Here is a 64826-nt window from a genome sequence, read left to right as displayed (position 1 = left end):
CTTTTGTCAAGACCAGCTATGCGTGCGTTCTCAAAGGAAGAGACAGCCTGGTGGATGGTGTGCCTCCATGCTTTGCGACGATATGGTGCCTCTGTCACAGGATCCAGATCATTATCTCAATTTATTACTTTTAGATAAGCTAGAAATAAATTTGAATTTATAGTATTTTTGATTTGTAGAATGAATGAAAAGTATCACAAACCTTGTATATAAAAAGAAAACAAGCAGGCCATCTATGCTGAAAAAATGTAATTTTTCTTTTAAGCCAATAAATAACTGTGAACCTCAAAATTGTATTTTAAAAGTTACAAATGTGCAAAGACTTTAAGAATAAGACGCTCTCCATTTACTTTCAAAAACTTCTCGCGTTTACAGCTTCAGATTTTCCAAGATAAAAATACAGTAATGTGTTACATGACATACTGGAAACATAAGAAACAAGGCACAAATGAAAAATACAAAAGTTTCAGAGAATACTTGGAACCCAAGTCATTCTGGGTAGTGTAAGAGGTCAACACAATAAGGCAAATTCTAAAGAAAACCCATTACAGTATTAAATAATTTAACCACATGAACATAATCCTTGGAAATACTGGTAGGTTGTGTTTTGTTTTTGGAAAGTGCGAAGCATCCCAAAAGGATGTACCACTTGTAGTAATGCCCACCCTCCATAAAATAATACTTACTATAAAATAGCACAGGAGTGTTCACTTTATAAAAAGGTACTTAAATTTGCACAAAGTCCTTTTTCAAATGCAATTAAAATTAGCTACATGGAATTTCATTCAGATAATGGAATGCTTCAGAAACCATCAATGGAAGTCACTTTCAATAACATTTTAGATTTCCTCCTGCCTCTATCCCTCAGTCTGCTTTTAGGAGGAAACTCACGAAGTTAAGATACAATCAGGTACAGGAAAAAAAATGAAATTCATAGTGTACTGAAAGTTATATAAAACATTGCAAAATCCAGCAAATGTACTGGCTGGTGCAAAGCTGTTGAAAAAAATATCCCACAGCAGATTTCCTTAACATACTAAAACAATAATTAAAGTAAGGCTTTGGTTAACCAAAAAAAAGGCAGTGGTGTGAAGAGTTACATATAGGTATCCATGGTATCGGATTTCCAAGAAAAGACAGACAAGTACTTGCCTCAACTTTGTATGCATTTGTTTCTCTTTGTACAAGCCACAATGAAAATATTTTCAACAAAGGAAGGTCAATACCAGCATCATGAAGCTACCAAAACCTTACGCCTTGTGGAAATGCACCATAAGGCGCTCCGGACGATAGGACGCACCTTCCTGGGAGGGGGCGATCTGCTGCCTCCGTCTCCGATCCCGGCGCTTCCCCCGCCTGCCTGCCTGGCTCCAGCTTTTTGCAGCAAGCGCTGGGATCGCTCCCTCCGCCCTCCGATCCAAGCGCTTGCTTTAAGAATCACAGCTGAAGCCAGGCTGTCAGGCAAGGAGAAAGCACACCCCCCCTCCGCAAACCCAGTGCTTCATGAGCGCCGGCTGTGGAGAGGGGAGCGTGCTTCCTCCTTGCCTCGGAGTGCAGAGGCCAGCTGGCGAGCAGGAGTGACGGACCTGCTGGCGGCGCTGAGCGGGGCGCCGAGGCCGTAGAGCATGGCTCTGGCGGGCGGTGGAGTGGGAGGGCGGGCGCTGCGGCAGGGCTGAGCTGCACCATGCGGACGTCGTGGCTGCTGCTGCCGCCAGCAGGAGGCGTGCTGGGGCCCGTGGCGAGGGCGCTCTGCTGCTGCCGCTGTCTCCCGGCTGGCTCTGCATAGCTCCAGCCGGCGTCTCCCTGCCTTTTATAGGGCAGCCGCTGCGCACTAGCTCGATCACGGGCACCGGCGCGGCAGGGGGTGGCGGGCCGGGGGGTGGCCGGCCGGTCTCCTTGGCAACCCCATTGAGCAAGGCCGGCTCCCCCGGGAGCGCCATCCCCCCGCGCCGCCCAGCCTGGTCACTGTGGCTGCTGCTGCTGGAGCCCAAGCCCAAATCCGGCTCGCCGACACCCTCTGCTCCAGCTCCAGCGCCGCGCGCTGCATCCCGGCTCAAAGAGGCGGCGGCGGCGGCAGAGGGGGAGCGCACCCAGCCGGCCAGACACTTGCCGCTGAGGGGAGGGGAGCCCAAGAGGAAGGGAAGGAGGCACGCCAGAGAGGAGGGGGGCGGCAGGGAGAACGCCAGCGGAGAAATGCCCAGTCGAGACACGCAGCCAGCAAGGGCTGGGCGAGGAAGGCGACCCTCCTCCCGGCCGGCTGGGCTGCCCTTCGGCCCGGGGGAAGCGGGGGGAGGATCTGGCGCAAGGATTTCCTGGCCCCTTGACCTGCGGCACCCTCGCAGCCCGGGAGCTTCACCTGGGCCTCCTCCTCCTCCTCGGTCTTCCTTCTTCAGCCGGCTCCTGGCCGATGCCCCCCAGGCGCCCCGGAGACTAACTGGAGGGAGGGAGAAGGCCCTCGGGTGGGACCAGGCGGGGAAGGAGGGCAGAGCTCCAGGATCAAGGTGGCTACCCTTCGGGGCCTGGCAGTCTCCGACTGAGGACTCAAGGCAGGGGAGCCGACGGGTGAGGGGGCGGGGGGGGGGGGGCAGGGAGGCTGAAGACCGCTTCAGGGCTCCAGCAGATTGTCAGCTTCCAAGAGGATTCCACTGTAAACTACCGTACTCGGCTGCCCTCCTAGCGAAGGTAACAACCTGCTGGATGTTTCCTCTCCTTTCCTAGGGCAATGTGAACAGGCTCCAGCCAACTTCGACCAGGCACTCAAGGCAGGGGAGCCGGCGGGTGAGGGGGCGGGGGGAGTCCCGTGGCAGTGCGCCAAGAGCTAGACGAGCCCAACGGCCGGGCACAGCCTGGAGGGCAGCTCGGAAGGAGAGGTCGACGAGGGCAGAGGAGCGCGCACTGAGCGAGAGCTGGCAGAGGCTGCTGGCGGGAGAGAAGAGCCCAGCGAGTGGAGCGGGGCTACGATGAGGTGGGAACAGGAGGCCGCCGCCGAGGTTGCCCCAGCAGAAGAGCCGCCGAGGAGGGCAGAAAGCCCGTCGAGTCCACCCAGACCGGGGGAAGGCTCTACAGAGGAGACAAGCGCCGCCCTCCTCGCCCAGCCCTTGCTGGCTGCGTGTCTCGATTGGGCATTTCTCCGCTGGCGTTCTCCCTGCCGCCCCCCTCCTCCCTGGCGTGCCTCCTTCCCTTCCTCTTGGGCTCCCCTCCCCTCGGCGGTGAGTGTCTGGCCGGCTGGGTGTGTTCCCCCTCTGCCGCCGCCTCTTTGAGCCGGGATGCAGCGCGCGGCGCTGGAGCCAGACAGAGGGCGTCGGCGAGCCGGATTTGGGCTTGGGCTCCAGCAGCAGCAGCCACAGTGGCCAGGCTGGGCGGCGCGGGGGGATGGCGCTCCCGGGGGAGCCGGCCTTGCTCAATGGGGTTGCCAAGGAGACCGGCCGGCCACCCCCCTCCCCCGGCCCGCCACCCCCTGCCGCGCCGGTGCCTGTGATCGAGCTAGTGCGCGGCGGCTGCCCTATAAAAGGCAGGGAGACGCCGGCTGCAGCTATGCAGAGCCAGCCGGGAGACAGCGGCAGCAGAGCGCCCGCAGCCCTCGCCCTGGGCCCCGGCACGCCTCCTGCTGGCGGCAGCAGCAGCCACGACGCCCGCATGGTGCAGCTCAGCCCCGCCGCAGCACCCGCCCTCCCGCTCCACCGCCCGCCAGAGCCATGCTCTACGGCCTCGGCGCCCCGCTCAGCGCCGCCAGCAGGTCCATCGCTCCCGCTCGCCAGCCGGCCTCTGCACTCCGAGGCAAGGAGGAAGCACGCTCCCCTCTCCACAGCCGGCGCTCGCGAAGCGCTGGGTTTGCGGAGGGGGTGTGTGCTTTCTCCTTGCCTGACAGCCTGGCTTCAGCTGTGATTCTTAAAGCAAGTGCTTGGATCGGAGGGCGGAGGGAGCGATCCCAGCGCTTGCTGCAAAAAGCTGGAGCCAGGCAGGCAGGCGTGGGGAAGCGCCGGGATCGGAGGCAGCGGATCGCCCCCCCCCCCCGGAAGGTACGTACCTTCGCTCCATAAGACGCACCCACTTTCCCCCCCCACTTTTTTGGGGTGGAAAAGTGCGTCTTATGGTGCGAAAAATACGGTAAACGTGACTATGCCCAGACTTTGAACAAAAAACCAGAACCTCTTTTCGGAGCCTTCAGAACCAGAAGCCATCAGTTCTAATAAACGCTTTTTCAGTTTCTGTGTTTCAATTAGAAGATGTTTGACAACAATCCAGCTGGCTGCAGTATGTTCTGTTACAAGTAAATGTACACACATTGCATTACTCATTTTTAAAGTGCGTGACGTTGGTCCATTTCTTTTTCTTTAAAAAAAGGCTTTAGTTAACATATTAAGACCAAACTCTTTGCCCCGTGAAGATACGCAGTACCTTATTTGATTATAATTTAATAATTTGGGACAAAAACCCACAGCGAGTCAACAGAAGAGAAGGATATCTTGGTAATCAGAGTTTCACAGTCACAACACAGGCCCCTGCTCTTCCTAGGCATAATGGTGCAACCTGTATGGATTAAACAAAAACAGGCCAGTCACATATACATTATACAGACTGATTGCAGATTTAAAAGCATTTTGTGAAACTGCAGAAATCCCACCCCCAGTGCACAATACTGCTTAACTTGGGCACAGCCCGAAGACCTTTTTTATAGTGCCAGAGCTGTTCCGGAACTGGTGAAGTAGAATATTCTGCATGTGTACTAAATATTCTGCATGTCACCTGCTATAAGACAAAGCATCGCAACACCTGCTAGCACATTTTCACAAGCTAGTCCTGTTCTGCTAGAATACATGAGAATGTTGATAGATGGTACTTGTCCTAGCAGATGGTCTCCAGTCAAGTGAGCAAAAAATACCCTCCAGCTAGATTGATGTGAGCCAGTAGTTGCTTTCAAGTCTAATTTCAGTAATGCTTCCAAGAGCACAGTGTTGGAAATTTGGTCACCAGCATTGTGAGACAGCTGGAAATATTGCTTGTACTCCTTATTCTTTTTTAAAGTGCATAATGTTGGTCCATTTCTTTTTCTTAAAAAAAGCTTTAGTTAACATATTAAGACCAAACTCTTTGCCTCGTGAAGATACATAGTACCTTATTTGATTATAATTTAATCATTTGGGACAAAACCCCACAGTGAGTCAACAGAATAGAGCATATTTGTAGACACAGTTATCCTTCACAAACAGAAGTGACAGGACAGCTGCATCCTAGGTTGCCATTTGACCAGATTAATGGCTGTTACACTAGAGGACTGCCATTCCTGTTGGCAGAAAAAGGGATGGCAATTTCCACTCACTTTCTCCTTCAAATGCAGGTTCCCACTTTGCCACCATACTGCTTCAAAGGGTCCATTCACTCCCAAAGAGCAGAACTGGGGAGGGAGCTCTTACGGGCTGCAGACTAAGGAAGTCCTGCTCTGCAGGCTTCATTACATAGAATCCAACTCAGAGTTTCCAGGTCACAAAGTGTGGCTTCGTGGAAGGCACTGATCCTAGCACTTTTCACTACATAAATTAAATTCTTGTTCTTCTATTTCTTTTAGGAAATCCTGAGCAAAAAGATACAGATGCTTGTGCCAAGAGGAACAGACATCTGAGAGACGGCCTAACCCCTCTGTAAATGAAGACAGGGCAGAGACCCCACCCCCAAGCAGGCCAAAGAAAACACTAGGGAAACCTGCTTTGGCAACCTCAGTTAAAGGCAGCTGAGAAGAATGTGTTATAGCATATGCCTGGATTTTAAAAAAAGGCTGATGTGACTTCTGTAGAACAAGCATTTAAATGATGATGCTACCCTGCTGGTCCCATCAAGGTTAGTACAACTGCCCTGACTGTAACTGACTACCCATGGTTTCAGACAAAGATCTTTGCCATAAGAACATAAGCGAAGCCATGCTGGATCAGGCCAGTGGCCCATCCAGTCCAACACTCTGTGTCACACAGTGGCCAAAAAACCAGGCACCATCAGGAGGTCCATCAGTGGCACCAGGACACTAGAAGCCCTCCCACTGTTGCCCCCCAACAAGCACCAAGAATACAGAGCATCACTGCCCCAGACAGAGAGTTCCATCAATACCCTATGCTAATAGCCGCTGATGGACCTCTGTTCCATATGTTTATCCAATCCCTTCCTGAAGCTGTCTATGCTTGCAGCAGCCGCCACTTCCTGTGGCAGTGAATTCCATGTGTCAATCACCCAAAGGGTGATTTCCTTTTATCCTTTTATCATCTAACCTGACTGCTCAGCAGTTTCATTGAACGTCCACGAGTTCTCATATTGTGAGAAAGGGAAAAAAGTATTTCTTTCTCTGCCTTCTCTATCCCCTTTCTTGTCACCCCTCAGTCGACGTTTCTCCAGTCCTCCTATCTCAGATCACTTTAACTTGAGTTGCCAGGAACTGAGATTTTTACATGCAAAGTAATAGCTGGGTTATATATCTTCAACAACAACAAAAAGCACCAGATCTTCATACCTGTGTCCACTCATTTGTCTGTGGGTCATAGGATTCCACTGTGTTAAGGTATGTTTGCCCATCATATCCTCCAACTGCGTATAATTTGTCTCCAAGGAGACAGACTCCTACAGCATCTCTGCTAATGCTCATGGAAGCCACAGCAGTCCACATATCTGTTTTGGGGTCATATCTGGAAGAAAAAAACCCTGAATTGCTCCAAAATCATATATATAACTCTAGCCTTCCATTTGTTAAACAGGGCTGAAGTTACCTGTAATTGTTGTTCATTGAGATGCCACTTCCATATGAGTACTGTGAAGGCCTACCAGGGAGAGTTGTTTGAAGCTCAAAAAATGCCTGAGGACATTCCATCCCCTCCCTTCAAGCTACCGTTTTTTTCAGACGATTAGATGCACCGGAGGATAAGACGCACCTTCCTCCTGGGGGGGGCGATCCGCTGCCTCTTCCTCCGATCCGGCGCTTCCCCGGCGCCTGCTTGCCTGGCTCCATCTTCTTCAGGCGAGCGTGGGATCGCTCCACATGGTCCCAGCGCTTCGCAAGCGCCGGCCACGGAGGGGGCAGCATGCTTCCCTCCCCCCCCTCCCCCCTCTGATCCCAGCGCTTGCTTTAAACATCACAGCTGAAGGCAGGCACACAGGGAAGTAGGAAGCATGCTGCCCCCTCCGCGGCCAGCGCTTGCGAAGCGCTGGGGCCACGTGGAGCGATCCCACGCTTGCCTGAAGAAGATGGAGCCAGGCAAGCAGGTGCCGGGGAAGTGCCGGATCGGAGGAAGAGGCAGCGGATCGCCCCCTCGCCCCCCGAAGGTACGTACCTTCGGACCATAAGACGCACACACTTCCCCCCCACCACTTTTTTTTGGGGGGGGGGGGAAGTGCGTCTTATGGTCCGAAAAATACGGTATTTCCTGCTTATTTAAACCCTTTTAGGAGGCTGGCACCTAGAGTTTACCAGCAGAGGGAGCGTACTACCTGTCTTAGGAAGTTTAACCTCTTTGATTGATAGTGACAAAGGAAGATGAAACTCCTGACAAACCATAACCGCAAAGACAGAATAATTCTGATCAGTTCCTCTTCCTCACTTTGCTTCTGGCTGTCTGCTTACACAAGAGGACATAACTGGGGAGGGAGATGGTAGGCCGAAGTGGAAGGGAGAGATGGGAAAGTCATCCTTCATCTAGTGCGAATATATCTAACTTTAGTCCTAAAAGAAAAAATATATTCTCAGGGCCGGCACTAGGGGGTTCTGCTCTTGAGGCAGACCCCTGCGCTTTGCCCTCCTGCAAGCTCCCTTGATACTCATTGTGTGTGTGCAAATCGTGTGCGTGGCACGATGACATCACCGGAAGTGACATCATCATGCAGGGTGGGAGTGGGGGACAAGAGAGTAACGGGCAGCACACAAGAGTGCTGCCACACCTCACCTTTCCCCCCGCAGTACGCTAAAACAGTATGCTCTTTGGAGGCTTCCTTGGAAGTCTCTGAAGGGCGTAGTGCACTGTGTGGCGCTCCTCCGATCCTGCCTTCAAGACAGGTTTGGAGGAGCGGTTTGTGTGGGTAAGGGGGCGCCTGGTGGTGCCTCCAGGTGGGGTAGTGCTCCAGGCAACCGCCTACCCTGCTGACTCCACGTGCCGGCCCTGATTATGCTGTACATTTTTGTGTGGGTTTTTTGGGACAACTGAAGCCAGCATCTTCACCTCAAAGCTCTATTGGATTGTTACCTCTCCACACAGTCAGACAGTCGGGAGGTCAGTGAAGCTGGAGCATCATGGCCTCCAATAGCATAGAGGAACCCATTCCAGGTGGTTACTCCAACACCTCCTCTTCGTTTCGACATTTGCGCACAGAGCATCCACTTGTTAGTATGGGGATCAAAGCATTCCACTGATTTAAGGCAAGAGCTGCCATCTCGACCACCAACTGCATATAATCTATAGGCACACATTAGGAATTTAATTAAGCAGTAATTTTAACCACATACAGTTATACAAAGAAAGGGGAGACTCATGCTGATTCTGAATTAGATGGGTTATTCTTGCAGAGTAAAAATAATGAGAAGGCTAACACACTGAATCTTTCTTGGGGGCAAGAGAATCTGATGTTCTTTTTTCTTCAAAGGAAGCTCTCTTGGGATTCTCTCTCTGAAAGGATTCCTCTTAAGTCTGATGTTGTTGGTGTTAGATACCTAGAATTTCCTGATAAGAATGTCAGTCACTGTTCCCTCTCATTAGGTGATGCAATTTGTCCTTTTCTGCTCCCTTAGTTTGAGGCTAGAAGCATTTACGGGTGGATTTATGTTAATGTTTTGAAAGAGCTATTTACAAATTATTATTCCAATGACTGGGAAAGAAATCTTTTCTGTTGAAAGTATCTGCACATTCCAGACGGTGTTGCATTTCCTCTGATGAAACAGGTTCACAACTTGGGGGATGCTATTGGACCCGTGCCTACAAATGGAGGTTCCGGTCTCCTCTCTGGTGTTTAATACCCTTAACTCAGCTAACTGGAGCTCTTCCTGTATCCACAGGATCTGGACATGGTTATTCTTGCCAGTCACATCTGGATTGGACGACTTTAATGAGTGTTATGTGAAGCTGCTTCTGAAAACTGTTCGGAAACTTCAGTTGGCACAGAATACAGCAGCTGAACAGCTTACTATCAAGAACTTATTTCTCCAGTACTAAGGAAGTTACTCTGTTCACCCATTTACAAGGACAACTAAAAGTGCTGGTATCACCTTTAAAAACTTAAATATTTTGAGACCACAGTACTTTATGATTCCATATGTTCCCTATCTGTCTGTATCCCCTCCTTTGGGAGCAAGGTGGTGGCTACTTAAGATACAGCCTTTGTGGTGGAGGCTTCTTGATGCAGCTGTTCACCACCCTTATGGCTTGGTTTTAGACCCTGCTTTTAAATCATCTTATTTACATAGGCATTTGATTGTGTTTGGCTGTTTGATTGGTTTCTCCCTCCTCCCCTCCCCAATAGCTTATAATAAACTGCCAACTATTTTTACAGGTTTTCAGTTTAAGCAAGCTGCTATTCCTATTTGATTATGGTGTAAAAGTTGTGCTTTATTGCTATTTGATATCCCAGACCCTGATGGAAAGTATCTAAATCTTTAAAACAGACAATTACTGAACAATCAAAAGGTCTCAAGATCAGAGAAATAAAAACATTTGAATATACTACAAAACAAGAAATACATACGAAGGGTGGGGTTTCCTACTAAAATAGTTGTTCTGACACTTCAAGGAAAAGACATTTCTCAAAAAATACTGTTTGCCCCCCTTTGCTTATGTAAATTAAATCGTCTTTTCTTTTTTACAGTTTCTTAAGCTGATATGTTATCAAAAAGTGGTCATGTTCCCATAACTTTTAAAAATTATCACCTATTAAATTTGCTACTCAAAATACACCTGTAGATTTGAGTACTTCACATTTGCAAGACATTTTGCATCACAAAGAACCACACGGAATCTATTGAAGAACCAAGGGTGATAAGAATAACATTAATATGACAAATTTTCTGATGCCTACTGAAAAATTAACAGAAAACATGCATAGATAGCATTATTTTAGATAATGAATTAATTTTATTTCTATTCCTCCCTCCCTGCAAGCAGGCTCAGGGCGGCTAATCCACAGCACTCCTTCATTCCACTAGTTCTGGTAGGTGTATACACTTTTTTTTTTTTAAGCAACATCACATTACCAGATTCTTTGCAAAACTTTACAGGAAAATTAATTTAATTATTTCTCTAATAAGTTCTACGTACTTTCCACTGAGTACTGCCACACCTACTGTACTCCTTGGGGTTGACATACTAGCCACAAAGTTCCACTGGCGTGCCTGGGGATCCCATCTTTCCACTGTATTCAGGTAACTCCAGCCATCATGCCCTCCTACAGCATACACAGGACCTTCCAGCACAGCAACCCCTTAAAGCAAAACACACAGATGGCTTCTCAACATGAAACTAATATTCATAATCACAGACAGCAGTGACTTTAACAATTTTCACTTTCAAATAACTTTTTATATTAATTAATATGGGGAGAAAACTCTTCATGTTGTACAGAACTGTGACCATGTTCTACATAGCCACTAGGGGGGTATGGCCTAATATACAAATGAGTTCCTGCTGGGCTTTTTTGACAAAAAAGCTCTGCCAAAAAGATTCCTGAATATTGCTCCTAAGTAAGGAACAACAAGAACTTGCATTTTTGTTGTCAGCTATCACTTTTCTTACCAGAACTCTTGTAAAAATGAACTATGTCTCGTCATTGTACATCTTCCCGCACACCCAGGTGTTTAGGAAGAGTACCGACCACCACTTGTGGGTGTTAGGGCTAGTTCAAATACTTTGGCCACCAAATAAGAAGGGAGCACTTACTAGAGAAGATCCTGATGCTGGGAAAGACAGAAGGCAAAAGAAGGGGACACAAAAGATTAGAAGTCACAGGGAAGGAGGAAATCCCTCCTCCATCTTACTTTTCCTCTTTGACTTCTTTTGGTAGTGCCTGCAGCTGTTTCCTTCCTTTCTCTTCCTCCTACGTACCTCCTTTTACTGTTTCTCCTTCTGGCAGCCTCTGACCCTACCTCTGCCCCACCCACATTTCTGTTTCCTTCCACCAGTTTCAGTTTGTCTGTTTCTTTCTCTCATTCCTCACACTGACACTAACTAAGGATTGGAATCTTTAGCAGTTGACTATGGGTTGCATAGCAACCCCCCAAATGGTCATCAAGATCTCACAATGTAGCCTCAGGAGATCTTAGTAGTATACTTTTCTTATGAAAGCAAACACTTCAGTTATGATTTTCAAGTTTTTCTTGACCCCGCACCCCTTTTAGATAAATTTAGGGCTCCTGCCAGGCTTGTAAAACAATACCTCCATGCCCCCACTGTTTTTTTTTTTAATCTACTCACTATAGATTGGATCATAATTATATCTAATGCTGATTACTGGTTTCTTTTTGTCTGGTACAAGTTTCTGTTATCAGAATGCATTCTTATGGCAAAACAATACAAAAAAATACAAATTACTTTTAAAAAGGAGGGATTTGCTTGACTGATCATACCACAGTTCTCACTTTAAAAAGCAAGCTAAGAAGAACTAGTGTACATACCAAGTCCATGCCGGTGAGTAGACATAGGTGGCATTACACTCCAAGTTTTTGTTTTGGGGTTGTAACACTCTACGGTATTCAGTGTTTTCAGTCCATCTCTACCACCGACAACATACAGTTTATCATCCAGTACTGCTACTCCAAACTGTAATCTCCTCCCATTCATATTTGCTACAGGGGTCCACATATTTGTACGGAGATCATATTTTTCAATGCTTGTTGCGCCTTAACAGTAACAGGAAATTATATTAGTGGAAAACTCACCTTTACTATCACTGTTCATTGTAAAAAAAAAAATGAGCTGAGCTCTGTATTGTAAGGTGATGAGCAATCCAATCATATCTTTATTTTATATTCACTAACATGCAAAGGAATATTACTAGGAATATGTTATTTCAAAACACATTCTTGAAATTTGTCAGGATCGACTTAAATAGCAATCAACTAACCAGACAAGTAAGTTTTAAGTAAGCATTTCCTAAACATTTTACTTGAGCAAGCTTGTACAAAATGAATTGTATGATTTAGGAACAGAAAAAAAATCAACTACTGGCTTGTACACCTTAGTTAAGACCTCGGTTTCTGTGATTTTACATTTGCAATCCATTTATCAACAGTTCTGCACTTAAGGAACATGGAATACTAACTAGCCAGAATAAAATGTGCTCCAAATCCAGATACATTTAAAATCCATATTAAAAGAAAGAATAAAAGGCTGCTTAAACAACCACTATAAAAACTCTTCCATTAATGCTTCAATAATTAGTCCCAAGATTTAAATATTTGGTGTAGGTTCTACATATAGCGCTCGTTTTTAGAATAACTATCAACAAAAATGTAACACTGCGTATGCTGCCTTAAATTTTTAAAGTATTTTCAGCTTTTGAAAAAATATCATACCAGCTTAACTGCCTATCAAGCTTTCATGTATTGTGTTCATGCGATATAATTAAAGCAGTAGTTTATGATGAGTATTGTACTTCATACCAGTGCCATTAGTCTTAATCCTTCTCCCTTGCCATCCCCCTAATATGCATATATTCTATAAAATACCTTTCTTTGTTGTATTTTCAATAAAACTTTATTAAAGCAATACTAATGTTTCAGAATGGTGATGAATTTTTCACTTTAATCTCCATAAAATGTTTGAACACTTAGGAATGGAGTTATATAGAATATGTCAGCTGTCCATTTTCTGTAACATTTTAACTGTTATTTTACAAAAGGCCAAATTCGAATAAATTACGTATAACATACTGTTACTGACAAATCAGCTTGTACCCATCCATATTAGGGTAGAGCTATACATTAAGCATGGAACCAAAACGTAAAACAGTTTTTGCTCCAGGGGTTGCCAACCTCCAGGTGGTGGCTGGAGATCTGATAATACAACTGACCTCCAGGCAGCAGACATCAGTTCCCCTGGAGAAAATGGCCACTATGAAAGATGAACTCTATGGCATTATACCCTGCAGAGGTCTCTCCCACCCCCAAACCCTGCCCTCCTCAAGCTCCATCCCCAAATCTCCAAGTATTTCCCAGCCCAGAGCTGGTAACTATAAATACAGCTCATGAGGCTACAATTTAAAGGGAAAGCCCAGTGGTGAAAGAGACAAACAGTACAATGCTTTACCATCATATTGCTTTCTCACTGGCAACCACTACCCCAAACAAATTTTTGCTCCTACTGGGCGGGGGAACCACACATAACCCGCAGATTCCCACAATGGAGGTAAAAACAGTGGAGAATAAAAGGAAATAAAAACTTTCAAGATGCTATTCTCCCCTCCAGCACCAACCCTTCCCTTTAAATGATAGCTCCATGGCTGCATTTTGTTAAAAAAAAAAGCAGCCCCCCCCCCGCCCCCATGAACTACAAACAAGATGCCTTTCTACCTTTACTTTAAAGGATTCTCCATCCAGCAAAAACAGAGTTAAAACAGCAGTCACAGCAAGCTCTGCTCCCACACTGTAATCTAGCACTGCAATCTGGCACAGACACATCACAGAAAACTTCATTCTTGCCCCATGCTACAAGTAGGGATTTTTTTAAGCCACACGTTACTGCTTCCACTTACATTAATATAAGCCAGTAAACATTTTATTGCTCTAGGGATTGTTGGGAGAGAAATGTGTTAGTGACAAATGCTTGCCCAGCTGCTGGCTTTTCACTCATGAAAGTGCTTCTAAATAAGTCCTGCTTCTCTAAAAATGTCCCATCCATTGTTGCTGTGAAACAGAATAAATACCTTTAGTTGCATCCATGCCTCCAACCGCAAACAACACACCAACGGTAGACTTTCTAGGCTTTGTACGGGGACTTTGTAACATGGGTCGTCTCTCTGGCAACAAGTGGTATTTCATTGCTTCCATAATGAGTTTCTGGCATTCAATGTCATCTCTAAAGAGTGTATTATTTTCCATATCTGCCAAAAACTAGAGGGGAGATGGGAAGATGCACTGAAGTGATAAACAAGAATTTATTAGCAAGAATATTCTAGTCATAAAAAGCCAAGGGCTCTGTCGGGAATACTGTTAACAGTGCAATATTAATTCACCTGTAATCAATGTAGAATTTCATGTTTATATAGCAGGAATCCTCTCCCCAAGGAACATTTGTGTTGAAATTTAGTATAATTTATATAAGATATGCTGGGAGTTGCTTGGGGAGCAAATTTTTGTGTGAAAAATACTTATAAATAATAAAATACAAACTAGGGAACAATCCAAAAGAATAAGCATATAAGCAGCAAAGCTAAAGCATTTAGAGAAAGCCAACTACACAAAATGTGCCTGCCTAATGCTATGGATTACACCAGTTTAGCACTTTGCAGAAGAAATTGACTTAGTATCACTTGCTAATACAACACCTAGAATTAAATTTCACATTTTCTTCATTATGCTGCCCAATATTATCAGGGCTCGCCAGGCAATTAACATAGAGCCAATTAAGACAACATTTTACTGACTACAGTCAGTATACTAAGATGGGAACTTGGTCTCAGGTGCACCCATGCCTACCTTCAGGGCTTTTTCTGAGCAGGAACGCACAGCAATGCAGTTCCGGCTGGCTTGGCATCAGGGGGTGTGGCCTAATATGCAAATGAGTTTCTGCTGGGCTTTTCCCACAAAAAGCCCTGTGTGAAACAATGGTGACATCAGGGGGTGTGGCCTAATATGCAAATAAGTTCCTACTGGGCTTTTTTCTACAAATAAAGCCCTGCCTGCCTTCATCATCCTTACAGATTGGAAAATGAAACCACATATACAGCAATCATGTACATACTGGAAATGGAATCCATCACCCCTTTTAAATGCAGGGATGGAATGTAGGGTCAAGAAGAATCTACATTTAGGCGAGGGATGTGCATTTGGATGGGAACTAATCAAACTCAGACTGTATTCTTTAATGTAGTTATTTTAAATAGTTCAAATAAGAAAACTACATTTGGAAATGAGAGTGATTAATTCTCTGTGTTTTCTAGCACATAAGTGATCCAGATGTTGTTTCCATTTCACAAGGAGTGTTCCATCTAAGCTGAGTTAGTGTGAGCTACCTCACAGTTTTTTAGCCTCCAGCTCACACATTTTGGTCTTAGCTGAGAAACGATGGTCCCAGAACAAACTACAACCGTTTTCGCACACTGCTCACCTCAGAGTCACGTCCCTCTTCACTGCGCAGCGTCTGCTCAGATTTCCCACCATCTGCGCCGGAGGAGCAGGAAGAGCCGCGGCTTCTGCATCGCAAACAGAAACTGGGTTTTAGCGATTTCCGTTTGCGACGCAGAAGCCGTGACTCTTCCTGCTCCTCCGGTGCAGATGGTGGGAAATCTGAGCAGACGCTGCGCAGTGAAGAGGGATGTGAATCCGAGGTGAGCAGTGTGCAAAAAAGGTTTACATTTATGCAGTATCTCACAACTTTAATGTCAATAGCTCATAAAGGAGATTTTGCTCACAAGACTCCACAGCTTAGAGGGAATATTGTTCACAAGATAGCAGAAGATGGGATAGTGACTCGCAGATATGTCCATGATAGAACTTCATCCAACCAAAAGACTTTCCCAGTGTTCCCACCTAATAGGAACTCACAGCATTTCTATTTCCCACACATCACTGCACTATTCCAGAGATTTAGGGTGGGCTTTCTGATTCTTTGTAAGTATGGCTATTTTTTGCATGAGTTAAGAGTTGAGCAAGGTGACAGGGGTGTAGGCAAAAATTTTCTACTATTTGCTGGCAGAGGATAAAGCTAGGCAGAATGTGGAGGGAAGGAAGGTAGAAACGAAAGTCCAGACCCACCCACTGGGGATAGCAGAGATGAGGATCAAAGGGTTTCACTGCTCATCCCACCCGCTGAAACAGATACCTCTTTTTTAAAAAGACCAGGGTGTGTACAGAGGCTGACACCAACCCTGTCTAAGTTGGTTAGAAAGATGAAGTGGTAGGTAGCTCACCTGAAGAAGCATGGGAGGAAGTACAAGAAAGAATACTAAATCAGCATTCAAATCGCTGGTCAAGATGCTGTCGCATGCACTGAGTGGGGGCAGGGGCCGAGCCAGGCTTAGTTCAAGGAAGGAAAAATTATGGTGAGTCCTAGTTTATAGGTACATTTGCATGCATCCTGACAGAAACATAATTAAAACCTTTGGCTTGGACGCAAAGAACTATACAACTATTTCTACATACCCAGGGGAGCTTTGGGTATCTCTCTCTAACTCCCCTTGCTACCTGGTAAACTTTTGAAATGGAGGGAAGCTTCAGAAGTAATCTGCAGCATGGCCTGGTGGTCTTGTCAAGCACACTCATTTCTGTATTGCATTTTTCTAGACAGAAAGCAGGTCACCAGCTTTCCATTTCTCTCCCCTTATTTACGGCCAGTGGGCAAGTAATAAATCCATCTGGCCCTGGGATGTTCATGCTACTGCCTGGCTGTTACCTTCAGGTCGCCTCTCCCACAGTTTCACAGAGACAGCCCTTATCTCTTCCCAGAGTAGTGTGAGAATGTTTGATGTTTCCAATAGTCTAAAATTCCTTAGTAATAAAATAGATAGTTGTTTAGTAACCTTTGATCCCGTGACTCAAGTATGCATCTGTATGGTAACCTTTGATGATATCCTATATAGCAACTGTGTAACTGTTTGTATGTCATTACTCCTAAGGCTTGTGTCCTTGGTACAGCTCCTGAGTTTCTAAGAATAAACCTACTTTTGATTTAAAACAAAGGACTGGTTATTGAGAAATATCGGTGCTTGACATATGATAAACATTCTGAGTGTGGGTGAAGTCCTCAGGACTATTGAGATATAATTTACTTTATTAAGTAACCACACATCATACAAGAAGCAGCGCCTGGTTTTTTTACCATTTCATTCCTGTATGTGGGTCTCTGTATATCTTTTTTGACTACTGAGGAAGGCCCTTAGGGGCTGAAATGCATGTGGTCAGGGTAGTAATTAGAAATCCATCAAATTTGTGAAATTGTATATGGTTGGCAATTTTATTATTTATTTAGTATATTTCTATTCCGCCCATTCCCCATAGGGCTCAGGGTGGAGTACAACATATGATAAAACAATAAAATACAATAAAAACATTTTATAGACAGACAGTTCAACAGCACTCAGAAAACTTTACCACATCATCACATATTGTCCTGGGATTTATGCAGTCTGGCATTCAGATATTATGTCTTAAATTCATATTTGTGTATGTTTTATAATAAATGATGTACATTGTATGACTTGAGGTATAGGCAGCTTGACCCTCCATTACATAGTGTAAATTTGGGTTGAATTTCTCCCCCCACCCCTTTTCTTGTTCTTTGTTCTTAATGCGAAGTCACAAGCACTTCTTTACAAGAGAACAAATGCAACCCCTGCTATGCATGGTTATAGATTGTTAGGTCAAGGACATGCTTTTCGGCTTATAAAGAGTATTGTGAACACTGGCGGCACTCTATTCACCACCACCACTACATAGACAAAGGTGTTTCCAAAGAGCAAATTCACTAGTGAGACACAAGTAAAGAGTACCACCCTAATGTATTCACATTTCCAGGTCATTAAATGGCTGAGCAGATGGAAGCAGCGTACCTGTGGTGCAAGCAGTGGCAGCCTGATGTAGGCCAGGAGTTTACTGAGATCCTTCTTCCTCTGTTCCAAGTCGTGCCGCACCCATGTGAGTAATGCATTCAGAATGGTCTCTTCATTTGGAATATTCATGTCGTCACTTGCTAAAAGCTTTGCAATTTCAGTGGCAGGCAGCAATAAAAATTCTTGGTTTCTAATCACCTCCATGAAATGCTCCTTGAAATTAAAAAGAACATCAGAATTGATGGGCAACAAATAATCAAAATTATGAAGCTGAAATGAAGACTGAAACATGAACTGAAGAATAAAATGGATTTGGTGTACAAAAATCTAAACACACCTCTCCTCCCGGGCTCATTCAGTACTCAGACATTATTGATCTAAAAACAGTTTATGAAAAATTGCCTGCCTATACAGAGGAGTACATTCTTCATTCTCCTCGGCGAATAAGATCGTTCACGTTTTCAACAGTAACTCACATGCAACTGCATACTCTGTTCTGAAGTCCATGTTTCTGGTTTGTGCAAGATTTGTGATCTTAACCAAGTGAGGGGCAGGGTGTTTGGCTCATTGAGCCCAGGGGCCTATTATTATTTGTATTATGTATTAAATTTCTGAATCACCCAATCCCTGCTAATGAAGGGTTCTGGGCAATGTACAACATTTGATAAAAACATAAAAAATAAAGGTAAAGACAGTCAAGACTAAGTCTTTACTGACCCATGAGGTGATGTCACATCACATTGTCTTGGCAGACTTTTTATGGGGTGGTTTGCCATTTCCTTTCCCAGTCATCTACACTTTACCCCCAGCAAACTAGATAAAAACATAGAAAACCATAAAATAAAACACATAAATACCACTACTACAGAAAATATAAAAGAATCCAGATGGCAAACTACAAAATTATCTCCCATTCCAGACTACCTGGTCACCTCATGGACGGGGGTGGGGGGGCGGGGGGGAGAAAAGGTCTGGAGAGCAAAGAAAGGGGGCCAACCAGAACAGAATCCCAAATTGGATTGAGGCTTCTATTATACCAAGTCATGACCTATCTCAATAACAACGAGTTATCCCTGAATTATGGGAAAACAAAAATTTTAGTTTTCTCTAAATCTTGGAAGCAACAATCATGGTCAGTCCAGGGAAACCCATGGTCAGTCCAGGTCAAAACTACCAAATATCTGGGGATTAATTTCTCTTACAATGGGAGCTGGGCAACCCATCGCAAGTGCGCTCTATCAGTGGCAAGAACCAGTGCCTTGGCTATTGCCCATTTTTTTTATCTGAAAGGGAACTGATATGTCCCTATGGCCCTAAGAGCTTTTAATGCGAAATCTAGCCCCCAACTCCTACATGGTGCTCCCATATGGATCAGCGCCTTTGATTACACCACTGAAGGCCTACAATCCTTTTTTTGAGGAAAATACTGGGATTACCCAATTGTGTTCCTTATGCTGCAATTTGCATGGAAACTGGACTGTTGCTGCTGGAAACTCGCGCCTGGGTTTTGACCTTTAAGTTTTGGCTGCGCCTTTTATTTAATTCTGATCAGAATTCTTTCACCTTTTTGATGCTGATGGACCATCATGCATCCAAATGGTTGACCCTGATCCAAAAGAAAATGACATCCATAGGAATTTCCTTGGATGCATTTTATCTATCCTCTGCTCCTGCAGTATTTCAATCCATTAAACGCAGACTACTAGATATCCAATTGCAACGTCTAACTGAGGCAGCTCGGAAAACTTGCTCCCTAAGCTATCTGGGTTTATCCCAGACTCCTGGGTTTTTCGCTCCCTATTTCCTCTTTTTAACTGATCCTCACCAAAGAAGAGCATTCATGCTAACCAGATTTAATGCACTACCATCGGCCAGCCTCTCCGGAAGATACCACAGAATCCCCCGCAATCTTAGACGATGCCCTTGTAGCCAAGGAGTCATTGAAACGGTCTCTCATGTTCTTCTGGACTGACCTTTCTATAGCAGTCCACGAGCAAGATACCTAGATGCTCTGGTCTTTGACCATCAAGGCCTCTCTGTCAATGCCAAGGTTCGCTTTTTACTCCACGGGAAACACAATTTTGTTATTACTCACGTTGCTTGCTTTTTACAGGTTGTGATCCAAATCAGAGAGGCTTTTTCTCATGCATAGCCCACAGCTATTTTATGTCATTTAACTTCTGCTGGGTTTTTTTAAGGTTTTATTATATCCCACAGTGTTATTGTTGGTTTTTAAAGTATACTGTACCCTTATATCAATGCCAATAAAGGTCTATGGTATTAAAAAAAAAAACAGAACCTATTGCTGTCCTCAAAAGATGCTTTAAGTAATCAGGGACAACCCTGACTGTTGAAGTTTGCTAACTGTGTAACTGTAAACAATATGTAGAAGCATATTTCCACAATGATAAGGGCTAGAAACTTTTGTATAAATTTATTTCAGTATTTAAATATTTTGAATGGTAGTGTTACACAAAGGATAAAAGAGACAAGTCTCTGCCAAAAAAGATAGTAAAGTAAACACAGTCTCCTAAGTTTGAATCCCATGCAGCTGGAGCTGAGCTACACTACATAAATGCTTATTTTCCTTCCTTCCCATTCTTGCTGAACTCTGCTGCTTCTCCCAAACTTGCACCCCCTGGGTGAGCAGATCCCAAAGAACATCAAGGGGATAAAAGTGGGGGGAAGATGCATGGGAGCGGGGGGGGGGAGGCATGGGAAAATCACCCATTCTGCAAGAGGAAATGCCTACTGTGAAAATCTAGGGGTTCTGAACTGTTCACTTGCAGAATTTATCCCTTTTTAAAATGATCCATGCTAGATTTAATTATGCTTTCTTTTAACTAATATTTGATGTTAGTGTTTCTTTACTGCTTTTTGTTTTATGGAATGTTAAGCTGATGTTGAATGTGCCCGAGTGTGACTGTGTCCACTTGAAGACCATGCAAGAACAAGCTACCAGAAGTAGATGAGCCTGCCCCACTGATCCCAGAGAACAAAAGCTACAAAAGCAAGAAGATACTTTTTACAGTTTGCAGGGAACTCCAAGGGACACTCTGCATCTGTGACTGCCTTCAGCCCTTCTATCTTCGTTATAGTGCCAGGAACCTTTGGCCAATATACTGAAGATGCCTTGGATCAGGGCTCACTGTCTTCAGAACCAGCCTACTTCAACCTTCTGGCAAAAGGGAAAGGAGAAGATTTCACCAGCCTGTACCAAACAGGCCATTTTTCCAAGAAAGTTGTGGCGCCACCCATCTGCATCTGGCTGATCCCCGCCCTGCTCTTAGAAAGGAAGAAGGTAGTAAATCATGCTGGACCTAAGACAGAAATGGGTATGAAAACAAAGAGGGGAGTAGAGTCTCCTTCACCACCTGTCAGGTTTTTCCATTTCAGACAGTGTCAGCTGCATCTAAAACTGGCTTAGGTATGTATGGAGATGATCTTGCATATGAGTGTGTATGAGAGGAATACAATGAGGTGCTTTTCAAATTCTTCAGTGTGAACTTGATAAACATTACTTCTGTATTCAAGAACTTACCACCTGGCTTTTCTCTCTGTCTCTCTCCCTCACCTCTGGGGGAAAGTCCTGTGGGTCAGTGTGAGTTTAGGCAGAGGTCTGCTCAACTTGCACTGGCTTGGGCTCATTTTGGCTTTGACACTTAACCATGAGAAGAAAAGGAACTCAGGAATGGTCCCAAGCTACAGTAATCAGGCAGAATGGGTAGTGAGGAGATCCTTTGGGAAGGCAGGAGGAAGCCCAGTGTTCATGGGCAAGTGAAAGAAGAAAAAACTAGCTGCTTTTCTCTTCTTTCTCACAGCAGTGAACACAGTTCTGGGAAGGGGGGAGAGAAGCCAAGGGACAATGCCAATAAGTGACAGCTGGCAGTTTCCAGCATCGAAATTTTAGATTCTCACAGCTGAATGCTTGTTGCCAAAGTTCAGATATACAAAAACATGCTAGAAGTTAACAGAAAACTGAGTCAAGCTTTATTAGGGACTAGCTTTCAAAATTACAAAGAGAAATGATTTCTTAGGAACCGTTTCCATCACCTCTCAGCCTCTAGATCACAACTTTACCACAAAACGACGATAAGACTAGTATAATAAGCAAAAGAGCCCACAAAACCACAACACACACCAGCAAGTACTTCAGAAGTCTCTTAAGGCTGTTCTCAAGCATCACTTTCCCCACATGGAAATAATTCCACATAACAATGTACATTTACCATGCATAACATTAACTTTTTTTGTTTTTTGGGGTTTTTTGCTTTCTCCTACTGGCATGCAATATCCACGGAGAAGAAAGTCAGTGGGGTTATGGCCAAGGATATGGGATGTGAATGAATCTGCTAAGAAAAAGTAACAGAATTCTTGACCAACTTATCCTACATTTAGTGCCACAAACCCTGAACTCCGCAATGCTAATTCCCTGGAGGGCATGATTTTATTATACATTTTCATTATTTTGTCTAATTCATTCTGGTTCGATACGCATGAGGAAGAGTGATACGCAGTGCTGGGTGCTAAAGTTCAATCGCAACCTTCAGTAATATTATTCAGTTGCCTTTTGGGCATTGTCTATAGTTCAAGCTTACCTTCGCAGCTACAAAGCTCAAAATTTAGAAAATTGAATTCTTTACGCTATCATATTTTGTATTTCCATTCGATAATGGAATACACATTGTCCTGGGTTATGACTATTAGAGTGGCTTTCACTCATGTGTAATAACCATGGCTAAGGGAAAAAGAACCCAACTTATGGGTAGGCTGACACATGCCCTTCATTCTTCCATCCTTCAACTAAGAATTGCAGTTAAACATTAACACTGGTTACCTGTAGGGCTGCATCAAACCAGTTTTTCCTGCAATCACACCCAATTCCCTTCCTTACGGCAACCTCTAGTCCAAATGGTTTTAGTCCATGCAGATTTCATAATCCTCAGTGCAGCCTTTTTGGTGGTCAAAAATAAATATCTTTTTTCTCCTTTTTTCAGCAGTGAAAATGCTGTCTGGATCCAACCAATGATGTATGATTACGGGTACATTCCCCCACCATATGGCATTCCCAGCTTGTAAATATAACCATGGCTTAGGATCCCAGTGGAAAGCAAATTAGCTCTAGTTAACCCATGTACTTGCATCCATACATCATAGATAACCACAGTTAGCATTTAAACTGAGATTTTCATCATGAGAAGGGAGAGGGGAGAAATGAGATGTATGACAATGATCCTGATCCATGCAGAATTTTCTTAACTGCTGTTACATGTCATGCCTCAACAAAGTCTCGTTTAGCTATGGTCCTTTTTAAAGCTGCCTTAAACCCCAGTCGGAAATGGCTGGTGCTTGCACAGGGGACTACCTTTACACTGAATCAGGAGAAAAAAAGGAGGAACAAATTGCAAGGGATAGCAGTTTGTCTCGGGGCTTTTTTTATAGCAGGAACTCCTTTGCATATTAGGCCACACACCCCTGATGTAGCCAATCCTCCTGGAGCTTACAATAGGCCCCGTACTAAGAGCCCTGTAAGCTCTTGGAGGATTGGCTACATCAGGAGTGTGTGGCCTAATATGCAAAGGAGCTCCTGTTAGAATTCCACCCCTGATCAGACCCCTTGTTTGAACATGGCCAATCCTGTCTACTCAGACTGGCAGCAACTTTCCAGGGTCTCAGGTAAAGATCTTTCACATCACATATTATACCTAATACTGTTAAAAGAACCTTATTCTTTAAAGCAAAAAGCTTGATCAATTCATTGCCCAGTCATCAGCATAATCACTCTAAAAACCAAATGTCTTATTTCTTTTAACACAGCAGTACTACACACTTGTAAACTGAAGCGACAAGAATACCAGAATTCGTGTTACTTACATTTACATTTCAAGTCCTACTACGCCAAACGAAACCATGCCAACACTTTCAAGAGACACTAACGGCATTGTTTAGCTAGTGAAAAGCCTATTAGTTGATGGGAGTCCTCTGAGAAAATTCACTCAACGTATCCTTTAAACCAAGAAATATCCACTTCAACTGAACTGCTGGCAGTCAGTCCCAAATGCAACTGATTTTAAATAAGATACGAGCCACTCGCAGTTTCCTAGAACAACAGAAGCTTTAAGTAATCAGATGCTTTAGCTGGGCCTATGAATACCCTACATAGCAAACAGCTAGTCAAGATTTGGGACTTGGGGCAACAAAACTACAACAAAGTGTTCAAATTGAAATATAAATGTTTTATACTCATTCCTTTCCCATTTTAAAACCCTTCAGCAGAAGCAAAACAGTTTGGTGATACAAAATACACACACACACACACACACACATAACTGCTCCACAGCCATGCTTTTGCCGGAACTTTCTACCATTTGAACCACAAACATAATTGATAGGGTTTTTTTAAAAAATAAGACACCCTGCTTTCAGATGGTACAGGTACCCTGAACTACTACTACAGTACTTTTCCAGAAAGAACATCATGTGGCTGCTGTTTCAGCGTTAACACTTCCCTGCTTTTAAGCGGCCCTTGAGCAAATGAAATTACTGGGGGGATTTATTCTAATTGAAGATTCATGTTTCTATTCTGTTTCCATGGCAACATTAATTTCAAGCCAAGATAGCGGCTTCTGTATTACTCGTTATTACTAAAATTCAATTTTATGTCTCTGTTGGAACTAAACAACATTAAAAGGGGACCACGAGAAAAATTCATCTAGTACAACTAATTAGTTTGGAAAACAGCTTTTTAAAGTCCACTTAATTTAAATTTCATTCATGTCAAAGTATTCACAGCTGTAATTGTACTGCTGTTTATTTCAGTGTCAATAGCTTCAAGGTAGCTATTTCTATGGCTACATTTCAGAGATGACTGTTCCACTGCATCTCAACCATTTCATAACAGATGGGGAAACCGTGCATCAGTAACATACAAAAAAAATAGCAAAGCAAATGATAAGGAAAGCCTCTTTGAGGATCGCTGCCTTCCAACAAGGCAACCAGCTCTTCTCTGCAGGTTATACAAGAAGCAGAAGTTTGGGGCCATCTATGAGACAAAGAATGAGAGCTAGCAGAAAAGGGGCATGATTAACCACATAATCTCAGCATGCTCATTAGGAAACAAGAGCTGCTTGGAGAGAAACAAGAGTCCCTTTATCCAGTTCCTGGATCATTGATGAGGACCGCTCAGTAATCACGCAAGAGTACTTCAGTACAAAGGAGCTAGCCTCTTTAGCAGTCAAACCTGAGAAAGAACTAAAAAGCCTACATTAAGTTTTCTCTACTAAAAGGTTCCTAAAAGGTAAAGGTAGTTCCCTGTGCAAGCACCAGTCGTTTCCGACTCTGGGGTGAGATTATGACCTTTTCACGGCAGACTTTTACAGGGTGGTTTAACATTGCCTTCCCCAGTCATCTACACTTTCGCCCCAGCAAGCTGGGTACTCATTTTACCAACATCGGAAGGATGGAATGCTGAGTCAACCTTGAGCAAGCTACCTGAATCCAGCTTGCACTGGGATCGAACTCAGGTCGTGAGCAGAGAGCTCAGTCTGCAGTACTGCAGCTTTACCACTCTTCACCACGGGGCTCAGGTTCCTAGTCCAGTTATTTAAGTGGAGCTACCTGAACCCAGCTTGCACTGGGATTGAACTCAGGTCGTGAGCAGGGAGACTGCAGTACTTGCAGCTTTACCACTCTGCACCACTGGGCTCAGGTTCCTAGTCCAGTTATATAAGTGGGACTGTGGAATTTTCTGCCAAAATCCCCAGCTCAGTGAGGTAACTAACTTCTTTACCCAGAGAATTCCCCCCCTTTTTTGCTCATTTAGATTTGCATCCCAGAGCCAAAAACTCCTGCTCGTCAGTCAATTGGGAATTATAGCTCTCCCGGATCTCTCCTCCTTTTTTTCCAAACCTGGAAAAGAGAGCTCTTAATTTCATCCAAGCTTCTAGACCTCTAAATGAATTCAGAATCTGTCCTCAAACTGTATTTCTGATCTATTCCAAACCATTCTGGCTGTGTAACCCAACCCTACGCCCAGGGCTTTTTTTTGTAGCAGGAACTCCTTTGCATATTAGGCCCCACACCCCTGATCTAGCCAATCCTCCAAGAGCTTACAGGGCTTTTATTACAGGGCCTACTGTAAGCTCTTGGAGGACTGACTACATCAGGGGTGTGTGGCTTAATATGCATAGGAGTTCCTGCTACAAAAAAAGCCCTGCCTACATCCTCTGCAATGTTATGTGGATTTTACCTTCCTCCTCCTGGAGTTACCTTTTTAGTTTATTGGCTGCCCTGATGCTTGAGATCACTGCCCAGGACTTGGACTGAGGCATGGAAACTGAGTGGAGAGGCAGCTATATATCTCAGCTGACTCTCTTGGTCTTCCTATTTGGCCTGGCTACTGTAGTGAAACACACTAGTCATAGTGTGTATGTATATTTGTACACACATTTGGAATATCTGTATGTTAACGTGGTCACCACATTGTTCATGTTTATTTGTGCTCAATATCATTGCGGCTGCATAAGCATGGTCAACTCAGAAGTCACCAGAATCCCAGATCTCCTAAACTTGTGCTATGAACTTCGATGTTTGTCATGATCCCCTGATTGCCACTTATGTTGATTACAGCTCAGACTGGGGCACATAGCAAGGTATAAAACCTAAGCCACCAGCCCCTTGGGGTGAGGCAACAGAAGGAAAGTTTTCTCTATTACTCTTAGGTTACCCTAAGTATGAATTTGAGCTCAGCTGGAAAATGAGCCCATTCACATGTACAATTGTCTAGGGTAAAGATTCATATGTATTTAAATCATGTATATCCCACATTCTTAGACTTGCAGCATTAAGGCAGCTTACAACAATAAAAGTAATTAAAAGTAGATACACTGCTATTAAATATACAAGCACTTGCAACTAAAAAGGGACACAATTACCATTCCAGTAAAAAGCAGCTGTTTTAGGCTCATTTTCAGGCTAAAATATCCCAAACATAAAAAGATCTTGGGGCAGGGCTTTTTTTTTTTTAAGCTGGAATGCACAGGAACGCAGTTCCGGCTGGCTTGGTGTCAGGGGGTGTGGCCTAATATGCAAATGAGTTCATGTTGTTGTTTTTTAAAAAGTCCTGTGTAAAACAATGGTGACATCAGGGAATGTGGCCTAATATGTAACTGAGTTCCTGCTGAGCTTTTTCTACAAAAGAAGCCCTGTCTTGGGGCAATGCGAAGCCTGGGAAAATATAAAAAGTTTTTGCCTAGCATCTGAAATTCAAACAAGCTTGGCACTTGGCAAACCTCTATGGGGATGTAATTCCACAGTTAAGATAATATAACTGAGAAGGGCCTGGCTTTGATCTCTCACAAAGCCGATGAAGGTGCGCAAAGCAGGATCTCAGAAAACAACAGTAGCTGAAGGACAAATTTGCATGGACAAAGCAGTCCTGCAAATACCCTATAGTTGCAAACTAAATTCTCAAAGTCAAACTTTTATGCAAGATTTTAAAAAAACACAACTTTTTGATTCTAATATTCTAGACAAATGAAGAAACAGAAAGGAAATTAAACAGTCTCCCACAGGTACTGCACCAGCACATAGAAGATTCTTACAGTCATTTGTCCCTTTCTCTAGCAAAGGAAGCAGAAGTACCAAGCCACTAGAGGGCCTATACTGCTTTCTATAATACTCTCCCATTTGGGGCCCCTGAAAGCCAGTGTGGTGTAGCGGTTAGAACATGAGACAAAGATCTGGGAAACCCAGGTCTGAATCCCCATGCTGCTATAAAAGCTCATGGAGCGACCTCGGCAATAGTATGCTTTCTATCTCATATACTTCACAAAGTTGTGAGGATAAAATGAAGAAGGGGAGAACAAAATAAGCTGCTATGGGTCCCCACCATGAGGAAAGGGAGGGTATAAATGAAGTAAGTTAGTAAATAGTGTCCAGCCCTTCTTTTCATCTTAATGCAAGCCACTTTGCTCCAAAGTTTAGATGGCATTAAAAGGGGAATAGACAAAATTATAGATATGTCTATCAATGCACGAGAGAGAGAGAGAGAAAATGAGAAGTTTTATTTCAGGTATATGCTTCTGTGTCAAACACACTTCTTCAGAACGGATTCTTCTGCCAAGCACAATGTACGAGGGAAAATTAAAAAAAAAAAAAAAAAGACTGGATTTCTCAGTTCCTATCTGGATTTTTTTCTTTCAAAAAGACCCTGATTAAGAATCAGAACACTTGGATTGCTCCTTATATTTTAGAGAGTGGAGTCATTTCAGATGCTGGATGATAATATCGCACAGTGGTAATGAAACAAGAAAACTAGCTCTCCAGGAGGGTGCATTGTCTTGAGCTTTATTATTGCAATTCAGCAGTCTCTCTTTCTAATCTCCCTTTGAAATTCCTTTTACAAAAGCAAAGCTGCTCTTAGGTAAGCAACTGAACGTTGTGGTTTCTAATGTCAGACTTACGGCCATTTATTCTTTTGCATCCTCCTGGACTGAATCCTCCTAGATGGAATTGAGACCTAGGTTTCCTGTCACATTACCAACGCTGGTATCCCCACGCCTACTACCCCTCTGCATATCACACCTAATCCAATCAACCCTGTTATCGTCATTCACCTGCCATTACCATTCAACATCTGAAATCACCTTTATAAAGTTTTTCTCTTCAGTACCTCATGTTACATTTTATGGAACACATGGCCTGGCTCATCAAAGTTACACTTATGTCAAATCCAGGCCTTTGTAACAAATCAGTTTGATACCTCTGCTCTAAATGCCAGTACCAGGCAGCATTATCAGGGGAAGGCCTTGGCCTCTATGCCCTGTTGTTGGCCCTCTAGAGTAACTGGTTGGCCACTGTGAGAGACAGGGTGCTGGACTAGATGGATCACTGATCTGAACCAGCATGGCTCTTCTTATGTGTAGTCTGCCAGTCAGTGTAATGAGGTAGGCAGAACAACTACTGTAATGTAAAACTGAACCCCTATAGGCTCAAGTCTTGGCTTGTCTAAGTTCATAAACCAAGATGACAATAAAAATTCATTGCTGCTTATCTTTCAAGCCCCACATGGAAGATTTTATTGAGTTCTTCACTAAAACACAAAAAATTACAGATTTCAGCCTGTTAACTTCAACAGGGTTAGTCAAAGACAATCTAGAACTGGACATAAGTCTCTCTATTCAGGCAACTGCATCTTCAGAAAAGTAATTTGTAGTTCACAACATCACATGGCTCAGACATGCCAAACCATATTACGTGAACAACCTTTGTCACTGGTCAAAACCAATTATTCTTTTAGAATGCATTATCTGTCAATCCCAGCACTGTCACAGGACCAGTTTCATAACATGTGGGAATAAACAACAGTGTAAGGACACATGAAAGTGGTAGAAAAGTAGATACATTCAGTGGGCAAAAATCAGCAATAAACTTAGAATTCTCTGCATCATGCCCCTTACCCTGTATTTACCGATTTTGCACATCGCTTAATTGACCATTGAGAAATATGTCATATAGTATATATATATTAGTTTTCTAAGTACTCAAAATACTGAACTTGACAAGGTGGGCTGCTAATTATTCCCTAAGTTAAAAATGAGGGATAATGGAGTTAGGCTAACAGAAAGGAGGTTAATCAGTTCACAATGGAGCTGAGATCTGAGCAAGAGGGTTTAGGTGCACCAGTTCATAGACTATGCTGGAGACATATTCTGAAATATATGAGATTTATTTTGCCTTATTTCTCTGCTGCATTCCTTGAAACATTCCCTTGCCGTCAATTCAATAACTAGATGCACATGCAAACAACATACAGATGCACATGCAAATACATACCATGGTGTAATTGTGGGCCACTTTGTGCAAATCTGTGCAACCCTGTGCATCAGCGAAGGAGCGGATTCCAAGGCAATTTGATGGGTGAAGCTGTTTCATTAAGAACTTACAGCAAGCTTCTACAACCTGAGAGAGCTGGAGAATACAAGCTGTAGATAACAGGCACTCAATATTGTCTTCTTTTAGTTCAAGGCGACCTAGAATAATTAGAAAAAGTATTCATAATTTAGGAATAAGTGCACAACAGCAGCACTAGAAAAATCAGACCAAGGGTCTATCTTAGAAACAGGATGATGAACAACAGTGGATAACCAGATACTTTTGGGAAGCCCATAAGCAAGGCATGAAGACAACAAGCCCTCCTCTATTGTTTGTACCCTACCCACAGCAACTAATTCTGAGATATGCTGCCTTTGGCTCTGGGGGTTCCATTAGTTATCATGGTGAACAAAGAAAGGCTACCTAGTATTTGTGAATCTCCTGCACTGTGCAAGGGATTGGACTACTAGATGATCCTTGAGGTACTTTCCAACTCTAAGATTCTATTATAACCCATTCCTTTCTGAAGCTATCTAAACTAGTGGCTATTATCCTATCTTTCTGCAGTTAATTCCATAAGTTAACTATGACTGCATTCTGATCCCAGTTCATTCACCATAAGAACGAGCCATGAAGTACTCAGGTTTGCACTCTCCCCTGCACTTCTCCTCCCTTTCCCTACAGCACTGATGCTGAAGACATCCTGTTTGAAACAAACCACGGTTCCTTATGAAGTCCAAGAAGAAAAACAACTAACTGCGCTCATGCCAATAAACCTGGATTATAAACCAGAATGAGAACTGAACAGGACTTTCAAGTTCAGAAGCAAAATGCTTCTGACTCTCAGATGCTGGGGAGTAGTCAGCAGGCAAAAGTCTTGCATGTGGGCTTCCCCTGTGGTATCTGACTGGCCATTGTTAAAAGCAGGATACTGGACTAGCTAGACCGCCGCTTGGCCCCAGCGTGTTTACTTTTATGTTCTTAGTTACTGATTCACAGTGCAGTCCTAAGCAGAGTGAAACTACTCTAAATCTATTAACCCTGTTTAGGATTGCAATGTTAGAATCTTGGCTAACAGACAACAGCATACACTGGCTTACAGTTTTGCCTAACCTGGACATCACAAAAAAACCGCAGTTAATTCCAAAACAAGAAGTCTTCAATCTCAGCACTCCATGTGCAGGAAAGACAAGCCGAAGTGGATTCAGTTCAACAGGGCAGAAACATTCCTAAAGGCAACACAAGTGGTTTCTGCATACCATATCTGTAGCTGAATGTCTTTTATCATGGCACTGAAAGGACATCTTCCATCCTCCCATTAATTAACAAACAGCTTTCTACATTTTAACTCAGTCTGGGCTACAGGTATCATTAGGTGAACATGTGCCTAGTCATTTAGACCACCTCGTTTGGAAACACATGCTTAATTAGACTGATGGCTTATGCAATTGTTAGAGCGTCACAGGGGGATCTGGAAGACCCAGGTTTAAATCCCCATTCTGCTGTAGAAGCATGCTGGGTGACCCTGGGCCAGCCACACAGTCTCATTCTCACCTACCTCAGAAGGTGGCTGTTATGAGGATAAAATGGAAGAGAGCAGAATGATGCTGCATCCCATTGAGGAGAAAAGCAGGGTATAAATAATAAATAAAAGTTATGCTAAGCGTTCCCCTCCCTTTCAAAATGTGGAGCTTATTAAAGGTATTTCCCCTTTCTAAACTGCCAAACAATCTGCCTTTTCCAGCACTTTCATTTAATCTCCACACTTGTGTTTTTTTACATCTGATGTCACCTAAAATTCTTTTAAAATAGTTTTTGCAAACCATTTACAAAAAGTTTACTCAGGAGTTTCCAGCAATACAAAAACATCAGGGATACACACCCTAGATGTTTCAAGCAACCCTCTTTAAGTTTGCATTCAGTTAACATAAACCAGCCGCTTGTTTATTCCACACAATCCCTCCTGTGTATCAGATCATGTGGAGTAAGTCTGAATCTAGCGGCACATGCACACAGCTAAATGCAGACAAACACCTCTTTCAGTTAACAGAGCAAGCTATCTCACAAATAGCTCCAGGCCACTGAAGAACTACCTTGTACTACTAAGTCTACTCTGAGGCGTCTCCATTTTTCTCTGCATGTCAGAGATGTAGAGCAACACATTATCACAAAATTGAAAGACTTTCCAGCAAAAAATGTTCTATTTCTAGAGATTCGTTTTTTAATGAAATTGACAATGAATGCATGCCATTGCTCATAGGGTACTAGGCAAACTTGGCAGTTTCAAATTTATAATTAATGTTTTTCATGTCATTGTCTTGAGGAATGTAAGAGAACTGTGCATATTCTATTGAACTGTAAGTGGAAGATGAAGGAAGAAATACACTCACAAATATATGTAATAATCCTAATTTCAAAAATCAAGTTATTAATTCATCTGATTGACTGTACAGATCAAATCTAAACTAAAGCTAACATTCTTGTTGAAATGACTCCTCTCACATGATGGAGAGGATACTATAATGCCCAATTTGATATGGAACAAGTAATGCAAGCAATGCTATGGAAAGCAACAGTTGGTGACCCTGTGACCTCTATGCAAATGAATAAAATTTTATTGAAATAGATGAGTTGACATGGTATATCAAGAACAGCTCTTTGGGTTGCTAAACTGATTTCAAGAGGGTTTTGATTGGAATAATTCTTCACAGGACTGAACTGCAAGTGTGTCAACAGTTTTTCTTATCTTTGATCTTTTCATAAATCAATACCATGTAATGGAGCACATCTTGTACTGTCTTTAAATGACACAATTTTTTTTATAGTTAGATTTCAGTTGACAATTTGGCGCCATTCAAACACAGCATTAACACTGGGTACTTTTAAATTTTTGTTTGCTAAATAAGAAAAAATAAATACGATAAACCAGATCTCACTCTATTTAGGGAATTAGAAAATTTCCCAGACAATTTCCCAACTCATATTTTCCCCAGAAAGCCCATATAATCACTTTATACAAAAGTGCAGCATCCAGCATTCCGAAATAAAACACTCTGAAATAAACCATTCACTTAAATGGAGTAAGGCAAATTTACCAGCCACTCATTACCTGTATAGGCATATTGCACCAAAGCCCATAGTGCATTTGGTTCCACACCTTCCATTTTGATTTCTTCTTGCCTCGCTTCCCTTACGTTGTTCGTAAACATGGCTGCAAAATAGTCCGAGACCGAGGACAACACCAGTCTGTGAGCATATGGACATCAAGGGTGGGAGGGAGAAGAGAAATTGGGGACGGGGGAGACAGTCAATCTTGTATTTTCTATCTGCTTTATTTTATCCCTTGAAGGAAGAATATTAATGAAAACATTTTAAACTTGACAGAATTCTTTCATGCTTCGATATACCTCTGTAAAGTATTGCCCTGGCAAACAGGGACTTGTGCAGTTATCAAGAAAAGAAGTTACAGACCGTCTTCTGTTCAAATGGATAAAGGCATTTCTGCTGGCTACATCCTGTCATACCATTCCAATAAAGTGCTAGCACAATACATGACAATTTTTATATTTTCCAGGCACCATAGAGAAAAGATGAGGAGGTGTGAATTCTGCCCTCTCAGGTGCCTGGGTTGAAACCAGTAATCCATTGACAAAAGGATCATGTTTTCCTCCACCCCAGCAGTCTCTTCCAACCCTGGGAAAGTAGATTCCCATAGTTTTTGGGATAGGAATGGGCTAAAACCTATTCAAATCAAACCCACCAGTTAAAATAACTTTTCTAAATTTTTGTTATTTTACAATATTACTAAAATGGATGCAAGTAACAAATGTTTTTTACTCATGGACATGTACATGCACAAGTTTCTTTAGGAAACGAAAGGTCCTCTGTGCAAGCGCTAGTCATTTCCGACTCTGGGGTGACGCTGCTTTCACAACGTTTTCACGGCAGACATTTTTACGGGGTGGTTTGCCATTGCCTTCCCCGGTCATTACACTTTCCCCCCAGCAAGCTGGGTACTCATTTTACCGACCTCGGAAGGATGGAAGGCTGAGTCAACCTTGAGCCGGCTACCTGAACCAGCTTCCGCTGGAATTGAACTCAGATTGTGAGCAGAGGGCTCCGACTGCAGTATTGCAGCTTTACCACTCTGCACCATGGGGCAAGTTTCTTTACAGAATTACAAAACACAGCTCCAGTCAGACATACTTTTGTACATAAAAACATCTTAGAGTTATACATTCCTTGAAAGTAAGAAAGACATAATGAAAGCCACACCCCACATAGAAAAAGGTAAATGGGTCCTTTTTTGACCAGACAAAAAAATTATCTCTGGGGCTCATGGGACCTGCATGGACAAAGAAAGTAGTTATAGTAAGGAGGAGAGTTGGGCAAGCCCGAGTAGGAAAGCAGGTTGGGTCCATCCCAGTGATTCTTGTTAAGTTAGAATGACGCCATTCCTTCAATTTTCATGCACACAGGGGTTAATGAAGAGTCACCTTCCCAGAAACACACCAGGAGCACTTGCCCTCTGGTCATCCATGAACAAATGTAACACTTGAATGCAGCATGTAGTTATATAATCTAATACAAATACAATCGATCAAGGGGGCTACAGATATATGGAAGAATATGAGCTTTGCATGCAGAAGGGTCAACATTAAATCCCTGGCATCTTCAATAAAAGCATCTCAGCGATGAAAGAGACCTCTGCCCAAGACTTAGAACAGCTGCTGCCAGTCAGAGTAGACACATGACTCAATAACATAGCAACTTCATAAAAAGAACACAAATGACATCCCATTTTTTTTTAAAAAACACACTGTTTTAGGGATGTATGCAAATCATGTGCAAGCATCACACTCATATGAAGATCCCTGGTGGCTTAGATGGAAGGTGGGGGGGACGGGACAGGAATTTTAGATGGGCAGAGCGCTCTCACTGCCTCATCACAAGTAGGAATGAGAAACAGAGAGGGAGGGTCTTCTTAACTGAGCCACACATTCATATATGGAAACTTAAGAACACTAATGAGAGCAATGACCTCTAGGAATTTCATGCTTGGAGTCCAATGGGGCTACAATGCTAGGAGTCCAAGATATGCTACAAATGTGGTGGCCCAAGAAGGATGGGCTCAACACCAATGACATGTTTTGGCATGGAGTAATGGGTTGCCTGCAGAAAGAAGTAATGGAACAGCAAAGTAAAGTTGGAGCGGGTAAAACCCAAGCAGAAAAAGTGAGAACCATATGGCCTAGACCAGGGGTGGCCAAACTTGCTTAACATAAGAGCCTCAAGACATGAACGTCAAATGTTAGAGAGCTGAAAAGAATGCAGGCAAATAGATGGGGGTACGGAGGAGGGAAGAAGTGGAAAGAAAGCAACTTTAAAGGCATTCTCCATGCCACCAGCTGGCTTGGAGAAGTGATTTAAACAGAGAAATGTCTTCTTAAAGCTGACTGATGGGGCAGTAGGGGCTTTGAGAGCCACACAGTATGTGTGAAAGAGGCACAGTTTGGCCACCCCTGACCTAGACTGCCAGTTTTTTTAATGACTCCACACCAACAGAAACATCTGTGATGCTGTCCTGTGGAGTTTAAGTTTTCTTTTAAACAAGGCAAATAATTTTTATTTTATTTTATTTTTTTTAAAAAGAGAGCTCTTCTTGTCTAGAAGCCTTGTTTGAGCAAGTCACATCCAATTCTGGGCCTCTCTTGCGAAGCCAATGATTCACTGGCATTCTGTTTTATTTGCTGCAACTGAAAGTCATTAAGGGCAAACCTCTTTCTCTTCCCATTATCAGAGTTCAATCACACTCTAAACATCTTTCAAGAGGAAAAGAGGCAAGGCTGTATTTCAGTAAAATGGAGGAGAGAAGAACAATATAAGCTGCTTTGGGTCTCCACTAGGAAGAAAAGTGTGGTATAAACAAAATAAATAGTACTCAGTATCATTAGCGACAAGGTGGGATTTAGCTTTAGCTATTATATTTATGTTATTATGTTTGGAGTGTGAGTAAAGACACACATGAAAAATAATGTCTGCTGTTTTTGCAGAATTCAGCTTGGATGCTAAGCCTGATAGCATACATACAATAACGAGAGGCAAACAGAAAACCATATCCCTGTGAAATTTTAATGAATGGAAAACAAGCCAAAGGCTAGGCCCATTTGTATAGCTTGTAGTCAGCACAAAAGAATGACTTCCTCATTGATCTTGCACTATAATGCTGTTTCTCGCCTCCATTTTGACTGAGAGGGTTTTTTGGTGCCTTGAGCAGTCCTCACCTATATACAAATTTAACCATTACTCTGCTTTCTCCCCCCCCCCCCCTCGCTTTCTATCTAACGCACACATGTGCCAAACAGCCTCTGAAATACATTCTGTTAAATATCCATGGAGAAAAAGACAAACATTCGCTTTTAAACTTAAAAAAAACCCCACTGATGATTTTCTTGCTCAGTTTAAATATTTCAAAACAGTGACCATGTATGCATCAAATGATTTTTTGCAGAAGTTATGACCTTGTTTCATTAATAATCGTTTCTGTTTTACAGCCCCAATTAGGTTTGTCACAGTAGTATTTGAACAGCATGCAAAAAAAAACCTGTGCATGCTTACTCAGAAGTAAATACCCCTAGGTTCCAAAGCATTTAACCCCAAATAAATATGCACAGGATTTCATTCTTCAGGCATGAAACTCCTCTGCCCCAAAGCAAACACAACATAGGTGATCAACTCTGGTGGAAGGTAAGAGGAAAGCTGGAAAGCTTTTTGCTCCTCCCACTTCACTGCTGATCAGAGGCACTGTGTATGCAGCCCCAAGTCAAAACAGGTCCCCTCCTCAAAGTGGACACTGCTTTTTCCAGGGCTTTTTTAAATAGCAGGAATGCACAGGAACACAGTTCCCAATGGCTCAGTGTCAGGGGGTGTAGCCTAATATGCAAATGAGTTCCTGCTGAGCTTTTTCTACCCCCCCCCCCCCAAAAAAGGCCTGGCTTTTCCCATCAACAATGAAGTTGACCTGTGAGCATAAATCTGTTTCTGATTGGGGGCTGGTTCTTCTGAATCACAGCACTTGGCTAAAGAGCAAACAATGGCATAGCTGAATATACACCAAGCTCTGATTCTCCTCTGGCAGAGAAACACTCAAAATGCTGGTACAGCAGAAGAGTAAAACTAAACACATTTAAATGGAGCTTTTTTGCAGCAGGAACTCCTTTGCATATTGGGCCACACATCCCTGATGTAGCCAATCCTCCAATAGCTTACAGTAGGCCCTGTAGTAAGAGCCCTGTAAGCTCTTGGAGGATTGACTACATCAGAGGGGTGTAGCCTAATATGCAAAGGAGTTCCTGCTACAAAAAAGCCCTGCATTTAATCATATTTAACACACTAAGGAAAAGCTTTATTTCAGGGGGAGGCATGTGTGCTGACAATTGCAAGAAAGGTCTAACTTGAAAAATTATAATTGCCATATAGGCCTATTAAAAGTGGATTACTGTCAGATGTTTCAAATTTTATTTTTAACTACTGTGATGAATATACCAACATATTGAGAAGAGCTTCAGCCTTCATATAAAAGACTCCTTACCTGTGAGCTGGAATTCGGCGATCACCAGCAACTAATACCACATCGCACAATTGCTTGTGTCTCAGGTAATTTTCCATCTTTTTAAAGGTCTGTTCTGCATGATTGAGTGCTTGAAAAAATTCATCCGATGTACAAGGCTCCATAGTATGACAAGATGACAGAGTCTGGCTGCTATTGGAAGTCCTGTAATGATGAAAAAACACATATAAATTAAACATCTTCACATGCACAGCCTCACACATTAAAATGTTTTAGGAGGTATTTGCAGTATGCACAAAAGTGGAATTTAAATGGTGTCAGTACTTCCCCCCAACAGGGCTCACAGCTGCTGTGAGGGAGTGAGCTTAAACTGGGAAGAAGTATTGAGAAAAGGAGTTAAAAATGCCCCTTTCCCCAATTTGGTTTTTCGATTAACATATCCCAATCACAGATCTTCTGCATGACACCTGCACTATAATGTGGAGCCACTTATAACTCAAACTGAGCAATAAAATGAATATTTCAAAAATAGCTCTTCTGCTCATCTCTTCTCAATGTGATACTATTTTCTTCAAAAATAAAAAAAATCAATACAAAAGCCAGACGAATCAAAGTACGTGCAGAAGCCGGATGAACTAAATTAAGCGTTTAAAGTACAAAACTTCCAAGAGGTCTGTACGAACAAACCCAAATGCCTAAGAAGAGGCAGATCTGCTTACAAAAGTATGCACATTGGAAATAACTGTGACCCCAACAAGGCACTGAAGTACAAGTGCTGTTTTACGAGCTTTAGATATCACCCTGAAGTTGACGACTAGAGTATCATACTAATGGGTATTTTGTGCCTGGGAAAGTGGTTAATTGTTCAGCGAAGATGCAATTAACGGCACTGGCATTTATGTGATCATAATTAGGTTTCAGAATTAACTGCCTATTAAAAAGATGCATCGGGTAAATGAAAGAAGGAAAGCAGCACTGACCTCTACACTTACCTTCCTGAGCCAGCAAGCAGCAGATAGCTCAGAAAGACCAATTATAACCAAGGCTGCAGCCGATGGGGACATCTGACTCTTACAGAGGTCTAAAATACCCCAACCAGTTGGTTACCTAGTGACGGTGCACAATCCCTCTAAGCAAAAACTTCATGACACCTCTAGTGCCTGGAAAAACAATGGGGTCTTCACCAGCAACTGAACAAAGTTTGAAGAAGACGACAACTGTGGATTTATACCCCGCCCTTCTCTCTGAATCAGAGACTCAGAGCGGTTTACAATCTCCCATATCTTCTCCCCCCACAACAGACACCTTGTGAGGTGGGTGGGACTGAGAGGGCTCTCACAGCAGTTACCCTTTCAAAGACAACTCCTGCGATAGCTATGGCTGACTCAAGGCCATTCCGGCAGGTGCAAGTGGAGGAGTGGAGAATCATACCCTGTTCTCCCAGATAAGAGTCCGCTCACTTAACCACTACACCAAACTTGCTTGAGTTAAGACCAACGAAGTTTAATTCTAAGTATAAAATTCCATGTGCGCAAAGATGAAAGCTTATACCCAGAATTAAACTTAGTTGATATTCAAGGTGACAATGGACTCAAACTTTGTTCTCTTGCTTCAGACCAAAACGGCTACCCACCTGAATCTATCTTCACCAGCAACTGTTAGTGCCTTACTTTACAGGCCTTCTTAGTTTAAAACTTCGAAAACTTCGGCTGGAATCTCAATACACACCCAGCATCTTGTGCCTAGCAGGGCTTCTGTTGAGACTTCTGTTCTTAAGAGCAGCCCCTGTAGAGACTGTCAAGCTGTTCCCAGAGCTCAGAGAAACTACACAAACATCCTCCAACACTGAAGAGCTCTCAAGGGAGAGACATGGAAATGTCTCATTGGTGTGTGCAAATTTTTCCACAGATGGGGAAATGGCCCTTTCATTCTCAGCTGTGGCCTAAAAACTCAATTTGCTTTCCAACAGTTCTGGCAGATTTATAACTTTTGTGCCAGCATGTAATGGCGGAAATAACTCAATACCTGAGGTTTGCATTTTTGATATCCTTATTTTCTTGGCATATGGTCAATACAACTGCATGACAGATGCAGACCTCTTATAAAGTAAAGGTCAAACAGAGAGTCAAGGACACAAAAGACATTTTAAAAAACCTAGCTAATATTAACTGAAGGCCATTCTTGTTGACAAACATAATCTCATGCTCTTCTCTTAAGTGCTGATATTTGCAGTAGAGCCTGCTTAGCACAAATGACACATTTCTCATAAAGGGCAGTCTTGCTGCTAGGGAACATTTTTTTATTTTTTTGCCTCAAAACGCATCTGAGCGGGTTGCGTGCTTCAGCACTGAAGAAGGGGAGGAATTTAGAATGTTGGACACTATGCTCCCCATTGAAGGTAAAGGTCAGCCAGCTACTTCAGTTAAAAGCCTTGGGGTTACACTGGATCCGACATTACTGCTGAACAGATGCAAAAAACACTTTCCTCCAACTCAGTTCCTGTAAAATGACTCCTTACTTTGATATGGCAACCTGGAACCACGCCACAGACTACCTTAATGCACTGTATACTGATCTCCTTTTGAGAAAACTTGGAAACTCCCGTTGGTGCAGGATACTGTTGTTCGACTAGGAGCTAGATGAAGCATGCAAATTACTCTTATTCTGCAATTATTCCATTGGCTGCCCATTAACTATGGAGTTCAATTTAAGACAGTGACTGCCTCGAACAAATCCCTTTATGTCCTTGGCCTCTCATATCTTCAGGACTGCTTCTCCCACTGTGCTTTGCCATGACAGCAAAGCTCTCCTGAGCAGGGCCTTCTACTGGTATCAACCTGCACATGGGCAAAATCAACAACTGCCCATACAGTTGCTTCCTCCCGCTGTTTGCCCCCGCCTTATGGAATGGTCTACATGAGGAGGCCAGGAAGGCTCCTGCTCTCCTGGTTCTCCACAAACTATGCAAAACTCAATTATTCAAGAGGGCTTTTCTACACAGGCAATGGGGCTGCACTGGATGAAACAGCTTACAAAGTTGCTGTAGGATCCTACTCTATAATTTTGAATCCGTTAATGTGCGATGTAAATCTTTACACTTTGCTTCAGTTCTGTTTTTAGATTTCTGGAGGGTTCCAGACTTCTACAATCTTAATCCTTGTGTACTCAGGGGAGGGTGGTCTATAAATTTAAATTACAAACAAATAACATTAAATAAATAATCCTAACAGTTTACTGAATGCCCCATCCTGTTTATTGTACTGACTCACTCTTGTGTAATCTGCCTTGAATTCCAGTGAAAAAGGTAGACTACAAAGAACATAAATAAATACATGAAATAAGGCAAAGAGAGAAAAGTTAGGGAAATGAACCACTACTGGGAAAAGAAATTAGCCTTGCTGGTGTTCATAATTTTCAAAAAGATGGCTGTTCTGCAGCAGAAGGCAAATCTATAGTAGTAACAAAAATATAGATACCACTGGGAGGGGGCACAGTTAAGATGAACCCATGAAGATGAACCATGCCTTACACTGAATCAGACCACTGGCCCATCAAGGTCAGCACTGTCTGCTCTGGTGGCAGCTCCCCAGGATCTCTGGTAGAGGTTTTTCATGTCATCGATTACCCAGATATGTCAGGGACCAAACCAGGGACCTTCTGCAAACTAAGCAGATGTTTTACCACTGAGTCATGGCCCCTCCCAAGTTGCTCGTCTCTAATAATGCTCCAGGTACTAGATACATATTAAGAGATAACACATATGCAACTGTACTGCTTCCAATATTCATTACTGCAATGGACATGCTTGGGGGAAGTGGGAGAAGAAAGCAGTATTTCCCCCCAGGAAAATTATGGTGTTGTCATGTGACCTTGCAGCGTAGGAAGTCAACCAGCAGAGACCTAGACAACGATCGAATGCTGGTGATTCTGAAAATAGTAGGTATGGAAAACCCCTTATTTCCATTACTATCCCAGGTGAACAACAGCAAAAACTGAACAGATTAAGTATTATGCACTGAAGTTGGAGAACCACCTTTCCTGAAATGTATAATACAGGGGTGGTCAAACTGTGGCTTGGAAGTCACGTGGTTCTTTCACACATATTATGTGGCTCTCGAAGTCCCTGACGGCCAGCTTGGAGAAAGCATTTGTCTCTTTAATTCACTTCTCTGAGCCAAGCCAGCCGGCGGCTTCCTTCCTCCCTCTCTTTCTGACTTGCGGCTCTCAAACATCTGATGTTCATGTCTTGAGGCTCTCAAACATCTGACATTTATTCTATGCGGCTCTTACATTAAGCAAGTTTGGCCATGCATGGTATAGTACAAAGATAAAATGATAGAATTGCACATGGGGGTCTCTAAAAGTGGCTTGGAAGGTTATTACATCTCACCTCTCTGAAATGTCCTAGTCCCATTAGGAGTTGCCAGAAGTCACCATGACTTCAAAGCATGCAAGCATACCCACAAACTTTTTAAAAAATCTCCAATGTAAAACCTAAATTTGTAATGAAATCATAATTTGCTAGGAGGTTGCTTTTCTACCATGGATTGCTTCCATGTTTCTCAACATAGCAGATTACAAAAGTCTATATGAGTATATAGGTCATGCAGCTATTATTAAAAAAATTAACCGCATTTTCTCTATCAAGTAACTTTCCTTACATGAACACTACCACCCAACAATGGTTGCTGAACAAAGTTTGTCAAGTGGCACCGTTAAGGGTCAACAAAGTTTTAGTCATGGTATAAGCTTTCATGTGCATGCACACTTCTTCAGATACAATGAGAAAGAAATTACCAATCCACATATATAGGTAGAGAGTGAGAGGAGTAAATTAGCATACAGCATAATGAATAATAATTTTTTAAAAATTAATTTATAATAATTTTTAATTTATATCCCGCCCTCCCCGCCGAAGCAGGCTCAGGGTGGCTTACATAACGTAACATAATAAATACAATATTTCCAGTAATCAAATAATAAAGAAACAAATTACCCCATTAAAACATAAAAATAGAACATCAATAAAACAGATTTAAAACACAGATCAGTCTGGTGCTACCCATATAACATAGCTTGCATAGAGATGGAACTACTTCCACATTAATGAAGATGTCTAACAGCTTCAAGGAACAAACAGGAATAACAAGTATAGTTTATATGATTATCATTTGTTTGTGTTTAATTCCAGGGGGGAAACATAATTAAGGAAATAAATATGCCAAAATTGGAGATTGAGGGGCAGATGTATTCTTAATTGTGGAATGCTAAGTATAATTAACTGAGACCCTGCCATTACACTCCATCCCTCTCATCTCAAGCATGGAGGTGACCTTACAACATCATCTTCTTTGAAGTGGGGTGACTGGCTGTTATCTCCGCTGTCCCCAGACCAGAAAAATACATTCCAATCTATTATTCCAAATTACGTTACATTGTACTATTCATTACATTATAATCTATTACTCTAAATAAGAAACAAAATAGAAGGTATGGCCCTTCTGGGGGACTGGTGAAAATACAGATGTGAGGGCTGAATGAGTCAGTATATATAGTGAGATCGTGAGGTAAGAAACTAATATCCCTGTTAAGTCCTGGGGATTTCATTGTTCTCAGCAATTTCTTTATCTAGTCTGTAAACCACTCACTTCAGTGTTAGAAATTGCATGCAAAAAGAAGTCTAGGCAATTTCTAGGCAAGTCCAGGCAATTTTGAAGACACTCTTATCAACAAGAACACTGCAAGCCAAATTTTATAGGAGTCCTCAGAAAAAATTAAATGTAAACAATGAGCTCAAGACAGATACATACACTATTTTTTCTTATATTTGGGTAATAACAGACAGGCATTTAGGGGCAGACCGGAAGTGTCCCAGATCGGGCCAGCTCAAAAAGAGCCAGCCACATGCTCCCCGGTGAGGCGGCCCCATCCCATTCGCGAGGTGGCCCCATTCCATCTGTGAGGCAGCTTGATATGATCAGATGGCAGGGGGGGCAGGCCTCAGAAGCCGGACGGCTCCTTTTCTCCCTCAAAGAGTCAAGCACACATGTGCTCATACACTCTAGGTAGTTTTTACAAAAGAAGCAGCAGCAGCCGGAAACGGCTTGGGGCGGCTTGGCGGTTGCATACCACCAAGGCGCCTCGCTTGCACACTTCCCCATCCAGATGCTGAAGAGGCGACTGGCATACAGCTCAAAAATTTGCTACCACTTTGACAGTGGTAGCTTTCTGAGCCGTTCTGAGGCCGCCAGAGGACCAAGTAAGTACGGGATGGGGCCAGGCAGCAGTGTTTGCAAGGATTTTTTGGGTTGGTTTCTGAGGCGTCTCTGAGTCACCCCTAACTGCCCTTCTGTTATCACCCATAATCTTTCACCATTCATACATTCTAAAATAAGACTTTCTTTAAGTTTAAACAAATGTAGTTTTTACTCATGGATGAATGATGGGAAGACTAGATTTTTCTATGAAGAAAAAAAGAGAATAAGGACAATTCCCCTTTGTAAATCACATTCTTAAAAGAGATGCATGAGATACATATGTTGATTTCTTACTTTAGTGAATGCATCTCATAGGGGGAAAGCACAGAATGTAGTCACAGACTCAGATAACTACATTATATTGACTTTTAAAAGGTTACTTTCCCTCCATTCTCATAGGGTTTTGGTAGCCTTCAATATCAGACTAGATTTACAGCGAAGCAAACTATACTTACTTACAAGCCTCTAAATCTCCAAATCTCTTTTTACTGAAAGCATAAGGACAGACCTAAGGGAAGAAAGGAGCCAGACAGACAGACATGCGTACCCTGGCTATCTCAAATCCAAAAGTCAGGAGATTTTGGTAGAGCGCAGCCTGAGATTCACAGAGTGAGGCATCCAGCAGGGAAGCACATGGACTCTCACTGTAGTATGCCTCAGTGCATTTATGTGCTTGCGCATGCAAAGACATCCATACCCTGGGTTGGATCCAGCCAGCTTTTTCACTTTCTTAGTAAAACCTCTGTCCCACACTTTACCACCTATTTTAAATACTGTATTTTTTCTTTTGTTCCAAAGCTCAGGTCACCGTTAACACTGCTCCCCAGGAAATCAAAATTGACTCTCTTCACTATTTAGAGCTCCAGGTGGACACCTGGATTAAAAAAGGGAATTTTTCTCCATAGAATTAATTTGATACCTTCAGAATAAGTTGTATAGTAATGGCATATTCTCCCTGTACAAACACTGAACAGATGTTGCTGTAAGCACTAACATGCACTGCCATCCACACAGCCTAAGGTGGAGATTTACTCCTGTCACCTTAATTATTTACCCCACTGAGTGTGCCATTTCATGCATTTTTTTAAAAAAAAATGTTCTTTGACAGAAACCTTTTAGATTTGAAACAGATCTTCAGCTTCCATGCTCCCCCTAACAATTAAAATAAAAACAAAGTGAGGAGTCAAACACTACAGTATCCCCCACCTCTTCTTACGCAACAAAGTCTTCTATGTACAAAAAAAATTAAAGTAAATTGATTTCATTAATTTCTATCAATAACACTCAATAACAATAACACTCAACACTGCAAAGTGCATAGGAGTGCAGAGCGATTTAGAGGAAGTCCATTTGCCACCTAGATTTTAAAGAGCTAGGAAGGTCAAATCAAATATATTTGAAGAGAAGAGTGCATCATGAAATGAAATGAAGAACGTAAAAAGGAAACCTGACCTCCCTCTAAAAGCTAAGGACAAAACATCTTCTGCAATGAAAGCCTACTGCTACACATCTGCAAACACTTTCTTTTACAAAAATCCAAAGCCTAACATTTTTAGTTATCCTTATGTTAGAGCAAATTGTGATTTGGGATGCATGACAAAGGCTGCACCAGTTATATGATGCTCAACCACATTTCAGCTATATGGGTTCAAACAAATCTTACAATTTGACTCCTGTTCAGCTTCACAACCAAAATACAACCATAAAAATTGATCCAGTTCATACATTAAAATATATGGCTTACCTACAGACCATAAGTAAAAGAGCTGAGTGTTCCCTTCTAGTTCTATTACCTTTTCTCCCCAGGGTCTAGGAAAGGAATTTGCTTTCTTTAGCGACTCCCTTTTCATCTCCTTAATAAATCATTTTGATACAGGTTAGAAACACAGGTAAAAGCTACATTTTAAAGCTGCACATATGTACGCGCTGCTAACAGTTTACGTACTTGGCAGTATTTTTCACAGCATGGCAATGGAAGATTTATTTTTACACTTCGATGACACCCCCCTCAAGTCATAACCCATTTCTTACAATTGAAAAGTAACAACCTGCATGAACTGCTGTCAGATACATTTTCCTCTTCGCTTGCTCCATCGTCAGCTTCTGGTCTATCGAGCCAATGTGCACCTCCGCAGTCCTCTGCGGTGAACTCACATGTAGGCACTTCAGAACCGGATGCCATTGGCCAAGAAGGTGAATTCTGGAAACCCTGTTGGCTGGACCTTTGGAAGCCAATTGATGCCAAAGGCAGGGACAAGTTCCCTGGATCCAAAAACTTTATCCCACCAGCAGTAGCATTGTGCCCTGCGTTCCAGAAGTCTCCTGGCTGGCAGTCAGCACTAGGATTAGGAGTCGCTTGCTGGTGACCAAACCACCTCCATCTGATTTTTAAAATCTGCTTCACGTCGAACTCTTTACGAGAGCCAGACATCTTCTGCGGAGAGCAAGTTATCGCCTAGGCAACGGGGCAAGCAGCAGCGCACATAAAGAAGATTTGTGCATCCAACCAGCACAAGAGAAACACATGGTCTGCCTGTTTACGGACAGCTGTGTTTGGGGAGGAAAGATTCCCACATTCAAATGCAGGTAGAAAACCCTCTATCCTATCAGCAGGGATAGCCCAAAAAACAGCTAAAAAGAAAAAGGCTGAGTTGTCACTTCTTTCAAAAAGAATGCTAACAAGCTACATCAAAGCAGCCAATACATTCCCTCTCGCTTTCCTCTTCACCCTCTTACCATTAAAGTTCAAACAGCACTGACGGCAGAGTACTTTCTAAGTCTAACCGCAACTCCCCCCTCCCCTCCCTAAACCGCTAATGACAAAGAACGCAACTCCTATGCTTCATCTCAGGATCTGCTATTTATCATGTTAGTTCTTTCCTTTACAGAAGGCAGTGGGAAGGACATACCCACCCATCACCACGATCTTTAAAAGTCACCAAAATACTCAGAGAAAAATTTCAGAATTGGGGCAAGATAATGTTAGGATAGTTTCTATTCACAAACAATATTTATATGCAATGTTTAAGAATGAGAATAGACAGCAAAAGCACCTCTGCTATCAGTGTTTTGAAGTCCTTCTTTGTATTTAATTTTGCTTTTATGGCTCTCCTTCAAGAAACTCCCAAGCAGCCTCCTGATGTGGACAGCGCCCAGTCATATTTTTTAAAGGGATGGAGGAGCTTTCGGAATAGAGCTGCTGTTCAGGTTGGGCCACTTTCACCTCTTATGGTTCTTTTTGCAGGAGAGCCAGTTTGGTATAGTGGTTAAGTGCGCGGACTCTTATCTGGGAGAACCGGGTTTGATTCCCCACTCCTTCACTTGCAGCTGCTGGAATGGCCTTCGGTCAGTCATAGCTCTTGTAGGAGTTGTCCTTGAAAGGGCAGCTGCTGTAAGAGCTCTCTCAGGCCCACCTACCTCACAGGGCATCTTTTGTGTATGGGGGAAGTAAAGGAGACTGTGACCGCTCTGAGATTCAGAGTATAGGGTGGGATATAAATCCAATATAATCTTCAAAAACTTGCTAAATTGGTTTGACCGGACATGACGATGGGACAATAGAAATACATGTGTGTACACAATGGGAGGGAGGGAAGGCAGCATATGGCATAGCCTGACCTCATCAGATGTCAGAAGCTAGGCAGGGTTGGTATTTGGAAGGGACACCAGCAGGGGAAGGCAATGGCAAACCACCTCTGCTTCTCACTTGTCCTGAAAGCCCCCTTGCTGGGGCCACCATAAGTTGGCTGCAACCTGACAGCACTTTACATACACACACAATGGTAAGTGAAGTATCTCTTCAGCTTGTTTTAACTCTCTTCAAAATAATGCATCAGTCATAATCCAGACCTGTTCAGTATGAATAGATATATGCCTCAATTTATAAAGCTAACACTAATTGTTTCTTTTGCACTATCTCATAAGTCTTATAAGTCACCACTTGCCTAGAGTGAGTGAGAACTGCCTGCAGGAAGGGGCAGTCTTAAGCACAGTGCATCTCTCCCAGGCATCCATGCTGGATGCCCTACCACCCTGATGCCAGCTGCCCCAGCAGCTACTCTAAATCCCTGCTGCATGAAGTCGCCACTGATTCTCCACATTGGCTGACACTTAGATAACACAGAGTCAGTGATCAGCTGTATGGCAGTGGGGGCCCCCAACTACCCTACAGCTGATCTCCCACATTGCCTAAGTTTGGTAACCCCCTAAGATTCTTGGGGGGGGGCTCCTCGAGGTCAAGGTAAGAAACTTTTTTTAAAAGGCTTATTTTTATACTGTTACATTGTTTTATTTGTAAACTGCCTTAGGCTGGATTCTGAAGCACAGAAATATATTCTAAATAAAATAAAAATATATAAATAATAAATGCACAACTAAACTGGAAGAGAGTGGTTTCTCCTTTTCCTCTTGGTTACTGTATGCCACAATGAATTACATTGTGGGTAGACAGGCTTTTAACTTTTTGACTTTTGTAAACTAACTTACAAGGCTCAGTTATATAGCTTGGAAATCATAATACATAGAAAGTAACTGACAAGTTTGCAAACAGTAGTTTTCAGATGATATTTCATTGTAAACATTTATTTGACACTGACACTGCAAAACTGACCTTTTATTCCATTATCAAGGGCTTGCTGTCTTTCCCATTCCTTATTGCAATCTTCATGTTACGCTTGCTTAAAACCAGAGAGCAGGAGATAGTTGGACAATTTATAATAAATTGATATTACACTGATGAAATTAACAGTGGAATCCTACAGACAGTTATGATTTTCTAAGCTACCAACTTTAGCACACTGCAAATCTTCTCAGGACTTTACAAGAGATGCTTTGGGGATGGTTTGTTTTACAATTGCTGAGCTGGGAAGCCAGGTGTTCACAGAAGGCAACAACATTCCATTCTTGAGCAAGGTGACTGACCAGGTGGTAGCTGGACAACTTCTTTCGCTCTGCGTTTAGGCCTGTTTATGTGACTAGAACACCCTTGGTTGTCCTGGGGGACAACTTGCACTGGGAGATGGACAGAAGGAACATGACTGTTGATTCTCCTGGACATCTCAGAGGCCTTTGATACCATCAAGAATACCTTTTGGGCCACCTACATGGACTGGAATTGGGAGGCACTATTCTGGAGAGGGGAGTTCCAGTCCTTATTGGAGGGTAGTTTTCAGAAGGTGGTGCTGGAGGACTACAGCTCAGTCCCCTGGCATCTGACCTATGGGGTCATGCAAGGTTCCATCTTGTCCCCTATGCTCTTTAACAACTTCATGAAACCACAGGGTGATGTCATCTGGAGATCTGGGCTGCCACCGATATAAAGATGACATTCAGCTCCATCCCGTGTTTTCAGTGGATTCCAAGGACCCTACGGGAACTCTTACCCAGAGGCAGTTTTAGAGTAGATACAGGCTACTAAGCCGAAGCTTAATCCCAACAAGACAGAATTGTTACTGGTGGGCAAAAGGACTGGCCTGGGCTTTTAGGTGTCACTTGTTCTGGATGGGGTTGAACTTTCCTTGAAGGAACAGGTCTGTAGTCCAGGCCTACTGTTTGGTAAGCAAGTGGTAGCTGTGGGTAGGAGTGCCTTTTGTCAGCTTTGACTGGTTAGCCAGCTACACCCTTTCCCGGGCAGAAAAGATCTGGCCACTGTGTTGCATGCCATGGTTACATCTAGATAAGATTACTGCAATGCACTCTATGTGGAGCTGCCCTTGAGAAGTGTTTGGAAACTTCAGTGGGTATAGAATACTGCAGCCAGAATGTTCACTGGAGTGGGTAACAGGGATCACATCAATCCAGTCTTGGCCCGTCTGCTCCCAATTTGTTTCTGGGCACAGTTCAAGGTCTGCACCTTCAAAGCCCTATATTGTTTGGGACCAACATACTTGAAGGACTGCCCAAACCCTTATGAACCTGCCAGAATACTGCTTTGGGTGCCCCCATTTTCTGAGGCTTGGCAAGCGGCAACCCCGGAGAAGGCTTTCTTAGCCATGGCACCAAAGCTCTGGAACTCTCTCCCCAAGGAGATTCTTGTGTCCCCTACTGGTGTTGTCTTCTACCAGCGGGTAAAGACTTTTTTGTTTCATCTGGCATTTCTCCAATGATCCCTCCTTCCTAACCAATGTTTTGTTTTTAAAATGTTTTATATGTATTTTAACTCTTTTTAATTGTTTTAATGGAGTGTTGGGGGTGTTGATTTTAATGGGTTTAAAATGTGGGTTTTATTGTGTGGGTTTTAATTTGTTAGCTGCCTAGACATCTGAAGGTGGGGATACAAATTTTTAAGTAAATAATAAATAAGCAAAAGGGGGGAGAAGAGGGGGGGGAATCTGCCAGTAGTACAAAGACACAGCCTCAGCAATGGCCCTTCACACAACAACTGCATAATGCAACAATAGTCAGGGCCTGAGGTAAAGGGCATAAAATGAAAGGCCAACTAGCAGCACTTGTGAAAGTACAGAGCCTGGGAGAACGCCAAGGACAGTCTTGTGACATAGTCAGCTTTCAGGGATGTTGGACGCATGCAAGAACGATGGTGCTGTCAACACTCCTTGCTGGTTTCTCAATGACTGTCCAGCTTCAAGAGTCCTGCTAGGATCAGCGTGAACATTTGACCTTTTTACAGGTAGAGCGGAAGAACGCATTTAATCTCCTTTAGCTTGAATCTGCAATTACATCACTTTCTGTCTCAGTCCAAAACTGGCAACTGTATGCCACCTCATCCATGGCAGCCAATCCAGCTCATCTTGGCAGAAGGGCTTCTAGGTCCTTTGGTGCCTCTTTGTCATGTCACTGAGGCTGAAGCTGGCCAGAGTGTCTAGCACCCCCCCCCCCGCCCACATCAGTTGGCTCTCAGCTGGCTCCTGTCTTTCTGCTTGGTCTATGCTGACTTAATCCTGGTGATGTTGCTGTATACATTTACCACTATCATTTTGCAAACAAAGACATTCTCATGCAAAGCTAAGAGCACTAAAAGATTATTTATACCTTCTGAACTTACTAACAACCTTGTCATTTACGAAGTTTTAGTGTAACTGCACTAGAGATTAGAACAGATAACCAAGATTCAACAACCCAATGTGTTTCAGCCAGACGTAAGTAGAATTTGTTTTTCTTTCTGAAGGTTTATTCCTTTACATTTGTCTCAAAGTAAGCAGAATTCTTGAAACAGAATATTGGTTTTATCAACATTAATTTTACATGAACTGAAAGCAGGGATTTCCCATGTTGCACTGGGCTTCTAAAGGCAGCAGGCTAAATTGATTAAATTAGAGCTGCCAACTGAGTGCTCTACTTTTGCTCAAAGCATGCTGTTTCGAGAGATAAGACAGCAGAATAACTTGCAATGTAATTAATCATCATTTCTTCACATATGCAGCTCCTGAATTATAATCATACTGGGGAAAAAAAGGTTATGCATCAAAACAGACTTCTGAATTTAAGAGAAGGTACAGAATCCACATGATCACGGTGGCATATTTCAGAGAACCCAGGATTCATTCAGCCAGGCAGAACATGTTGAACTGGTCTCATGCTAGCACCAGGACCTGACATAACCAAAAAAAACTGGCATAAACTAGATATATTAATATGGCAGCAGAACTGACTGGAGAGCCCAGATTCACAAGATCTTTTCATCAGGCACCCAAGTATCAATCATGTGAACAAACCCTGAGTGTAAGCCATTACATCAACTGTAGTCAATATCCATTCAATTTTTATCCCTTTGGGGTAGCATTTACAGTTCTGCCATTTTGTCACAATTACCCTATGAGGATAGGGTAAGATAAAAGAGGCTAGGATAAAAGAGAGTGCTGTTCCCAAAACTGCCCAGTGAGTTTCATGGCAAGAGGGAATCCGAATCTAGATTTCCCCCAGCTCTAGTCCAACACTATATCACAGTGGCTCTCTGCGGTAGAAGATACTTAAAGATGCTAATAACTCTAAAACAGGAACCAACAAACTCAAAGTATGTTAGTCATATGAGCAACACCTTACTGCTGAAAACATGGTGAGGATCTGTACAAATTTAATAGGAAGTCCTCTAAATATGCTGAAACACTACTAAGTCAAACCTGACTGGATCAATAAAAGGATAGTAGTTCCAATACCATTTTCTCCGACTGATCGCTCTGCCTCTTATGCCTGCTCCAACCCCAGCCTGTTTCTATGTTCAGCCCAGGCCTTTCCTGATACAACTTACGGAAGTACAAACAAGAAAGAGCTAATTATGGAAAAACTCACACTGAGCTCTATCAATTTATAACAACTGCAAATTGCTAGCTGATTCAAATCCCACTTCTGACAAGGCGAGATACTTTCCCTTGGTGCCCAACCTCAACCATACTATATGGGTAACACTACTGGCTTCCCTTTTGGGTTTTTTTAAAAAAAGAATGATGACATATGAAATGCTTTGAGTACTACAAGGACTATATAAATGTCTGACATTACTACAGAACTGCAGCACACACATTTCCTGCATACACTTCCTGCATCTTAAGAGTGACCCATTTTATTCCTTTATATTTTAATCCATTTCCATGAAACTGCACATCCTTTTAACCACCCATAAGTGTGTTTCAAGCTCTACCGATAGGAAGAATAATTTCTGCTTGTAAAGGAAATTCTATTTAGCCAGCCAAAATTAATACCTTATGAAAAATAAATACTTTATGAGAAATGGCCAGACTCCACGTTGATAAAAAAAGACTCAACAGTGCAATCCTATGCAGAGTGCCTCCACCCTAAAAGTCCACTGATTTGATACTTTGCATAGAATTGCACTGTTAGTTTCAAACTGTTCAGTATCTTGAAACCAAAGATAAAACCTAACCAGATATTAGGGTTGAAAAAACCCAAGAAAGCATTTTAAACACAATCAGGATGAAATCACTGTGTGTAACACCTTAAATTTTTTTGCAGTTTGTATATATATATAAATTATAACAATATAAATTATGTGACAATCATACCTTTCAGTTATTGTAGCAGCATTTTTAAGGTTTCACACCCCAAGGTGCTGCTACAGCTAAAGGTTTAGCAACACATGGGCAAGGTTAGTAATGAGGATCCTTCCTACAGAACTGGCACTGGTCTAGGACTGGAAGTGATGCTTCGCGGAAAGGACCTTTGTCACCAGCTCTGCCCACATACAGTGAAATGTTCAAAAACGGTAGCAATGCTGGGACAAAGCCAGAGAAAGTGCTTTCCACACCACTATTGTCTAAAAAGGTAAAGGTACTCTCCTGTGTAAGGACCAGTCATTTGCGACTCTGGGGTGATGTTGCTTTCACAACGTTTTCACAGCAGACTTTTTACGGGGTGGTTTGCTACTGCCTTCCCCAGTCATCTACACTTTCCCCCCAGCAAGCTGGGTACTCATTTTACCGACCTCGGAAGGATGGAAGGCTGAGTCAACCTAGAGCCAGCTATTTGAACCCAGCTTCTGCCAGGATTAAACTCAGGTCGTGAGCAGAGCTTAGGACTGCAGTACTACAGCTTTACTACTCTGCGCCACAGGGCTCTTCATGTCTAAAAAGGACCAAATACCTGTTCAGATGTAACAAGGTAGTTACGGTGGCATGCACCATTCACTTGGAATGCGGAAGCAGCAATCCTCAGAATTACGCTTATGCAAATGACACTAAGCTTATCTACCCCAATAATTGAAATGCAAATGGAAAACTGTTCATGCATTTACAAAAAAATCTTTTGAAATACCTCTGTGCTTATTCCTTACTCTGGTATTGTTCAGCCACTTTAATCTTGTTTACTTCCATATGTAGCTGTACCATATTGCCAATGTTACACCAGACAATCTTCAGTAGAATAATTCATCATTATCAAGATGAAACCCCAGGCCACGGACAACAATAGCAGATTTTTCTGACCACAGCTTGTAAAGACATGGCTTTTGCTAGGTGAGGAAAAAAAATAACGTAGCGCCATCAAAAGTTTTTCCGCCAATGCAGCATTCAAACCAGATCATTTTAAAAAGTATCAACACAATGATGTCCCCTAACATTCTGTTTTCTGTGCTGTCGCCCAGCTTTGCAGCAATCTCTTCAGACAGATGGTAAGGAAAGCAAGTTCATGGACAGGAAAGTGAGTATTTTTGCAATTCCATTCACATTAGCACTGTTTTCCTTGTTTCAACCCTACCCCTTTAGAAAAAAACCAGATGACAAATCACTGAAATGCTATAAAAATACACACACAAACACACAGAGACTCCTCTGAATCCCCAGCCTTCTTTCTTTTTAAAACCATCTAGCTGGTTTTATTGAGGAGATACGCCTTTCCCTTTATAGTTCTATAATAAAAAGAGCTAAAACCTTGTGTTAAAAAAAAGTGAGAATTCAGAGGAGCTAGGAGGTAGATCATTGTAATGTTATAGTGATCAATGTTAACTGTTGTTTTTTTCTCAAATATAAAGCCTTCTGGTGATGCAAGACTAGCAGCTGTGCACAGCTAATGGAAGGGAAGTAGATTAGAATTCAGATGGATTTGCAGTGGCAAAGAAGTATCCACACACAGTTTTTGGCATTGAAAGCTATAAGGAGAAATGTGGGCAAGCACAGACAGCTTCAAGTGGGGATTGGGTAAACATATGGAGCAGAGGTCCATCAGTGGCTATTAGCCACCGCTTATTGATGGAACTCTCTGGGGCAGTAATGCTCTGTGTTCTTGGAGCTTGGGGGGGCCCACAGTGGGAGGGTTTCTAGAGTTCTGGCCCCACTGATGGACCTCGTGATGGCACCTGTTTTTTGGGGGGGGCCACTGTGTGACACAGAGTGTTGGACTGGATGGGCCATTGGCCTGATCCAATGTGGTTTCTCTTATGTTTTTATGTTCTTTTTTGCAATACTGGAGGTTATTTCAAACAAGAATACAAGGGGAAAGTATGCCATACATCATATTTAGGCTATGTGCATGTGTATTTATAATCATCCGGCTCTTGAACATAGTGCCTGTATTATATATGCAGGTATCATACTCTGGAACAAAAAAGTCTCATTCAAAGCAGCTCCATGTGGATTTCCTTATTTGTGAGAGCATCCAATGTGGATTTCCTTATTTGTGAGAGCATCCAATGTGGATTTCCTTATTTGTGAGAGCATCCAATGTTTGGGAAATAAATAATTTAAAACTAAGGGCAGTCCCCAATAATCAACTTTCCAAGCACAGATAAATTGGTTCCGGTATTTCATCTATCAAAAGAGCAGTTCCAAATGAAACCTTAAACCTCAATTGACTGTGACAGCATCTTTCTTTCACTTTCTTAAGACCGCAACAGTAGTCTTATCATGTCCTGTTTTCTGCCAACCTAGCCAGAATTAATACTGAGAATTCAGAGAAAGCTGAAGTTGTATCTCCAGAGACACCAGAATACAGACTAAAAAGATCTCATGATGTTTCTTAAAGATCATCACGCTTTGGAAAGTCTCCCAAAATAGAATACCGGTTATGGGGCAGTCCCAGAGAATCCTTCTCTAGGCAAAAGGTAACCCCCTGGGCAAGCACCAGTCGTTTCTGACTCTGGGGTGACGTCGCTTTCACAATGTTTTCATGGCAGACTTTTTATGGGATGATCTGCCATTGCCTTCCCCAGTCATTTATACTTTACCCCCAGCAAGCTAGGTATCAAATCAAATCAATCAATCAAATTTTTTATTCATTTTACTGACCTTGGAAGGATGGAAGGCTGAGTCAACCATGAGCTGACTACCCGAACCCAGCTTCCGCCGGGACTGAACTCAGGTCGTGAGCAGAGTTTGGACTGCAGTACTGCAGCTTTACCACTCTGCGCCACAGGGCTCCTAATCCTTCTCTAAACATGTCCATAGAATCTAAAGACATGCACTCATTTTAAGTGTCCCAGCAACACCAATGTGACATCATAATTTGTGACACTGTTATCAGCACAGCCCTTAGTATTCCCATCCTATGCATTCATTTACTGATACATCAAGATTTAGGATTAGGTCATTACCTTACAAAATAATGCTAAGCATCACTAACTCATGAAGGTCACAAACCAAAACCTAGATCTAAACAATCTCACACAGCTAACACTACATGCTCAAGGAAGACTTGTGCTTCTCAAAAAGACTTCTTCTTTCCACATTCAAAATTATCTTGATATCACTGCGTGTGGCACGCGCATGTGCGTTAAAAGCATTAGAATGATTCAATATTACAAAGCAAAAAAAAATTACATGAGCCTAAAAATACATTTTGGATACAAACCCAAGTACATAAGAGCTCTTTCTTAGAATTACTGCAACAACTGAACATAATAAGACAGGTACAAATCGATTCACAAATGCTTGGAAATAACGTCTAACAGAACACAGTACAATTAGCAAATGTGCATAAGACTGGGCTGCAAGCAAACTGACTTCATTAAAATTAATAATGATTCTAATTTATTAATCTAAAAAGCATTTCTGTCTGGGGCTGATAAGATATGAGACCAATGCACGAACAGCAAAATAAAATATCTGCAGTCCATTAACTTTTGAGAGCTGGATTAATTATGATAGATCACAGCTTTTTTTATTGTTTGCTAAATTTAACAGTTCAAAATTCTTTAATATTGTAATCTCATCTGTACCAAAAAGGCATGCATGTACAATTTGTAGAAACTTGGCTTCCATCCTAATTCTTATTAGCTCAGCCTTGTGGAACACATTATAAATGACCACAAGATATTCTTAATGAGTTTGCCTATTATTATTTGGCAGGCAACACAGTTCTCCCTGATGATTGGCATTAACATCCCAAGGCAAATTTGAGGAAGGTTTGCATTAAAATTTAACCTGAGAGCACAACCAGCAGACTGGTACCAGTAAACTTGTATTTTTGAAAAATGCAGACTACACTATCTACCATGTAACATATGATACATAAATCTTACTTCTAGAACTAGCGATGAAGGTGCAAGGAAAGAACACAAAAACTTTGGGGAAATATTATTCTCTAAACATTCAAAATTGAAAAACTGAACACACGGGATGTGGGCGTGCACAAGATTTTCTTTCAGAACCATGAAAACTTGTCTTAAAATTCTTTTAAGTTCACAACAATGATTATCATGCACTTATTTCAATTTTTACATTATCCTACTTACATCTTAGAAGCCCCATGGCACAGAGTGGTAAAGCTAAAGTACTGCAGTTCGAGCTCTCTGCTCATGACCTGAGTTCGATCACCAGCAGAAGCTGGGTTTTCAGGTAGCCGGCTCGAGGTTGACTCAGCCTTCCATCCTTCCAAGGTCGGTAAAATGTGTACCCAACTTGCTGGCGGAAAGTGTAGCTTAAGACTGGGGAAGGCAATGGCAGCCCACCCCGTAAAAAGTCTGCTGTGAAAACATCATGAGGCGGCATCTCCCCAGAGTCGGAAATGACTGGTGCTTGCACAGGGGGCTACCTTTTACTTTTTTTATTTACATCCTGGTGAAAAATTATCCTTAGGTATAGTCAGATGAATTAGAGTTTCACAGAATATTACAAGCCGCATGAGTTCGTTTCTTGGACAAGTACCGAGTGGTAACTCATAAGTAAATGTGAAGCAGCATTCATTTTGGATTCTTGCCTTCTCCTTTGTGCTATTTTCAGCAGCTGAACAGCCCTGGGACTGGTAGGGGAAGAGAGCATCATTTGCTCTGTGAAAAGCCAACACAGGCAAATGTTCATTGCACAATGCATGCTGGCTCAAATAATACTTCCCACCTGCATGGCCCTGGGCTGTTTCAACCACCGAAAACAGCACAGAGGAGAAGGCAGAAATTCCTTCCCCTGCATAACAGTCCTGATCCAAATCAGGCCTTGCTGCAGGTTTATTAATCGGTTCCCACCAGGAACTGGCAGCTCCAGTACAGCTGCAAGCAGGCCCATAGCTACAGTGGGGCCCAGGCTATTCAATTCAACACCCCCCTTCCATCTGTATGGCCCCTCCATTGGAGAACCTCTGATCTGTCCCCTTTGCTCACCGCCACTTGCAGCATTGCTACTGGAGTGCCAAGGGAGGAAATCTTCCTTGGAACAGAAACAAGCCCCTGCTAGCTGGATCCTCAGCAGCCAGAGGTAGTGGGGGCCTTGGAATCTGAGGGGAAGCAGTTCCTTCCACGAGGGTGGGAAAAAGGGGTGGCCAAACTGTGGCTCGGCAAACTTGGAGAAGGCGTTTTTCTCATTAAATCACTTCTTCAAGCTAAGCCAGCCAGCAGCTTGGAGAATGCATTTAAAGTTAAAGTTGCTTCCTTTCCATATCTCCCTCTAGCATCTTCCTTCTCTCCCTCCCTCTCCTTCCCGACATCTGACGTTCATATCTTTCAGCTCTCAAACATCTGATGTTTATTGTATGTGGCTTGTACATTAAGTGGGTTTGGCTACCCCTGGTAGGAAAGGAGGCTTCGCTTTTGTCTGGCCAGACCAGCAGGGAAGGGCTTCAGATAGGAACTGCGGGGGGGGGGGGGGGGGAGCCTACCTGCAGCCAGATTTCCCTGGAAGGCTTTCTGAGTTAGACAAATGGGGGGGGGGCTGTCGCTTTACTTGAGAAGCAGGGTAAGTGTTTAGGCCAAACTGGGTGACCCGCCCCCCGGTCCCTGCCCAACAAAAAATCAATAGGTAAGAGAGTTCCAGGGGGCAGCCGTGTTGGGCTGAAGAAATAGAACAAAGTAGGAGTCCAGTAGCACCTTTGTTGGTCTTAAAGGTGCTACGAGATAATACTTTTATTAGAGCTAGAAGCTGAAAACTAGTAACCCAAGTATAGAAAAACTCACACTTGGTTTGCTGGTTGTAGTTTCTTGCCTTAAAAAGGTAAAGTAACTTGCACCCTGTGTAAGCACCAGTCGTTTCCGGCTCTGGGGTGATACTGCATCACAACGTTTTCACGGCAGACTTTTTAATGGGGTGGTTTGCCATTGCCTTCCCCAGTCTTCTACACTTTCCCCCCAGCAAGCCAGGTACTCATTTTACCAACCTCAGAAGGATGGAAGGCTGAGTCAACCTTGAGCTGGTTACCTGAACCCAGCTTCTACCGGGATCGAACGCAGGCCATGAGCAGAGCTTGGACTGCAGTACTGAAGCGTTACCACTCTGCACCACAGGGCTGCCTTACTCTAATATAAATAGCGAAAAGTTGCCCCTCAGCCTCCTGATAGAAAAATCAAAGTCTCCCCACTCTGACATAACTAGTGTAACATAAAGCAAAATACATTCATGCCCTTTAAAAATGTAGAAGAAACATCCTCATTACCATGCAAAAGCCACATTCTTACATAATTTTTAACACCAGGCCAATTAAACTATTCAGCAGTTATGATGAACAAATGGAACAAACCAAAAAAACTGATTGGGGGGGGGGGATATCTAGCTGAACATCAGATCCTTCCAGATATTTCATCAGAGTGTCTTGGAAAGTTACTTAACCTTTGCTCCAGATTCTGATTTTTTAAAATAAGATTAAGGCTGTCCTTAAGCCAAGACCTGCACCAGAATCACATGAAAAGCACAATTCTGTTACCCAAACCCAACTGCTCTCACTTTCCAAATGGACAATAGGACTGCTGTTGCAACAAAAAGCACTATCACTGCTAACAAGTTAATTAAACATATTTGGATCTGATTCTGAACTTTCCTTAAATCATTTCAACAGCTCCAGATACTTCACACTGGCACCCCACTTTTCACTGGCATTCCAGACCCCCATCTCCCTTGTTCTGGTTGAGTCCTATAGCAAAAGTATTCCTCATTGCTATACACAGGACCCTATACTTCTGAAAGTATCCCAGCTGGCAAAAAAAGGATTTTTCAAGAGCATTCTGAGAAATATTAGGCTGATTCCACACTAACCTTGCTTCACGCCAGGCTTCCATTTCTCTCCCGAGCAAGCTAGCGATTTCGCATCAGCTGTTCCGTGCCACCATTTTGCCCCAGGGTAACCCGCAATTTGCTGCACAGCAGTGTAAACTTCAGATTTACACTGCTGCACAGCAAATTGTGGGTTGCCCCGAGGCAAAATGGTGGCGCGGGGTAGCTGGTGCCAAATTGCTAGCTTGCTCCAGAGAGAAATGGAAGCCTGGTGTGGAGCAAGGCTAGTGCAGAATCGGCCTTACAATTAGTCCACATTATTAAATAGTTCATCGGAAGAAGGCTTTTGTTTTTAAAATAAAGAACCTTCATAAAATCTACCAGGTCTTCAGCTCATAGTCACTCTTCATTTTGCATGAACTCTGGACAACAGGTTCTACTTCCAACAGTCTACCACCTTCCTAATATTACAAGATGACAGTAAAAGGTAAAGGTAGTTCCCTGTGCAAGCACCAGTTGTTTCCGACTCTGGGTTGACGTTGCTTTCACAACATTTTCACGGCAGACTTTTAACGGGGTGGTTTGCTATTGCCTTCCCCAGTCATCTACGCTTTCCCCCCAGCAAGCTGGGTACTCATTTTACCGACCTCGGAAGGATGGAAGGCTGAGTCAACCTAAAGCCGGCTACCTGAAAACCCAGCTTCCGCTGGGGATTGAACTCAGGTCGTAAGCGGAACTTAGGACTGCAGTACTGCAGCTTTAACACCCTGCGCCACAGGGCTCATACAAGATGACAGAGATCTCTTCAAAACTTCTACTGAAGAAACATTCAAATAAGAATTCCTACAAACTAACTAACTGCCCCATTACTGTACCACCATGACCACTCTTATAAATAATGTATTTTCTCATACCACATTTCTGAATCAGCTACAGAAGTCTGGTGCTGGAATATTTTCTCATAAAACAAAACACAAGTATTTTCTCCTATAAAATTGTACAATACGGTTTTGAAAACAATTTGTAATAGACATAAAAATTATAGCAGAAACCTTCTTTTAAGCACAGAAGACCCCTTATTTATCAAGAGGAACACTTAAAAGAACTAAAGAATACCAGCCTGCATCAGTTTCTTTCGTGTGTATCCAACCACTCAACAACTTTCCATTGTGGGACTTTGGCATTTACCTCTCCAGCCCACTGAGTCCCTGAAATTTTGTTCCCTGGGGTCAGGAAATTCTCAGAAACAGCATATGGGACAAAGTGTAGAAGTCTGCATTCTGCTAACAGGGATGCCATGCTATCACAGCAACTGTGTGGCTGGTTACAAGCCCATGCATTTCATAGCTAGAATATGTTTTTCTGGGTCTTGGCACACTCAAATTAAGAATGTGGATGAACACGGTCAGAGAACTGTGTCTATTCACAGTCAGAGAACTGTGTCTAACTGTGTCTATATATACACACACACACCAACAGAGCTTTTCTTTGTAGAAAAAGCTCAGCAGGATCTCATTTGCATATTAGGCCACACCTCCTTACCCCAAGCCCGCTGAACTGGGTTCCTGTGCGTTCCTGCTCAAAAAAAAGCCCTGCGTACCAAAGAAGGCCAATACGTCCCTTCAGCTATCTGTGTCTTTGTTGTCTAGGTTACTGCACAGCTCCTATATGGTACCCAGATCAATTGCTGGCTGAAGCGTGTTTTCTCTGTGAGTCTTGCACCTTTAACACTAACAAACACCTTTCAGTCAAAATGAGAAAGGTCCCTTTCAAAAAAATTAAAATTCATTGGATAATTTCCTAGCAGCTTAATAGCCATGGGTTATTCCAAAGCTAAATCTGAAACTAAGCAAAAGATTTGGGACATTTCAGGAACAAGAATATTTTTTTCGTTAAACTATTTGCTGATCTATTGATTCCCAAACACAGGACAGCTTTCACTCTGGCCCATCTCAGAGTTCTTCCTTCCACTTTATTAAAAGGAGATATCATAATGAGCCACTTCAGTGGTGCTTATGTCCTTGTGCTACTAGGGAAACTGAAATAGACGGACATATGCTGTTGCACTGCCCCTTCTAAAATATATTCATATAACACAAACACACACATACACTTTATATTACACCCATCAGGGCTTTTTTTTGTAGCAGGAACTCCTTTGCATATTAGGCTACACCCCCCTGATGTAGCCAATCCTCCAAGAGCTTACAGTAGGCCCTGTAAGAAGAGCCCTGTAAGCTCTTGGAGAATTGGCTATATCAGCGGGGTATAGCCTAGTATGCAAAGGGGTTCCTGCTACAAAAGAGCGCCATGACACCCATCCTTCAAAACATTCCAGAGAGATTGGAGGAATGGTATACCACCTTCCTTCTCTCAGACCTTGAATCTGAAGCCTTGGATAAGGCTTCCAGATTATGTACGGCTGTCAGAGTATACCAAGGCACCGTGGTGATTCAGTGACAAATATTTGATTTTTTAATATATATTTTAAAGGGATATATATATATATATATATATATATATATATATATATATATATATATATATATATATATATATATATATATATATATATATATATTCTTATAACCACTCAATTAATGTATGTTTTATTTTGCTGGTCCATAAAAGGAATAAATCATTGATTGACTGATAGCTAAAATTTGCTCTCGAGTTTTGCAAAAAAACCCCCTAAGGCATGACCTAATTACATTTTTAAAATCTTGACATCCCACTGACTTCAGTTACAAGAGATATGCAGTCCTCTTATTTAGGGTTACTCTAGTAGACATCTCCCTGCATTCACTGGGACTGGTTACTCTGCTAAGTGGAATCAGCTGCCGGAGGAGGTGAGGGCCTTGCGGGACCTTGTTCAGTTCCGCAGGGCCTGTAAGACGACCCTCTTCCGGCTAGCTTACACCTAGCTTGAGAATTTAATGCAACTTGCCAGATTTCTTTTTATATATTTGGAATATTTATTAATTTTTAAGGTTTTATCTGTTTTTAAATGTTTAATTCCTTACATGTTTAAATATTGTTTAATTTTTGTGTCGGATTTATTGTTGGAAGCCGCCCTGAGCCACTTGTGGGAAGGGCGGGATATAAATTCTAAATAAAATAAATAAATAAATAAATAAGTATGCTTGGGACTGCATTTTCCATTAAGTCTGGACAACACATTCTTCCTTCAACATTGCTTCCTTTTGGGCACTGAAATTAAGAGAAGTCCAGAACTGCAAGCAAAACTTAAAGCATGATTTTAAAAAGAAAGTGACATACTATTCGTCTAGATAACATGCAGTTCTATCCTCTTCTCTTTCAAGACATCCAGGCAATAAGATGAGGCCAGGGACGGGGGGGAATCAGAAAATTACTGAAAAGTGCGAAGAAGCAATACAAGAAAATATCATAGCTGAGCTGTAAATGTGGCGCACTGCAAACAAGGCTAAAATAAACTTGAATAATTTTTTTAAGGTGTGGAGTGTATTATTTTACTTGTAATAGAGCTACATAGTATAGATTGGCTTTTGTCAGTACTTGGGTAATTTCATTTTTCTCATGACAATCTGTATAACAGTAGCTGATATGACAGCCACTATACATTAGATCAGGCATCCGCAATCATTGTGATAGTGGGAACCACCACAAAATACCTGTTACAGGGGTGGTGCTAAATGGCTGCCATACAATTGGCCTTGCCTCCAGATTCTGGGAGGTTCCGAGCAAAGTGTCAGCCTTTAAGAGAAAGCTGCTTCTGCATGGGCACTAATTGAACATGCAAAGGCAGTGCCAGCTGGGCTGTTTTAAAGCACCCCCTGCATTAAAGTGGGTGGAAGAAAGTTGCTTTGGGTAAGAAAGAATGTCTGGTTAAAGTTTCCAAAGAGGTAGAATAGATTCTCCAATGGCCAGAGAGAGAGGTCTCAGAGTCCAAAGACCTAAGGAAGGTTGTATTGGTGGTCCAGCCAAGGAAGCATGGCTGAATGTGCCTGCCCAGGATCAGCATAGCGCAGGGGTGGCCAACCTTGCTTAATGTAAGAGCCACATAGAATAAACGTCAGATGTTCGAGAGCCACAAAACATGAACGTCAGATGTTCGAGAGCCGCAAGGAAGGAAGGCAAATAGATGGAGGGGAGGAAGGAGGGAGGGAGAGGTAGAAAGAAAGCAACTTTAAATGCATTCTCCAAGCCACTGGCTGACTTGGCTTGGAGAAGTGACTTAGAGACAAATGCCTTCTCCAAGCCGACCAATGGGACAGTTGGGGCTTCGAGAGCAACACAATATGTGAGAAAGGGCCACGTGTGGCTCCTGAGCCTCAGTTTGGCCACCCTGTCATGGGTACTGGGGACCCTGCAGAAGAAGCTGAGCCTGCAGAAGAAACTGTGCCCCTGCCACCTGCACCAGTGCCCCTGCCTCCTGCTGGAGAAGATCCAAGCCCCCCTGCCTCGCCCTCTCAGGTGGCTCGTGTGCGTGACCGCCTTCGTCAGGACCTCAGGGATCGGAGGAGGGCGGCACGCTCACGAGCAAGACGCTCCCTGAGCCCTGAGTTTTGAAAGGATTCTGGCCCTTCTAGGAGTGAGGATGCTTGAGTCTCAGCAGGATCCTGGCTGCCTCTCTGAGCCAGCAATTAGCCCAAATGGGCAACAGACAGCAGAGGGCTATATAGCTGTGGGCTTTGGGAGGAGGCTTTGTGGAAGCAACTAGTCACTTACCTGACGTTCTAGCATCCAGTTCGGCTTTTGACTTTGGCTTCTGGACCCCCTGACTTCGGCTTCTGAACCTCTGACCTGCGATACCTAGACTGTGATTTGGTTTTGGCGCCTTGGACCCTCTTTGCTCACCGGCTACAGACCTTGGACTGCCCCTGGACTTTGCCTGACCCGGCCCCAGCCCGTGACATACCCCAGCATAGTGCTTTGCTAGTCTGCCAGATATGAAATGACTTGACTCTCACTATATAGTTCTGTTCCAGTCTATATTTCCTTCGGATTTTGCCCTCAAAACAAGTGGGCTTCAGGAAATGCATTAATTACTGCTACACTGGCGATCAGTGTTGTGTTAACTATACTTCCTTTTGTTCGTGATGTTATTCCAGCCTTGCAAATACATTCACAAAAGTCAGTATCTACCAATATGCTTACTAGACCATTAGCACATACAAATTAATGGTGATGGTGATCTCAGTTATGAACATATTAAGCTGCCTTATACTGAATCAGATCCTCGATCCATAAAGTCAGTATTGTCTACTCAGACTGGCAGCGGCTCTCCAGGGTCTCAAAGCTGAGGTTTTTCACACCTCCTTGCCTGGACCCTGTTTCGTTGGAGATGCCGGGGATTGAACCTGGGACCTTCTGCTTACCAAGCAGCTGCTCTATCACTGAGCCACCATGCCTCCCCTTTGGCCTTAAAAGGGTCTCACTAAACAACTAGCCAGTGACAAAGACTATGAAACAGACCACATTTACCTGGCAAGCGATTAAATTGAATAAAAAATTAGACTAGCAGAATGCACTCACACAAGCAAGCAGATTTTCCTCATGTCCCCTTTCCCATAACAGCCCACTGCTGTGAAACACCCCCCTCACACA

General features: G+C 42.8%; 1 protein-coding gene across 1 annotated transcript; it reads right to left on the bottom strand.

Annotated features, from left to right (window-relative positions):
- Positions 1 to 4323: 4323 nt before the first annotated feature.
- Positions 4324 to 45931, bottom strand: KLHL5 (kelch like family member 5). The gene is made up of 11 exons (XM_060246263.1): positions 45471 to 45931; positions 37187 to 37369; positions 32705 to 32841; positions 29557 to 29753; positions 17722 to 17934; positions 13879 to 14065; positions 11630 to 11854; positions 10278 to 10440; positions 8217 to 8426; positions 6497 to 6668; positions 4324 to 4530 (listed from the first exon to the last, which is right to left on the bottom strand). Exons 1-11 carry the CDS (start codon positions 45851 to 45853, stop codon positions 4474 to 4476), a joined length of 2127 nt encoding a protein of 708 aa, XP_060102246.1. The 5' UTR covers positions 45854 to 45931; the 3' UTR covers positions 4324 to 4473.
- Between the last annotated feature and the right edge of the window lie 18895 nt (positions 45932 to 64826).

Source organism: Heteronotia binoei, chromosome 9, assembly GCF_032191835.1.
Source record: "Heteronotia binoei isolate CCM8104 ecotype False Entrance Well chromosome 9, APGP_CSIRO_Hbin_v1, whole genome shotgun sequence".
NCBI classification, from domain to species: domain Eukaryota; kingdom Metazoa; phylum Chordata; class Lepidosauria; order Squamata; family Gekkonidae; genus Heteronotia; species Heteronotia binoei.
The sequence above is the reverse complement of the archived record's forward strand: the minus strand, read 5'-3'. Positions and strand labels throughout refer to the sequence as shown.

Excerpts from the sequence above, each read along its gene's own strand:
- KLHL5 (XM_060246263.1), bottom strand. The coding sequence starts at position 45,853 with ATGTCTGGCTCTCGTAAAGAGTTCGACGTGAAGCAGATTTTAAAAATC. Across the intron at positions 37,370-45,470 it reads TCTGACAGCAGTTCATGCAG|GACTTCCAATAGCAGCCAGA; the intron begins GTTGTTACTTTT and ends TCATCATTACAG. Across the intron at positions 11,855-13,878 it reads AGGCATGGATGCAACTAAAG|GCGCAACAAGCATTGAAAAA; the intron begins GTATTTATTCTG and ends GTTACTGTTAAG.